Here is a 72089-nt window from a genome sequence, read left to right as displayed (position 1 = left end):
TTATGTATATCGAAGCCTTCACATATGCAGCAAAACATGTCTGAATATGAGAAATGTATCACAGTTCATGGGCCTTTAATAAAGTTATTTTGCCCTAATCCTTAGGTGGCTATAAGAAAATCAGAAGTGCTTGATTCAGATAGATACCAGGTAAAAGAAAAAGAAAAAAAAATAACATCTAGAACTCAAGGAAAGCTAAAGCTATACTAGCTTTATCAAATCCTCCCTACCAACACTGTAATTCTCAATAAAGCTCAGCATGACAGTTCAAAATGAAACAATGACATGACAAGACAATAACTCTTGGAGCATTAGGGTAAGAAACAATAAGTTTTCCTTCTTCTCCTAGTGCTTTCACTGGGATTCTCTTAAAACACCTGAGGGAGCCAAAGAGGTAATACAATTTATTTTTGTGTGTACTGAGACTGATTTTCTTTCCTTACTTTTGTGGCCTCTTAAACCAGCCAGTACTGTGGTTATTGAACTTCTCTTTTAACACTTTAAAACTGTGAATAGGAAGGGAAGTGTGAGTTATCAGTGATAACAATAACTGGTCTAACAAGTACCCACAAAAATAGCCCTGGCAAACAGTAATCAATATGTATCTATTATACTCACAAGTCTGGTGACTGGCTAGGAATAAACTGGAGTACATTAGACTCTTCTAGGATTTGAGGTAATGCAGGAAATACAAGTAGGTAAATGGAAAAACATACAGCCTTCTTAGTACCCAAGTCTGGAAATGGTGTACTATCTTGTCTACTGGTCAAAGAATGTGGCTAATCACAGTCAATCCAACACTTCATGAGGATGAACTACAAAGATAAAATGTCTGGATATTGAAACAATGTAGATTTGGGTTGTTAATGTTATATATCTTGGAAAACAAGGCCCCGAAGGTTATATCTATTTTAAGTAAAAGTGAACTGTGTGGGAAGGGAAAGAAGACAAAAATGAATCAAACTACAGGATATTTAGCTGAATGTGAATTTCAAATCAACATTTTTTTTCTTTGCAGTATAGTTATATCTTACGCAATATTTACTGATTTGCTCTAGATTGCTAGTCTACATTGGGTCCGTTAAACATTTGGGTCATACTAAATAGTTATTTGCTATTTACATGAAATCCAGGCTTAATTCAAATATTTGTTAATGTCTTCCACTTAAATCTGGCAGGCATAGGATGAAACTAATGAGAGAACTGCATATTCAAAAGCTAAGGAAGGATGATGCTTTGATAAAAATAAACTTTACAAAGTTGTCTTTAATTTTTTTTTATTTTAGCTGAGTGCTGATGGCTCAAGCCTGTAATCCTAGCTACTCAGAAGACTTAGCTCTGAGGATTTTGGTTCAAAGCCAGCCCAGGCAGGAAAGACCATGAGATTCTTCTCTCCAATTAAGCACCCCAAAAGCTGGAAGTAGAGCTGTGGCTCAAGTGGTAGAGAGCTAGCTTTGAGTATAAAAATCTTAGAGACAGTGCCTAAGCCCTGAGTTCAAGCCCCCAATCTGGAACACATTAATTTTAGTTAGCACATACTAACAGTATAAATGGGGTTTCATTGTGATAATTCCATAGATGCATTTAGTGTACTTTGACAAGTTCAACCCTCTATTTTATCTCCATACCTCCTTTCTTTCCTCCTTTCAGTGTTTGTTAGGTTTTTAATTCTATCTTATCTATCTATCTATCTATCTATCTATCTATCTATCTATCTATCTATCTGTCTGTCTGTCTGTCTGTCTGTCTGTCTATCTATCATCTTTGATCCTTTTCACCTTTCAATATCTTTTTTCTTTCCTTCTCTCACCTCTTGATGACCCCCCCACTCCTGTTAAATTAGCTTCATCCTTCTCCTCCTCCTCCTCCTCCTCCTCCTCCTCCTCCTCCTCCTCCTCCTCCTCCTCCTCCCCCTCCTCCTCCTCCTCCTCCTCCTCATCATCATCATCTTAGGTCTAGAGTCCACTGAGGGGCAGAAAATGTGATACTTGGCTCTTTGAGTTTAGCTTATCTCACTCAATATGTGGATCTCTGGTTCCATCCAGTTTTTTTCTATAGATGATATAATGTTATTTTTCTTAATAACTGAGTAATACTCCGTGCTATATATTTACTATATATTCATCAGTTGTTGGATACCTCAGCTAATCCCATAACTTGGCTATTGTGAACAGAACTATAATAAACATGGATATGCAGGTATCTCTCTTGTATATTGATTAACTCTTCTTTGGATATATGCTTAAGAGTGGTGTGACAGAATCATATGGTAGTTTGACTTTTAGGTTTTCATAGAAGCACTGTACCAATTTCCATAGTGAGTGTACAAATCTATATTACCACCAAGAGTGTATGAGGGTCCTGCCCTCTCCCCTCCCTATCTTCTCAGTATTTATTGTTTGTTTTCATGACAGACATTCTGATGGACTGAGTAGTATCATTTTTATTTGAATCTCCTTTATGGCTAAGAATGTTGAACATTAGTATTTATTAGCCATTTGTACTTCTTATGAAAACTGTCCAATTCCATTTGCCCATTTCTTAATCGGAATTTTAATTCTTTCAATTCTTTGTGTAATCTGGATAGGTATCTTCTTTGTATGTGTATGTTAGTATCAAGGCTTGAACTGATGGCCTGAACACTATACCTTAACCTGTTTTGCTCAAGGTTAGCCCTCTACCCCTTGAACCACATTTCTATTTCCAGCTTTTTGGTGGTTACTTGGAGATAAGAGTCTCATGGACTTGCCTATTCAGGATAGCTTTAAACCATGATCCTTAAATCTCAGCCTCCTGTAGCTAGGATTACAGGCATGAGCCACCAGTGCCAAGCTGGATATGCATTTTTTATCCTTTGAATAGCTGGTGAAGAGTTTTTCCAATTCTGTGGTTGTCTCTCGGTTTGCCATTTGTTTACTTTGATGTGCAGAACATTTTAAGTTTGTCTTAATGCTATCTGTCAATTCTTATTTGTTGGGTAAATAGAGTCCTATTCAGAAAACAATTACCAATGCTTCTGTCGCCCCTGTTAGCCTTATGTTTTCTTGTCATAGTTTCAGGCTTCATTCTTGCCTCCTAAAAAGATGTTCTACCACTTTCAAACATTAGTTGTTGTCCATTTCCCTCTAGGGACATTTTTCAGGGCTTATATTTGGCCAGAATCAGTACAGCAACCAGCTAGCAGTCTCTGATAGTGAGGCATCTGTCTATGTCCATATAGCACCAGTTCAATATTTTGATTACTGCCCCTGGTTACTGGTAAATATGAAGGCAACTGAGTGTGAGAGAATGATGGAAGGTCACTGTAATGCTGATCATTTCGTGCCTGACAAAGCATTCATCTTTTGATATGTCCCCAAAATATTTATTTAAAAAGCAAGATATTTATTTAATATTTGTTTAAAAAGCTGGGGATGTGGCTTAAGTGGTAGAGTGACTGCCTCACAAACACAAGACCCTGAGTTCAAAATTAATTACTACCAAATAAATTGATATTTTTGAAGTAAATTCAAGACTGACCATTGCAAGATAAAAGGACAGATTGTACAGCCCTCTAGCAAGTACAGATGTTGGATAGTTTCAGAAAACACCCTCCTTAGAAGCAGTTTTAAACTCATCTACACATATCTGACTCTTATTTTTCTATTGCTTCATAAGAAATTAAATTAATACCCATTAGCTAACACTACTATGTCTTGTATGATATGGGAAGGATGTGAGATTTAGGGTTAGCCATGGGCTAAAACCAAAGTTTTCCCCACACAGAATTCCTATTTGGAGATTCTAGTAAAATCTGCTTACAAGTTCTTTTTTTTTTTTTTTTTTTGGTTGTCAGAATTCAGCTGCTTGTAGTTGCAGGATTGAAGTCTTCACACTTTTCCTGGCTCTCACCAGGGAGCACTTGCTAGCTCTGGGAGCCACCCACATTCCTTGCCATGTGATCCCTTTCATCCTTAGAACCTCTTTCATCCTTGGATCTCTGACTTTCTCTTCTTCAACCAGCAAGGAGAATTCTCTCTCTTAAAAGGCTCATATGTTTAAATCTGGATCATTCTAATGCTGGCTGTATCTTAAAGCCAATTCACCGCAAAATTTCTCCACCGCAGTGCCTAGTGAGTGAATATCTGGGAGAAAGTGTAGGTGCATCAGGGATCAGGAATCTCAATGGGCATCTTAGAATTGTACCATAGTGATTAGGCTTTGGGTAGAAGGACTACCCAGCTTCTGTCTCACTCCAGCAGGCTCATTTGACGAACACTAAATTCAAGTATTCCATTTAGTCATGCATAACAAGAACTGTCTCATTTCTTTCCTAATAAAATTAATCTCCCAGGAGTGATTTCAGTGCCCCATTTAACTGGTGTCCTGAGTTAGCCTATCCCTGGCACAAAGCTGCTTACCATTTATTGACTCTATGGTCTGGTGCAATGATTTTCTTTTGTAAGCTTCTCTATTCTTTCTTACATCTTACGTATCTTCAGTGGCAAGCAAAAAGAATATTTCTTTCCTATTTTCCTCCATCTTTCCTACTTCTTTATTGCAAACAATATCTCGTGATTCATTTTTTTCTTTCAGTTAATTTGTTCCCTAATTCTATGTCATCTGCAGGTTTATTTTCACGTTAAAAATTCCATGCTGGCATGAACTACCTACACAGACTTCTTATTAGAAGAAAGGTTTGCACCTGATGCTGTTCTGGCTCATGTCAGCAACTGATTCCATGTTAATTTCTTTTAAGATTTATTTACAGGATTTTCATTTGACTCCATGAATGCAGATAATTTATTTTCCTCAGGACTTAGACTATTAAAAACATCATAATTCTTTCTCATTCCATTTATTCCAGAAGATGGCACTGCTGCTACTTCTGTAGCAAAAGAATATATAAGGGGAGGGGAAAAAACCCTCAGCAAGATATTTTAGCATTTCATAATAATACACCAAGCATCTATATTGGCAAAAATATACTTTAAAATGACATTTAAAAAATACCTACTGCATTATTTTCCTCCTTATGCTGAGTTTAGCCTTTATAGAAGAAATAATTACAATTTATACTCATTAAAAGAAATATGTTGAGGCAGAAGGAATAGAGACCCTTTGTGCTGATCTGTTGCCAGAATCATGATTCAGTTTGTGACTGAGTTGAATATTTATTGCCTTAAGGGGACAGCAATAGTGTCTCATATTAGACAGGGACCCTGCCGAAGCCTTCTTAACTCGTTCTGTATGTTTTTCCTCACTACAAAGGTTTTCCTGTTCAGCTAGCACTCTTCTACTCGAGCCATGCCTCTAGCCCTGCTTTTTGCTGATTATTTTGGAGATGGAGTTTCAAACTTCTGTCCTCTAGATCTCAGCCTTACAAAAAGCTAGGATTACAGATAAGTGCTACCTCATCTCTCTCTCTCTCTCTCTCTCTCTCTCTCTCTCTCTCTCTCTCTCTCTCTCTGTGTGTGTGTGTGTGTGTGTGTGTGTGTGTGTGTGTGTGATAGTAATGGAGCTTGAGCCGAGGGCTTCAGTCTTTGCTTGGTTGCTTGCTTGTGGATGGTACTGTATCACATGATCCATGCTTCCAGCCTGGCTTTTTGCTGGTTATTTCCGAGATAGAATCTCATGGTTTCCTGCATGGGCTGTATTCAAACTATGATCTTCAAACCTAGGCAATATTTTTCTCAGTATTTTTTTCTGTTTCTTTCTCTTTCAATAGGATCTTATTATATAGCCTAGCCTAGTCTTTTTGGATTTTCAACTCTTCTGTCCCTTCCTCCCATGTTCTGAGATTACAGGTGTGTGCACCTATACCTGGACAAGTTTGATCTTTCCTATTTCTTCACTTTATATAGAAAGTATCATGGGCACAGAATATTCATGTAATGTTTTAAAGGTAACAAGACTAGAATGCACTATATCCTTGTTTCAAATATAGCTTTGATAGATCATAAAGTATTTTTATTCATTGTGGTAAATGTGGTGAACAAAATTCACGATGGATAATTTTCTTCTTTTTTTGTTTTGTGTCAGTCCTGGGTCTTAGACTCAGGGCCTGGGTGCTGTCCCGGAGCTGTTTTGCTCAAGGCTAGCATTCTACCACTTGAGCCACAGATCTACTTCTGGATTTTTGGTAGTAAATTGGAGATGAGTCTCATTGTCTTTCCTGACTGGAATGGCTTCGAACTGCAATCCTCAGATCTCAGCTTTATGAGTAGCTAGGATTACAGACATGAGCTACCAGTGCTCAGCTTTTTTTTTTCTGGTCTTGGGGCTGGAACTCAGATCCTGGGTGCTGTCTCTGAGCTTCTTTGCTCAAGGCTAGTGCTCTCCCATTTGAGCCACAGCTCTACTTTTGGCTTTTTGTTGGTTAGCTGGAGATAAGACTCTCATGGACTTTCCTATCCAGGTTGGCTTTGAACTTCAATCTTTAGATCCTAAGCAGTTAGGATTATGGGCATAAGCCACTGGTGACCTGCTGAAAGTAACCCTTTACTTGTTAAACAACAACTGTTTCTTTTTATCTTCCCAGCAGCTTCTAGCCACATTCTTTCTGTTTCTAAGGGTTTGACTATTTTAGTTCCCTTCATATAGATGGAATTATATAGTATTTATTTTTTGTGATGGTTTATTTCACTTAACATAATGCCCTCAAGATCCATCCATGTTGCAGCATGAAACAGGATCTTAAGTATTTAAAGCTAAGTAACTAAAAGGCAATTCTTAAGCAAAAGGCAAATATGAATGTTTATCATTTGTTTCCAAAGAGAAAAGAGTCTCTCAAAATTTATTTTGTGATCTAGTGTAGTGATACATGCCTATATTTACAGCTACTTGAGAGGTAGAGGCCTGGAAGATTGTGAATTGAGGCCAGCCCAGATAAATATTCAGTGAATTCCTATCTAAACAAATGAGGTGACCATGATAGTGCATATTTATTATCTCAGTTATACGGGAGATGGAGATCTAGAGTATTACAGTGTGAAAACTGACCAGGCCAAAAGTGAGAGACCTTATCTAAAAGGTAATTAAAAGCAAAATGATCTAGCAAGGCTCAAATGCAAGACCCTAAGTTCCATACCCCAGTACTCCTCAAACAATGTTATTTTTGCCTTTTATTGATTTGTATGCTTAACTACATAGTAATACATTTAATGAGATAGTCTCATGATAGGAGGCATTTGTTCCTACTTCAAACTCTCGATTTTCCACTCAAGTCCTCTTAGATTCAGAACTCTGAACTTTCATGGAAATTTTTAGTGGTGTCCATGTTTTCCCTGCCTGTGGCAATATAAAGAAAGAAATTGCAAGTTGGAGAATATTTAGGTGAATATTTGCAGAGGGGGAGACATGGCCTGTGAGTAGCTGCTAGGACAATAGGTTATAGAATGCATTGAAACCTGGACTTGAATAACACTTTGGACACAAGAGGAAATAAGGGTTGTTACATTGACTGGCAAACAGATTCTCCATCTGTGTGTTCTTTCTTCAGAGTTATTTGGTAAGTACTCCATTATATGTGATTTTATATTTCTTTTAAAATTCTACCTATGATGTGGAAAATGGACTTGAGGCAGGACATTCAGTGAAGTACAGATTATTGGGAAAGATGGCTGAAAAAGTTAAGTCTAGGTTGGAAATGTTGGGTTGAAATGCTTTCAAAAGCTCTAAGTAGAGAAGTCAAATAGGCATGTTGATGAGCTCATAGGAAAAGATAGGGCAAAATAAGTCTTCTATATATTATTCACTCATGCAGGAACCACATTTTCGAGCACGTTCTTTATCATATTCTAGGCATGCTTAGCGAAATGGCAATTTTCTCATACTTGTCTGGGTCAATGTCTGTAAGTTCAGATTGGAAAATACGAAATGTGCTGTGATCTAAATGAGTTGACTTTAATTGTGAAGATTTTTCAACAGATGAGGGCAAGAGTCAAATTGTTAAGTGATACAGACCACAAGTATGCAGACTATAGATGCTGAGGTGTTAAGTACTTTTTTGGCAAAGTTTGATATTTAATAGAATTGAAAATATGTGGTGTTATAGACAGAAGATAACATCAAATGAGAGTGCTCATTAGATGGCATATATTAAAGAGGAAGCTGGTTTCTGGAATACAATTACAATAGAAAATCAAAGAGATAAAGGAAATTGAAAGAGTAGATGATAGGAGATGGAAAATGATGGGAATTCAAAAGACTGATGATTTTGAAATGAGAAGTCTACCCTATACTGATGTTCTTTAAATCAAATTTTCTATTGTTACATAAAATGGTTTGGTGAATAGAGTGGCATGAAGTAAAAGAGATTCTTGTTGGCATCTTCTTAGCTTGTAAGAGCAAAAAATTTTGAACGTACTGAATATTTAAGCATGCATCTCTTCAAAATATGACATGTTTAATGAACATATAATCATCACATATCATTATGTAGGAAATGTATAATAACTTAAAAATATCTAGTTCCTATATAGTCCATATTAAAATGACAAAGATGCATTGTATTCATAAATTGACATGTTGGTCCGAAACTCTTTTGTACAACTATTTAGAAATAATTTTAATTTTTTAAAATAAAAAAATAAATCTCACTCTGTCCTTTATAGAGAGTAGTAGCCTAAAGCAAACAAACAAAAATTCTTAATTTTCCCCATCAAAATTGCTTCATAGTGGACTTTTTTTGTAATCAGAATCCAATTACAGTTGCTGTATTGTAGGTGGTTTTATAGATCTTCATCCTCTTTTAATTTAAAGTAATCCTCCTGAGGTTCTTTTCTTTTCATGGCATTGACTTTTAAGGAGATTAGGTCAATTGATTCATACACAGCCTATCCAGGATTTATATGATTTTTTCCTCATGGTTTATTTTTTAACACTTTTATCTACTCCTGTATTTCCTTCTCAATTGCAAGTTGAACTTGATTATTTATGGCTTAAACATATTTGGTGAAAAGATTTCATACATTGTATTATACCTGTCCTACTACATTACATCAACACATAAAGTATTAGCATACCTACTCTACATGTTAAATTTGATCACTGATGAAAGTCAGGGCTGCTAAGTTACTCTATAATTAACATCTTTTTCCCTTTGTAATTAGCCATCTGTGGAATGATCTTCCTTTACCACCCCAAATATAGTTAACTTTTGAAACTCACTAATGATCCTTGCCAGAGCCCATTATGTATTTAAAGGGAGCAAAATGATTTTTTTCCTTTTATATCTTGCTTATGTTCAAGCATCTTACATGTTCTTACCTTGTTTTCCTATTAGACTTCTCATTTATATTTTTCTTTTTAATATTTTTATTATCTTTAAGTAGTTGTGCAAAGGAGCTGCCATTCGACAAAGCAGTTTGTATATACATCTTAGTTAATGTCATCCCTTTCATAATTCTCTCCCAAACCCATCCTGTCTCTCAATTTTTCTTTATTTTGTAGGATATGCACTGGATTTCATGACTGGCTTTTCCCCTTGATTTTAACTGAAATATTTGGGGACTAGCTCTGTGACATGTGGAATTTTTTCATTGCAATTTATTTTTAAGATGTTTATACTTTTTCCTAAGAAAGTATTTTATAAATTTTATATAGCTCATCTTATTTATTTTTTATTTTGCATTAGTTAATGTAAACTGTACAAACGGGATTTCACTGTGGAATTTCAGCATATGCATATAGTGTTCTTCAATAGTTTTTTTTTTTTTTTACCATTTTTACTTATCTGTTCTTTCTTATCTTTCCCTATCTCCCCTCATATTTTTACTTCTTTCTTTCTTTTTGCTGCATTATCTGATATTTGAGACATTATCTTCCATTGTATCTTCTGATAGATGGTTATTTCAAGAAATTAAGGCTTTTATTTTTGTATGCTAGCTGAACAACCTTTTATCTGGCTGGATAATTTATTGTTTAGTGTTAGTTTTATTTAGATTCCGTTGATTTTCTACTTGCACTATTTTACTATCTACAGTTAAAGATAATATGAATTTCTTTCATACCTATATTGCTCAAATTGATTTCTCCAGTTGTTATAACATCTCAAGCAAGGCAGTAAATAATAGCAGGGAGTATAGATACTTTAGTGTATTCCTTACAATATAGATTGGTTACTATGTCTCTTTGTTAAGAAAAATGCTGGCTTTTGGGAACCTGTGTATATGTGACAATGTTTAAAAAGTCTGTTAATTTCTATTTTACTGAGTTTTTATTTTAACCAGAAATAGATACAGAAAATTATTATTATGGATTGTATGATATATCATTCTTGGCCTTACTAATGTAATGAGGTATCTTAATGAGTTTCTCATTACCAAACTGTTCTTTACATTTGCAACATAAAACTCACTTGGTCATAATGTACTATTCTTAAATCAATCATTTGCTATTTTCTTTAGGTGTGTGTTTGTGGGTGTGCCTGTTGGTCCTGAGGTTTAAACTCAGGCCATGGCCTCTGACCCTGAGTGATTGTGCTCAAGTTGTGGCTCGCTTTTTGGTGGTTAACTGGAGATCAGATCTCATGGATTTTCCTGCAAGGGCTGGCTTTGAACTGTGATCCTCAAAGCCCAGCCTTCTGAGTAGCTAAGATTACATGTGTGAGGGGCTGGGGATATGGCCTAGTGGCAAGAGTGCTTGCCTCGTATATATGAAGCCCTGGGTTCGATTCCCCAGCACCACATATACAGAAAACGGCCAGAAGTGGCGCTGTGGCTCAAGTGGCAGAGTGCTAGCCTTGAGTAAAAAGAAGCCAGGGACAGTGCTCAGGCCCTGAGTCCAAGGCCCAGGACTGGCAAAAAAAAAAAAAAAAAAAAAGATTACATGTGTGAGCCAATGGTACTGGGCTATAGTTTTCCTTCTTTCTTCTTTATTTTTGTAAAGCTTAATATTAATGTTTTGCTTACTTACTGTGTTTTGAATTTGTTAAGTGGCATCAAATCATTTTGCCTGTGATGAGTTCATGGTTTTCCCTTAAGTCTGAGTCTGGTGTTTCTAGTGGGGGAAGTTGTTTTATAACTTCCTTCACTTAATCTATAGACATTGACCTATTTATTTCCAGTAGTGATATTTTTGGAAAATTATATTTCCTAGAAAAATACCAACTTCACTTGTGTTTTGGAAATATATTTGCAATGAGTAGCTTATGTTGTTTTAACATTCAAAATCCTGAAAGAAAACAGGCAGCACACTCAAACCTAGAAAATTTGAAGGACGTTAATAAAAGGATAATGTACAAAGATGTGAATGATGCTAAAAAAAATCCATAAGACAAAAAAGCCACAACAATAACAAAAATACAAGGAGAAATAATACAGTATCTTGGGCTTATAACAGTAGTGAGCCATTACTAACCTGGAAAGAACAAAGAGAAGTGACTTACTGAAACCAAGGGAGAATGTTTTTGCACTGAGTGCCTCCTAGCAGGAGCTGTGGCTTTTGGAGAACGCAGTAATTTGGAAGTAGCCAGGTGAAGTGGCCCAGACCCAAAGAAACATAAACCCTATGGTGTCCCTCATAGGGAATAGCTAGTACAGGAATAGGCTAGTCGTGGTAGAAGACCAAAATACCCCAATAGCTACACCCATATGACCACATAAGAAGATGCCAAGTGAAATGAACTCCACGTTTAGGAAGCAAGAGTTATACCGCTTGTTGTAGTTATTCTCAACATGCCATGTGAACTCGTACTACTTTTGTTCTTTTTTCTTGTCTGTCTGTTCGACTGAGTGGTTGGTCTAATTTTGTTTCTCTTGTAGTCCCTTCCTGTGGCTGTACCCTCGCTACCACTGTATTATATCCGAGTACCCTGGATATTGTCTATATGGGTAATAGAATTGGGGAAGGGAGAGGGAATACCAAAATCGAGAGACAAAGAACAAAAAGACAAACCATTCAAAGAGCAACACATAAAATCATTTGGTGTAAACCAACCGCACAACTCTTGGGGAGAGAGGGGAGGGGGGGAAATGAGGGAGAAGGTAATATGTACAACAAGAAATGTACTCACTACCTTTCATATGTATCTGTAACCCCTTTGTATCACACTTTGACAATAAAGAAAAAAAAGAAAGTAGCCAGGGACCATGATTTTTGAAGGAAATGGATGAATATCTGTTTCATTACCTTAAATTTCTGTGACTTTTCGTTTGGACAAGTCCAGATAGAATTCAGAGGACGAGGGCCTTTGACTCTTTTTATGAACCACCCCTCCAAGAGCATACAGTAAGGAAAAGATATTAGGGTAGATGTAAGACATTTTTTAATCTTTTAATGTCATTTTTTTACTTTGTATATTTTTGTGCTTTTTTTCTCCTAGCTAGTTGTTCCTCTATTTTGTAAAGTTTCATTAAAAAAAATCTTATTCTGCTTCCTTTCACTTTCAACCTCATTAATTCTGCTTTCATCTTTGTTTCTTTCTTTTGATTATTTTTTCTTTTTCTTACCTGTTAAGATGTATAATTAATTTATAGTAATTCTTTTAGCTCTAGCTTTTCATTATTTAAAGGTATGGACTTTTATGTGCATTAATTGTACTCTGAGACTGCCTCATCAATTATTTTCAAGTCTCTTTTTTTGGACTTCCTGAGTTAATAATTTTAATAACTGCAGTCGTCGCAAATTACAAATAAGCCTCATAAAGGACACTAAAGGTCCGCAATCTTTTTCTATATAGTAGTATATACACATTTGCCTGATAAATACAAAGAAAACAACAGTCCTATGACTGTATAAGTTGACACTTGTGGGCTGGGATGTAGCTCAGTGGCAAAAAAGCACTTGCCTAGCGAGTGTAATGTCCTGGGTTCGATCTCTAGTATCAAAAAGAAAAGACAAAAAATATTGTTAAAAAAGAATTGATACTTATGAATTGCAATTCATCAACAATTATCAATGACAGAATTACAGATGAAATGAAAAGGTGTCATGACTCTAGCAATCTTTGTCAGAGAGACTACAAAAGTGTTAAAAATATCTGAAGTAGATGATTGAACTCTGGCTCTATTGAAGCAAAGATACCAATATAAAGGTGTGGTATGAAAAAAATATTTCCTAAAATGTGACAATAGGAAAAGAAATGGTATACTTTTAATCGATATTTTATAAAATAGGTTATTTTTAACTACATCTATGCATTACTATACATAGTAAAACTATGTGAATTTATCAACATAGCTTTCAGGAACTTTTTAATGTATTTTAATTAGAAGATACTTTTTTGGGCATGTAATAGAAGTAGATGTGAAGCTGGAGTCACACCTGTAATTCTAGTTACTCTGGAAGTTGATCTGAGGATCATGGTTCAAAGCTAGTCCAGGCAGTTAAGTCCATGAATTTCTTACCTCCAATTAAGTACCAGAAAACCAGAAATGGAGCTGTGGCTCAAGTGGTTGAGCACTACCTTTGAGCAAAAAAGCTTAAGAATAGTGCTCAGGACCCAAGTTCAAGCTCCAGGACCAGCACACACACAAAAACCAGAAATGGATATGTATTTTCTAGTTGGGAAAAGAAGATAATAAATTACCTTTAGAATTTTCTTAACAGTATAATTTAAAATATGAGTTCTATCTCTTGAAAATTGTCTTCTCTCAAATTGTTATTTAACTTTTCACATGATGATTATTTCATTGGTAAACTGGGGTGTTGTTCATTTCTATACTATACGGAATGAATTTTACATTTAAAGTACTTATCACAGTTTTTATTTACATAGAAGTTAATTAAAATACAATGAGAGGTTATGGAGTATATGATGATTGATTTCTGCTGTTGTTTCTGCTTTCACCCTTTCCTTTTCCTCTTCAGGTATTCAAGGATTTCTTCTATCTCAATTTCTTAGTAGTACTAAGCAGCTAGTAGGTGCCCTACAAGTATTTGTTTGAATTACTTCTTTTTTTTTTAAAATAATGGAGAGGGCAATGTAAGGCACACAATTTAGAAGAAAGGGAGGGAAGAAAGACAAGCAAAAATGTTATGAAAATTGAATCAAAAAACAATTTAAGAAAAACAACAAGTAATAGAGGAATTTATAGAAGCAGTATGATGTAATGGAAGAAACAAATATTTTGAAGTTAGACCTGCATTCCAGTTTAGTTTTTTACACTTTTGAGCTGTGTGTCCTTGGTGGAAGTTATTTGACAACTCTGATCTTCAACTTTCATGTGTATGATAAAATTAATATAAAAGGACATCAAAATGGTTGAAAGTGAAATATCATTCTGAGTATTAACTGAGATGTGTGTATGTTTATAGTATTCAATAATATACGCCATATAATAGACATGTAGTGTTTCTTAAAAAGACTTTTGAACTTAAAAACATAAGATCTCTATTGTAATTAAGCTCACCATACAAAATAACATTTTTATGACAATGAGCCAAAAAAGGTCCTTCTGTCATTTTTTCATGAGATCATTGCATGATTTTTTACTCTATTTTCTTTATTTTTCCTGTACTTTATAATTCTGCTTCTAGATCATAATGAAAGATACATGTGCTTGAACTTTATCAGCATTGGACATACTCCTTGTGATCAAACATATTTTTTGACTTGTTCAATTTGTTACTTAAATGTTTCATTTGTTTATCTTTTTGAACCATGTAAGGCATTTAAGTAGATGATATAATAGCCTTGCTAAATAAATATTTCCCCTGGCTTTGTGAAAATCACTTGAGTGCTCTTTTTATATTTTTTAATTTTTATTGTTATTATAAAAGTCCAGGGAGGTTACAGTTATGTAAAGTCAGGTAATGAGTATATTTCTTTTTGGACAATGTCACCCCTCTTGACTGCTCTTTTAATGTGACAGAATCACTCCCACTGAAAAAGGACAAAAATCACAATAAAATACTGTGTTAATAGTCTGGAAGTTGTCACCTGTGTAATTATGCTGAAAAGCAGCTGACAAAATGGACCACTTTCACGTAATGGAATCAAGATTTTGTTATAAAACAAGCAAACCCTCTACAACTAAGCCCAACTTACAGGCATGTGGCAAAGGAAGATTCAGACTGAAGAACAGACGCTCAGATGCTTTTTGTTTCCTGCCCTAGACACTTTTTTTTCTCTCTTCAACATCTTTTACATTGATGAATGAGAAGCTGCTATTGTGCTCTATAATTATTGTCTGAAAAGTTAGTGCTGACAGTTGAATACAGTTCTTAATATTGATTACTTTGAAGGGATACAGTGAGTTCATAAAATACTTTTCTACTTGATTAAGCTTTAGAAGTTTAAGAAATGGTGAAGCCAATTTGAGACTTAGTGAAGCAAAGAGAATGCTAAGATGTCTGATGTAGAAAGGTTCCTAGAAATTTATGTAACTATTGAGGAATCAATATTTGAAGTGCTGGTAGAGGAAAGGAACAAAAGAATGAACAAGCACAAAGTGAAAAATTAAGTGGGGATTTGTGGTGAATTGCAGTATCCAGTATTTCTTCAGAAAACCAAAATATATATGTAAACTTGAAAGGAATATACTTTAGTGTTGTAATATCAAAAGTCTCATGATTTAATACAAAAAAAAACCTCAGGAAACCAGAAGCTATAATTGCCCAACTTAAGTGCACTGGGAGATATATATTAGAAAGCCTAGCTTCTATGGCTAAGTGTATGAGTGTGTGCTTACCATCTTTTTTTTTACTATGTGCTTAAATTTTTCTGAATAATTACTTATTTATTGTCAAAGTGATGTACAGAGGGGTTACAGTTTCATGCGTAGGGCAGTGGGTACATTTCTTGTACAATTTGTTACCTCCTCCCTGTGCTTACCATCTTAAACCATATAAATTCCTTAAGTATTTAGATATAGTACTCTGATTAAACTTAAGAGAAGTCAAATTGAGTGATAAGACTTTTGATCCCTCCTTCCTCTCTCTCTCTGGAACTAACTCTGCATTATAGTTTCTCTTTTCATCTATCTCTCATCACCTTTTTAATGCCCTTCTTCCCTGTATGTGTTAGTTTCTGCTGTTTCTATTTTCTCTTTTTCTAGCACCATTTTATTTTTCCTTTCTTTCAGTTTTTCTCATCAGTATTCTTGGGATAATACCACAAAAATAGTCCCTTTATAAACATTTGGGGCATTTGTTCCATTTTCTCATGAGTTAATTTCATAGATGTTTATTTCTTATGGGGATAAAACCAACAAAATGCTGAATCACTTGCTGTTTTTTTATGTTGACATTAATTATAGTAGTCACTTCCCTGTCTTTACTTGTAACAAATGCAAACAGAAACCTTTAATCCTTATCTGCTCAAAACCATGCTTTCTGAAGATGATTGAATTTGTTCACAATGCTGAAAGGAGGATGTGATGTTTTGCCTTTTCTTTCTTTTTTTCTTTTTTGGCTCATTTGGCTCCTTCCAGATTTTAATGTTGTAGCTGTTTCAGCGTTTTAATGCTGTATCTTTCAAACATAACTGTTCTTAAGGAAACCAAAACATATGCACCATGAGAAAGATGAAAATGAAAACTCTCTTATAATAATTCTTCCAAAGGCATGGTGACAAAAAAAGTCACTCTCAGGAGGATAATTCATTATATTAATAATATCTTACAAATATTCTGATAGATTTTAAGGTTGATGGGGGAGACATTAACTAGTAAGGATTTGAAACAGAAAATGAAGATGGGTTTGAATTGATAACTATCTGACAGAATTTCTCTAAAAACGAAGGCATAAATGAAGTAGTTCTTATGTAAAAAGACAGAAGTCAGAAATTCAACAGCTTGCATCTTCTTTCACACTTGTTTTTAAAAAACTAAAGTGTTAAGAAATATTCCAAATAAGAAGTGACATTATTTTCCAAATGAATACTATTGATCTCCAAATCACTTGAATTTTTATGATGAAGAGAGCACAGGACAGGATATTTTGTTTTTAAATGATGACAACAGAAGGAACTTGGCAATTAGCAGAGGCTAAACTGGTCTGAACTTTTGGAGTAGGGATGACCAAGGTTAGAAATCCAAAGCTATTTTGGGAGAATTCAGTCAACAGATGTTTATAAGCATCTGGCAAATGTAAACTTCAAGCTGTTACTTAGAGCTGAGGTGGGCAGCATGTTATGAGAATAGAAGTATCAGAAGTAGCTACTGGCTGCCCTCATCTGGAATAAATTTGCATAGTCATCTGCAAGGTTTGTAGATAAATAGCCAATATATTTTTTGACAGAGACACTAAGGAGAATTAGCAACTGTCAGGATTGCTAATGGTGAGGGGAGAAGAGGTTCCTTGTTTTCTATTGATCCAGAATAGAGTTAGGGTAGTTAATCTGTTAATAGCATTATATTAAGTTTTTTTCTTTTAGAGTTCATATATCAGGGACAACTTGTTAGTTAAATTAGATTTCTGGAACTCTTTCTGAGAGGTAGGGAGACACAATAATGGTGACACTTAGTAACAAAATGAACACAAATAGGTTATGTGCTAATATTTATTGGGATTTGTTTTAGGAGAAGAGTCATCAAAGTATTTAGTGATTGTACAAAATATGTGAATCAATAGGCAGGAAATACTGATATGTTTATATTAGAAAATGTTTCATACTACTAAAATATAACATGAGTCACTGACTATAAAACATTCTGCAAGACATATAGCTGTGGATATAATATTTGCTTTATATACCAAGAAAGTCATTGTCCTGAAATTGCTCCTTATATCAGTGGAGCAAGAGGGGTTTTTGTTGCACAGAACTCAGTGTGAGTTCTCATAGTGCTTTCCAATATAATTCTCAGTGATGTGTCATACCTGTCCAGTTTAAAAGCCTGTTGCCAAATTCAAAGGAACAAAGAAGCATCACACAACTGGGCTGAAATCATGTAGTATTGCTTAAAAATCAAAGGATTCATCCAGGAACTAGTGTCTAATGCCTGTAATCCTAGCTACATGGAGATATGAGGATCACAGTTGAAGCCAGCCAGGGTAAGAAAGTCTATGAGACTATCTCCAATTAATCATAGAAAAAGCCAGAAGTGGTGCTGCGGCTCAAGTGTTAGGGTGCTAGCCTTGAGCAAAAGGAGCTCAGGAACAGTGCTCAGGCCCTGAGTTCAAGCTCCAGGACAGGCAAGAAAAAGAAAAAAAAATCAAAGGATTCACTATTTCTATAGAAAAGTTAAATGCAATGAAAACATGAAATTATAAGTGCTTGAGATAAGTTTTCCAAACCCCAAGAGTCGCACTTTATGCAAGATAGGGCTGGTTATAAGGAAAATTAATATATGATAAGTCTCACTAAAACTCAGTGGAGGAAAATGTGGATGCTAATAAAACTAGTTTATTCAATATCAAATACTACTTATATGTTTCTAAGTCAAAATTCATCAAATTATATATAAATCATACATTTTTGTTTATAAATTTTCCCTCACTAAAACCATATCTATCTATCTATCTATCTATCTATCTATCTATCTATCTATCTATCTATCTATCTATCTATCTGTCTGTCTATCATCTGTCATCTATCATCCATCTATCAGTCAAATCAGATGGGCTAAGAACTAAATCTGAGAGATAAAGCTATGAAATGAATGCAAGAAATGTAGACGAATAACTGAGGTACCTAATGATGGGAAGAACTTCTTTTGCTTGGCCTCTTTGCTTATGGCTAGCAGTCTACCACTGGGATCATACCAGTGGTCCAGGCTTTTTGCTGGTTAATTGGGGATAAGAGTTTTCTGCCAGGGCTGACTTCAAATTTTAATCCTTAGATCTCAGCTTCCTGAGAAGCTAAGATTACAGAGGTGTAACATGGGTGCTTGGCTAGGAAAAAAATTCTCTTCTAAAATTCTATTTTTATCTTTAAGTAGTTGTACAAAGGAGTTGCCATTTAATGAATTAGTATATAAATACGATGAATCTCAACAATGTCATCATTTTCATTATTCTGTACCATCCCTTCTAACTCCTCCCCTTCTTTCAATTTTCTTAATTTTGTAGGATATGCATTGAATTTTATGACTGCATTCCCTACTTCCTGTCTTCATTTATTTACCCCCTTCCTGGATCCCGCCTTCCCCCCATTTCAAGTACTGGATTCCTTTTGTTTAGTGTTTTTTGGACTATGAGCTAACCATTATAAAACTCTTAAAATATGTTTTGGTGATCTCACTGTTAAAAGCTATTCTGAAAATATCTTAACATTTAGTTAAATTAAGTGTATTCATATGTGGTTGCCTTGTGTCTCCATCTTGGGCATGAAGACCAGAGAACTCTCACATGGGGTTATTAAGAAAATACTCTAAATGTGTCTCAGGGTTGTTTTGAGAACAAATTGGGGGACAAGTAGATGCTAGGCTCATAGGCTCTGTGGCTAATACACACTATGGATTGCTAGAACCAACAAACTTGTTTTGCCCATACAGTTATTTGAGTAGCTATTAAAATGATACAGTAAGGGAAAATGAAAATCATGCATATAATACAGTGCACATTGAAAGGAATGGATATACTGCAGTTTAGAAATGTAATCAATGGCAGGAGATGAGAGTATTGAACAGAGATAAAAGAGAATTTATACATTAAACAAGTGATTGGCCTTCAAGGGATGCATGATGTTGATCTTCTGTATATTATACAGTGTGATTAATTCAAAGCTCTGTACACAACAAAGCAAAGCAAAAGGTAAGTCTAATAATTGATGATTTATAAATGCAAATGAACTACATATCATTTGGACAAGGAGAGATTTGTTTGTTCTAAAGACCTCACATAAAGCAGATGGCATGATGGAGAGGAAATTCCTCTTGGAATGGAAAAACTTGGGACAATCAGTATTAAAAAAGGGTTACTTCTTCCTCTATTTCATTAAAGAATGGTGTTGGGATACTGATGAGTATTGCATTGAATTTGTAGATAGCCTTTGACAGTATTGCCATTTTCACAATGATAATCCTCCCAAGCTTGGATCATGGGATGTTTTCCCATTCCCCGCTTCTGCTTTAATTTCCCTTTTTAGGTTTTTAAAGTGTTCATCATAGAGCTCTTTTATTTCTTTGGTTAAGGTTATTCCTAAGTATTTTATTTTATTCTTTTGAGACTTTTACAAAAGTCTCAAAAAAAGTTGCTTTCCTGATTTCAGCCTTGCTGTTCATACTGTTTGCACACCGAAAAGCCATTTATTTTTGAGGATTTATTTTATATCCTGCTGCTTTGCCAAAGTTTTGGATCAGCTCAATCCAAAACTTCATATGGAACAATAAAAGACCCCAAATAGCAAAACCAATCCTAAGCAGGAAGAGCAATGCTGGAGGAATTTTAATAGCAAACTTCAAACTCTATTACAAAGCTGTAGTAATAAAAACAGCTTGGTATTGGCACAAGAACAGGCCTGAGGACCTATGGAATAGAACTGAAGACCCAGAAATGAACCCATAGACCTATGGCTAATTAATCTTAGATAAAGGAGATTAAAAAAAAGGATGGAAGAAAGACAGCCTCTTCAACAAATGGTGCTGGCAAAAATTGGCTTATACCTGTAACAAACTAAAAATAGACCCTTATATATCACCCTGAATCAGAATCAAGTCCAAATGGATCAAAGACCTCGAAGTTAAAGTAGAAACCCTGAAAACATTGCAGGAAGGAATGGAACAAACACTTGGACTCCTTGGCACAGGTTGAAACTTTCTCAATAAAGGCCCAGAAACACAGCAAATCAATGAGAAGCTGGACAAATGGGATTGCATAAAACGGTAGAGCTTTTGCATGGCAAAGGATATAGCTTGCAATATAAATAGAAAGCCCTCAGATTGGGAGAAGATCTTCACTGACCATGCAACAGACAAGGGCCTCATATCTAAAATATACATAGAACTAAAAAAAAATTAAGTTTCCCCAAAACAAATTCTCAAAGAAACAACTGCCCCCTCAATAAATGGGCTAAAGACTTAAAGAGAGACTTCTCCGAAGAGGAAATGAGAGTGGCCAAGAGTCACATGAACAAGTGCTCAACATCACTGACCACAAAAGGAATGCAAATCAAAACAACATTGAGATTCCACCTCATCCCAGAAAGAATGTCCATTATGAAGAACACTAATAAGAACAGCTACTGGCAGGGATGTGGCCAAAAGGGAACCGTACTACACTGTTGGTGGGAATGCAAACTTGTTCAACCACTCTGGAAAGCAATATGGAGGTTCCTCAAAAGGCTTAACATAGAGCTCCCCCTACGACCCAGAAATCTCACTTTTGGGCATTTACCCAAAGGATTATAAGTAAGACCACACTAAAGCCACCAGCACAGCTATGTTGATTGCAGCACAATTTGTCATTGCTAAAATATGGAACCAACCCAGATGCCCTTCAGTAGACAGATAGATCAAGAAAATGTGGTACATATACACAATGGAATTTTATGCTTGTATCAGAAAGATTGACATTACCCCACTAGTAAGGAAATGGAAGAACTTGGAAAAAAATCATACTAAGTGAAGTGAGCCTTTCACTTCATATCTCTACTTAGATACCCAGCACATACCTAAAATTCAAAATGTCCCCAATATAGTCAGTATTTTAGTAGTTTTCCTATTTTCCCCCTTTTTTCAGTAAATGATATTACTATCTAAATACTTACTAAGACAGTTCAAAATCTCACTACTCTTTCTCTTCTCATTTATCTCCTCTTGCAAATAAAACCAAATCTTGTTCATTATAATTTCTGATTAGACGTATTTGCTACAGTTACTGATTAAATCTCACACAGTTTTGTTTATAGAATGACTTTCCCAATTGTTGCCAATATGTAAGAAGAAAGATAAGGCCATTGAGCTTTGAGTATTACATGGGTGCTTTCAGATTCTTGTATTTCTGCAAGCTTGCCAAGCCCCAGCTGGCTTGGAACCATGATCCTCAGATCTCAGTTTCCTCAGTAGCTATGATTACAGGAGTGAGACACAAGCACCCAGCTTTAGAATACATCTTGATCAGTATCACCCCTTTTGTTCCCCTTTCCATCTCTCCTTCCTCAGCCATTTGCATTTTTCTCATATGTCTACTGAGTATTATGACTGTATTCTCCCTCCATTACTTTCCACTTCTCTGTTCCACTTCCTTTCTAACTGCAACTCCTTTAGACATGTTTCAGCTTGTTGATATTCATTTTGTTAAACTGTTTAAAGGTGTTACACCATGGAAACCCACCACTGCTTATACTTTTGTCGGTTTGATCATGTATATATGCATATAGTATTGTGTCTGTCTTCCTATAAGTTTATACTATAAACCTAATTTCCATATATGAGAGAAAACATATGCCCTTTATCTCCCTGAGCCTGACTTGCCTCACTCAACATAATTTTTCCAGATCCATACATTTCCCTGCAACTGACATAATATTGTTCTTGCTGATAACTGAATAAAATTCCAATGTGTATATCTATTTATATATACACATATAGATGAGGTATATATACATACATGTATATATGTATGTAGGTATAAATGGAGCACACTTTCTTGATCCATTTGTTGGCTGTAGGGCATCTGGACCAGGTATATTTTGAATGATGAATGATATATTTCTCAATATACAATCATCCAAATACATAATAAACTGTACTTCCCATAGTATTTTCAATAAACTAAAGCTACTGTGTTTCTCTAAGGGAATTTTTCCAGTATGGAATTAATGACAGTGCCAGGTCCACCAATTTTGTGAAGGCCAATAGCAAAGCAGAGACAAAGCTTCAAAACCCGAACTACTTGCATAATGAAAACAAATCAGTGATAAGAGAAAGGACATTGTTATAAAGGCCTTAGGTCTGCTGTCTAACCATCTTGTTTTTCTTTCTAGAATGAAAAAAAAATCCAAGAGAATCCTTTGGGGTAGACAAATTTCTGAATTTTGCTAAGACATGTTTTTAATTCTAAATTTATATTGCCAGACTGTTAGAAATTCCTTCACTTTTATAATTCTAGGTTTTAAAATGGCTTTATAGTTCAGTTATCACTTTATGTCTTAGATTTATTCAAAGAACTGAGAGCTTTGAGTTAGCTCTTGTCCCCTCTTGTCATCTTGCTTCTTACAGCTGTCATCCACTGTCCTTTCTCCTCCTCATCCCTTCTCCTATTTCCTTCTGCAAGAGCTGTCTCCTTGTTTCTCTGAAGTTAAGGACATTTATTCCCTCTTAAGAAGCTAGGACGTAATTTAAAATGTTGTTTCATTTGACTTCCATCTCTTTCCATTCATTGATTCATTTAATAAATATTTATCAAGCCTATTATGTGATAGGCTGTATTGTAGGCACTTCAGATCAGGGAAGCAGACAAAATATGCTGTCTCTTAGTACACTTACATCTTAATGGAATCTTGAGCTTGCTTTTGCATAATCTAAATGACTGATTATGTATGAGCTTAAGTATGCATACCTTCTACCTGTTATATAACTCCAGAAAATATTTCACTCAAACAGACCAGACTTAATGAAATCTCTTAAATCTATTATCAGTTAAAGTTGAGTGGCATTATATTAATCCATAAGGAGATACATTACAAATTCATTTTTGCATTCCCATGACTATGATGTTAAATATTTTGATATCATATTGTTAAAGATTATTATTACACATATAGATGGCTGGTTCAGAAAATAAAAAACATTACATAGTTTGTACATATTTATATATACACAGGTTTGATACTTGCTATTCATCATCAAGCAGTTCTGAAATTTGAATCTTTTATTATGTCTTTTGCAAGTTGGATTTTTCTCTATTAACAGAAGGATAAAATACCCAAATAATTCAAGAACTATATAGGAATAATTTCTGTTTAATGCAATAATCCTCCATGTTATTATTTCTGAGAGCCTGAGAGGTCATTTCAACTTAAGCCTTAGGTTCAATCTCCAGTACGGGAGAGGGGGAGGAAAACACCACAATGATAAACTCATCAAAAGATAGGAATTTCACTTTTGTGTAAAATTTTATTAATAATATTATTAGGTGTCTTCACTATTCTTTGGATTCTTGTCTCCTTATGAATTCACTTATTGGCACCAGTTCTTCTTTGAATGTATTGTATGTGGTAGCTTATCATGGTCTTCCTGAGGTCATGTTACTCAAGGTATACTTCTTTATCCCTGTTTGTCTTTTTCTGGCATGGTATCTAGATCTACCTCACTCTGGTAACCTTCCTTAGACGTTCTATAGTTCAACACCCCTTTGTTAACTATAGAATGTGGAAGTATACATACTATTTAATCTCTCTAATGTAACTCTTGCCGCCAGTTTCTCAGCACTGTGCTTATATATCTTGTATGTATATTGTATCTGTAACAACTTTCCTAATGATTCCTAACACAGGGAGCTTGTGGTGATCTATACATACAAACAAATGCCACATCGATTACACTGTCAGTATGCAGAGCCATCAGTGGGGTTAAATCTTCAAGATCTCTGGTGACTTTATTTTAACCATTTCCACAGGATTCTCCATGCCAATTATATTATCCAGCATTTACAAATCAATATAAGTGCTGACAAGTAAATCTACACTGCCACCTCCAGTACAAAAATGAAGAAGGGAAAACAAGATGCTTCCTTTGTACTTAAGTGGAGTGAGAAAGGAAAAGAAGACAATAAATGTATCCTACAAGTATAGTCTGAAATTCAAGATGAGGTCAACTTTACTCCTAAACTTATTGTAGATATTTACCATCATGTTAATCTCATGATCCAAAGATAAACTTAGATTTTGAAGTCCAAATCAAAAGAATTCTGCTAAACTGATACATAGATGATGAGTTCATTTCAAAATAAATAATTCTGTGGTGCTTAGGCCTATAATCCCAGTATTTGGGAGGCTGAGGCCAGCCTGGGCTGTCCACCAAGATACATACTCAGAAATCTCCCCTAGCCAAGATGCCCTAAAATAGATGAGTGGTTCTAAAAAATGTGGTACCTATATACAATGGAATTTTACACAGCCATTAGAAAGAATATTATGTCATTTTCAGGGAAATGAATGTACCTAGAACAAATCATTTTAAGTGAGATAAGTCAAGCTCAGAGAGATAAATGCCACATGTTTTCCCTCCTTTGCAGAAACCAGGTTTAAAACACACTGAGACATGATCAATTATATAAGTCTAGTCATTCACACTCAGTGAAACCAAAGGAGGACATTCTTGGGGAGGAACAGAAATGCACAATGTGTATGTGCATCTGATCATATAAAATAATATTTATTGAAATGAAGTCCAGGAAATAAAAACAAGATCATGTTTTCTTTTCTTTTTGTTCTATTTGTTCATTTATATGGTTTTAGGAGGGCAAGGGAAGAAAAAAATAGAGACAAAGGGTGAACAAATGCCAACAATGGAATTAGCTGGACACTACGTTGAAAATGAACTATACGACTTGTGGGTGGGCATGGGGTGAAAAATGGAAAGAGTGAGGGAAAGTGTGACATTGTCCAAAAGGAAATGTACTCTTTACCTGACTTATGTAACCTTTCTGTACATTAGCTTTATAATAACAATAAAAATTTAAAAAAATCTCCCCTAACTAACCAATTAATCAATATTAGCTCTTATTGAAGATAATGTGTAAGCATAACAAACATGATTAAAATATTCTTCTAATAGTCAGTAAAATGACAAGTAAAAGGAAAAATACACAAATTACAAACCATCACCATTTTAAAAGGATACATGTTATCAGGTGTAGTAAAAGAATAAAACAATGTAATGTTGTGGAACATTATCTATGCACAATCACTGTATTAACCTACAATGGCCAAAACTACCACTTCAAATTGTCATTGAAACATAATTTGTCAGTTTTTGACTATCTTAGTTTTTGGTCTTTTTATTGTTACTGTTTTATAATCCAAAATATCAGATAGGAGCTTGCATTTTCAGCAGGACTGATCCTCCTATCTAGGCCTTAAGCACAGCTAGGAGTATAGGTGTATGTCATCATGTCCAGCTTGTTGGTTGAGATAATCTCATTAACTTAAAAATTATATATATATATCTTATTTTAAAGGTGATGTACAGAGGGGTTACAGTTACATAAATCAGATAAAGAGTACATTTCTTCTTGGACTGTGTCACATTTCCTCTCTCTCTCCCAGTTTTCCCCTCCCATCTCCACCCACATGTTGTGTAGCTCATGTTCAACATAGTGTCTAGTGAGTACCACCACTGTATTTGTTCACTCTTATTTCCCCTCATTTTTGGTAACTAGACTGTGCCTTGAAAAACAGAAGTAAACACACTGGATGATAAAAGACAAAAAATTACACTGGAGCATGATAAATTATACAAGTCTCTAGATACTCGCTAATTTTTTTGTCAAGGCCTTGAATTCTATCCTCCCAATCCCACCTCTCAAATAGGGGAGATTACAGGAATGAACCATGCCTCCCCCTTTCTTTTGCTGAAGGGACTGAGAAAGGTTTGTGGAACTGAAGAATAGCAGTTGACATGAAAGTCGTGATTGAGAGCAATGGGAGGTATAAATTGGTAGTATTGTTCTTACCTGTGCTGAGGGATTTTATATTTGAGATTTGACTTTGGTATAAAAATAAAATAAGTACATTAAAATACTCAGGAAATATAGAAAAACATCGAATCAACTCAAATTGTTATACTTTATCAATGTTAATATTTTGGGAATTGCAACAGATCTGACTTACATAAGCATAGAGATTAAAACAGATATACATGTAAAACAATTATATCTAAACTAGAACATATTTATTCTAATTTAAGTAAAATATTAAATTTTGATTTGGCTTATTTGAAGACAAAGGAAGTCAAATGAAACTATTCTTCAATATGAATTCACTGTTTCTAAAGAATCCCTTAGAGACTAAGGCAAGTGGTATATAAATCAAGGAACTTGCAGCCATTATGCCCTAGGTTTCAATTTAAAATATTAGTTTGCTCTCTTCTATAAAGGTGAGATATTTAGCATTGCAACAACTTATTCTACATTTTTATTTCACTGTGCATATATTTTTAACTTTGCCAACATTTATAGTAGAATCCCTAATGTACACACTGATTTTTATACGCAAACCTCAATCTTCACAATAACATGTAAATATACTAACATTTACTATGTTTAGAGATACTTAATATTTAAACAAATTAGAGTAAATTCTGCAGGCAAAAAAGAACAAGTTAGAATTCTCAATTCCTTTTTCATTTACCACCAGATTTTAATTTCTTAATTTCCAGAAAGCTGTCTAGTGAATAAATGCATAGTATTAAGACAGAATAGAATCAACCCTGCAGTGTCGCAGGAATAGTTTTGAATTCTCTACCAATCCACAAGTATTTGATAACAAGCTTTTTTTTTTTTTAGGTATTGATCATGGCTGAAATATTTATTTATTTATTTTTATTTTATTTAAGTTTTTATTATAAAACTGATGTACATAGAGGTTACAGTTTCATACGTTAGGCATTGGATACATTTCTTGTACTGTTTGTTACCTTGTCCCTCATACCCCCCTCCCTCCCCCCCTTTCCCTTCGCCCCCCCCCCAGGTGTTCAGTTCACTTACACCAAACATTTTTGCAAGTATTGCTTTTGTAGTTGTTTCTCTTTTTTTACCCTGTGTCTCTCAAATTTGGTATTCCCTTTGAATTTCCTACTTCCAATACCCATAAACACTGTTTTGATAACAAGCTTTTTAAGGTAGAATTTTTTTGTCAGTCTTGGAGCTTGAATTCAGGGCCTGGGTGCTGTTCCTGAGCTCTTTTGCTCAAGGCCTAGTGCTCTACAACTTTGAGCCACAGCACCACTTCCAGTTTTTGACTGGCTAATTCGAAATAATAGTCTCATGGGGACTTTTGTGCTGGGGCTGGCTTGGAACTGCGATCCTCACATCTCATCCTCCTGAGAAGCTAGAATTATAGGCATGAGCCACTGGCACCAGGCAAGGTAGAATGTTTTGGATACACATTTATCTATATAAGTTTCTCCTTTGTTCCTCCTGTCGTCAAAAAAAGAAGTGTTCAAATAATTGTTACTACTAATAATATTTAATACATTACGGTGCAGATACAAAACCATGTGTGAAGGACTCAGTGGTTTAAAGAATTTGGGGGATAATTTTACATTAATATGGCATTTACACAAATATTAACCTGTTAAGAAATCATATATACATGTATATATATAATTGTTGAATTCCTTATTTTTGAGATATAGATACATACACGTATGCATTTTGTGATATAAAGTAATTACATATACACATTTTATATACATACATATAGCATATATTTATATGCATATATTATTTATGTACATGAAGACATGAGTTAGAATATATATGTATTTATTATATATGTACATTTGTGTACAACATAGAGTAATTATTCTGGCCTTTAAAGCTTGGTTGTTTTAATGCTTAATTTTACTGTTTCCTTTCAGTCCTTTTTATCAGTTATTCCACTCCTGAAATATTTTATTTTGTTTTATCTCTTGGCTTCCTGAACTTTTCTGTAGAGTAGACTTTCAAAAAGTGTGCTGAGGAGTTGACTTCTTTAATGTTTAAAAATATCTTCCTGTTACTGATCTTCTTGAACAACAATGTGTCTGGGTATCCTAGGCTTGATCGTCAGAACTCATAGACAGTGTTCCATTGCCCTCTGGCATTAACTACTTCTGGCGATTCTGAGGCCTGTCTAGGAGTTTCCCACTACAGGTAACTTGATTTTTTCTGCCTGGATGGCTAAATGATTATTTATTTATACATAAAAGATTATTGATCCTTTATATTAGAAACTCAAAAACGTTTTGCTATTGGCAAAATTTTGGTTTTAAGATTCTAATTCTCACTCTTTTACATAAAATTCCCAATACTTGTCACTACTAGAAACATAGTTTTATGTCTGAACACAGCTTGAGGTCTTAATTTTGGATTCTTTATTTCTGAAACATCCATATGATTTTTTTTAGAGAGGGAATTTGTGGTAGCTACCCACTGTTCATTTGAATATTAGACACTTAAATGGTCTTTTTCCTGTTATAATATGGAAATGGTAAGTTTGCTTAGGCATAAACTTTTTGAGTTTTAAAAAATCATTATCCTAAAGTAGTTAAACAAAGGGATTTCAATTCAAATGTCAGTTTATAAGTGCAATGTACCTTGATCAATATCACCCTTTCCACCATTCTCCCCCATATATCTCAGCCCCACCCATCTCCTCAAGCTACTTGTTTTCCATTTTCACGTATGTACATTGAATATTAGGACTCTGTCACAGTGTTCTGTCTTTCATCAAGGAACCAAGAAAAGTATGGACTGAAGCTTAGTGAAAACACCTTTTTCCTTCTTTTAAGTTATTTGTTTCAGGTACTTTGTCACAGCGACAGAAAGTTAGTATGATTTCGCAGCAAGGTAAGTGAAACAGAAGATTACAGAGATGTATAAGCAACACTGAACCTTTAGTTCAAAAGATGAGATGGCCTAGGGATTATCTCTGAAAAAGAAAGTATGTTTTGTTTTTGTGCTTTTTCTATATTTTATGAAATGTAGTCAATAACTAATTATTGTCTTTGATTTCTATTGACAATTTGGAGGGAGTCTGTGTGGTCATTGGCATAAGTAGATGCACAGCTTAGTGCAGAGGGACCACACATCAGGTTAGTGGTGGCATCAGGTAAAGGTTTGAAAACATAAAGTGTGAAGGCAATGGTCAGACATATTGAATATAAGCATCTCTTCAGCTGTAGGTCAGCTAGGTAAGTAAAACAAAGACTATTCATATGTGGGGCATCCATAGAGGAGGGTAAGTACTTAGAAATGGGAGTTTCAAGGTCCTGGCCTTTGGCATCAAGAGACCTATGATTGGTCCTAGAAACTAGGACTAATAGTAGGAGTCCTTTGTGTTGGGAACTTGGCAATTTTTTTTTTTTTGCCAGTCCTGGGGCTTGAGCTCAGGGCTTGAGCACTGTCCCTGGCTTCTTTTGCTCAAGGCTAGCACTCTGCCACTTGAGCCACAGCACCACTTCCAGCTTTCCTGTATATGTGGTGCTGAGAAATCGAAACCAGGGCTTCATGCATGCTAGGCAAGCACTCTACCACTAGGGCCACATTCCCAGCCTGAACATGGCAATTTTTTAAAATCATTTAGGTCTGCAGTTTGATGCAATCCGGCTAAACATAGAGCTCCCCTATGACCCAGCAGCCCCACTTTTGGGTGTCTATCCAAAAGACCACAAACAAAATCACACTAAAGCCACCAGCACAACAATGTTCATCGCAGCACAATTTGTCATAGCTAGAATCTGGAACCAACCCAGATGCCCCTCAGTAGACAAATGGATCAGGAAAATGTGGTACATATACACAATGGAATTTTATGCCTCTATCAGAAAGAATGACATTGTGCCATTTGTAAGGTAATGGGAGGACTTGGAAAAAGTTGTACTAAGTGAAGTGAGCCAGACCCAAAGAAACATGAACTCCCATATAGGGAATAATTAGCACAGGTTTAGGCAAGTCACAGCAGAGGATCACAAGAGCCCAATAGCTATACCCTTATGAACACATAAGATGATGCTACGTGAAATGAACTCCATGTTATGGAAACGATTGTTATATCACTGTTGTAACAACTTTCAACGTGCTATGTGTAACTGTAGCTTCCACTGTTGATGGTCTTCTTGTATCCTCTTCCTGTGGTTGTACCTACACTATCTCTGTATCTTATCTGAGTATATTGGAAACCGGGTATACTGGTATTAGAACTAGGAAATTGAAAGGGAATACCAAAATCAAGAGACACAGGGTAAAAAAAGACAAACAACTACAAAAGCAATACTTGCAAAACTGTTTGGTGTATATGAGCTGAACAACTCATGGGGGGGAAAGGGAAAGGGGAGGGGGGTGTGGGAGAATGAGGGAGGAGGAAACAAACAGTACAAGAAATGTATCCAATGCCTAATGTATGAAACTGTAACCTCTCTGTACATCAGTTTGATAATAAAAACTTAAAAAAATAAAATCATTTAGGTCAGTCAAAAGAAACACATATGCAAATTACTAGTAGAAAAGAAGACCCTGCTTGCCATACATGTGTCTCTAAATCTGAGAATCAGTTCTGAGTATTATTTAGGTATCTAAAGATTGTTAATAATTGAGAACAGTTGGCTGCTTAGTGAATGAGGCCAGGGAACTGAATTTTTTGGCAGAGATAGCTCATCAACACCTGTTGTGCTTTTTAAGCTCCAGACTTGCTTTTTAATAGTTCTTATCCACCCTCACTGTTGATCTGACAACTTTAATTGTGTCCGTTTCCATCAAGGTATTAAGTTTGCTTCCAATTTGAAGTTCTTATGCTTTCTGTGTAGGATATCAGATAGTTTAGCCTTTTCAAATATGTGAGTGAGTTCCTATCTTTCAGTGGGCTCCTGCTTTTTGTGTTCTTTGTGAAAGCTAGTTTTGTGTTTCAAGTGATTGATTTCTGAATGTGTAGATTTTGGATATGATTTAGTGTTCGTTAACCAGCCTCATAAGCATCACCCGGGAATGCAAATATTTAGGCCCCATTCCAGAATTATCCAATCAGAAATGCTAGGAGAGGAGCTCCTCCCTCTTCATTCTAGCAAGCCTTCCAAGGAACCCTGGTACATATTCAAGTCTGAGAACCACTGAACTTAAGCCTTGTTACTCAAAACATGTTTGGTAGAACTACACAAGAATGATTATGGATGCTTATTTCAAATCCAAACTCTTAGGCCATGCTCTAATTATTCATATTCTTTATTTTAGTTTTTATTTTTTAAATTTATTTTTATTGCAAAAGTGATGTACCAGAGGGGTTACAGTGACTAAGTCAGGTATTTGAGTACATTTCTTTTTGAACAGTGTCACCTCCTCCCTTATTTTCTCCCAGTTTTTCCCTCCCAACCCCCTTCACTGCCAAGGAGTATAGTTCATTTCCAGTACAGTGTCTAGTGAGTCTCACTGCTGAACTAGTTCACCCTTTGTACCATCATTTCTGTGCTTCCCCTCCTCCTCCCCAACTCAGATAAACTTACATATAAGACAAAAAAAAAACAGTAACAAAAGTGAGGAAAACAAGAAGAAAAAAAGAACCACAAAATGTAAAATATATTCTTTACACAGAAGATCTCAGGTACTTTGTTTGTGCCTTAACATTTTGGGAAGCACCAAGACTAATACTCAGTCACTAGATTTGTTTATGTTCTGATTTATTTAGGATGGATCCAAGAGCTCAGATATGTTTTATATATAATGCGTGCACGCGTGCGCGCACACACACGGTTTGGTAGCCTTAAAACTCACTCAGGTAATTGTAATGTACAATCAGGGTTATAAAAAAGGATAAACATTAGTTAAATAAACCTCTGCTCTTAATAATTTTCTCCCTTATCTATTGAATTCTTATTTCAATTTTTTCTGTTCTTCTTAAAACAATATCTATAATTGATGCTAAATTGATTATGCTTACCTGCTCCTGCCAATGTGGACACTAAGCAAATTTACAATTAAGCATACTCTAAATACATTAACTGTCATAATTCTTTCCTTGAAGGAAGATGCCAAGGATTTAAACATTTTTGCCTGCTCAACTTCATTAATATTTAGAGAAGTGCCTGGATTAAATTGGGCTGATTGCCGAACAGGTGCAAAGAGACCTACTTAATAACCAGAGTATTCCTGTGGCAACAACATGGTCATATTCTTTGTAGACAAATGAATATAATTTAGTTTGTATGCATGAACCACAAATTTTCTGTTGGCCCAGATGTTGATTAGTAATATTAGAAGTGAGGGGGCCAATCTGAAAATCTGGATGGGAAATTAAAGTATTTGTTCACTATCAAAAATATTTGTGGCTTAATAGGTAAAAAAATAATATGCAGTTTAGCCTCTCTACCACAGATAATAAGCACCAGAAAAACAGTTCATATTATACTTCTTAGTAAGATAAACAAAGAGCATCTGTAATCCAATTTATGTGGTTTAAACTGTGACACTGATACCTTTGCTCACGAATGTTGTTGGGTAAAAGTGAACTGGAATGTAAAACTGTTAAGAGTATGTGCTTTTGAGGCCCCCAATTCAGTATTAAAGAGGAAAGAGACAAAACAAGTGGCAGTTATTTCTGCAAGTAGCATTAATTCTATAATAGTAAGATACAGGCTTCTTCAAACAAGAGAAACAATTGCTTCTAAGATCTGGATTTTGCAGCCTCATATTAAATGTGCACACAAGAATCCATATACAAGACATATTGACAGAATATAATTTAAGCTATAGCTCCTTATGCATAGTCCCAGTGATATGAAATTCATCACTAACAAACATTCAGTGTTTCTGTCACATAATTTACACAAAGTCTAAAAACCTGACATTGCAAAGAATCATGAGCATCATACTTCTTTTTTATTTTATATTTTTACTACTTTAAGAAAGCAATAGTAATGAGATGGAAGAAGGAGGGTTGGAAAATTGTTGGGGTTGAAGACAGATTGTGGCCCTAAGAGGCACCAAGAAATCACAATAGGCATACTAAAGAGTATGCATTTCTACACATTGCTGACTCATGCTTATAATCCTAGCTCCTCAAGAGGCTGAGTCCCAGCAGAAATTAACCAGCAAAAAAAGTGCTGGAAGTTGAGGAATGGCTTAAGTTGTAGAGCACCAGTCTTGAGTGCAAAAGCTTAGAGACAGTACCCAGACCCTAAATTTAAGCTCTAGTATAGGCAAAAAAGAGAGAATGTTTTGATTTTGCTGCAAACAATATTTTTAGTGAGAAAATAAAGGGTTTTGTTTGTTTGTTTTACCACTGTTCCTGGAGCTTCAACTCAGGGCCCAGGCAACGTCCCTGAGCCTGAGCCTCTTTGTGCTCAAGGCTACTGCACTATTTCTTGAGCTGCAGCAACACTCCGGATTTTTCTGAGTAGTTTAGTGAAGATAAATTTCATAGAATTTCCTGCCTGGGCTAGCTCTGAACCGTGACCCTCAGATCTCAGCCTCTTGAGTAGCTGGGATTATGGGAGTAAGTCACCGGTGCCTAGTGAGGAAATAAAATTTTAATATGGTAATTGAAGATTGAGGTTTATTATGGCCTTTATATATTCCTGATGGAGATGTAAAATGATCCGATCTCTTAGAAAAGCTTAGTAGTCTCTTAAAATATTATATATGTACAGTTATCGCATGAACTCTCTTCCTAAATGAATTGAAAATATATGACCACAAAAACATTGACCATAGATGTTCATGGCACCATTAATGGCAGGAAAAAATGAGAATCTCCATCAATTGATAATTGGAAAAAATGTGATATATATATAATGGGTTATTACATATATAATAAATAAATCTTTAAAAACATTCTTAGTGAAAGAAATCTATCATTAAAGACAATATAATATATAACTTCATTTGTATGAAATATCCCAATATAAGTAAGTCCACAGAGACAGAAAATAGATGGATGGTTACATTAGCTTTGAGATAGGAAACTTGAGGGGAAATGAGAGGTGTTTGTAATGAGTACAGTGCTTAATTTTTAAGTTGCTGAAAATGTTCTGAATTTCAGAGCATTTAATTTCAATGAATTACTAAATTTGTTTCTCGGATGATTACGGTTGAATATTTCAGTGAATATACTAAAATTGCATTGTATATTTTAAAATGTATGCATATGACAAAGGAATGATATTTCAATTACATTATTGGACTGGAGGTGTAGCTCATTGGTAGAGCAGTTATCTGCTATGTACTAGTCTGGAGGTTCAATTCCCAGCACCACAAAAGAAAATCAGTAAGTTTACTAAGCAAGTGAAAATATGAAATTCAGTAATAATCAAATATTAACTCAAAGAAACTGTGAGTTGGAGAACAATAGAAGTGGTATAGAATTTATCTTCTAAACAAAGGCAATTATAGAGATAGACATGGACTACATAATTATACTGAGCTGGCAGAAATATAAACTTTCTTAGCCAAAGATTAAACAATGTATAAAACAGAAATTTACATCATGCCTACAAAGTTCAGGTTTAAACAGAAATTGCAGGGGCAGGAGGAACAAATTTAACATTCACTGAAGTCAACAAAATACCTGTTCTTTGGGGCTATTGTATGTATTTGAATGTATCATTGTACATTAACTTTTTTTTTGCCAGTCCTGAGGTTTGAACTCAGGGCCTGAGCACTGCCCCTGGATTCTTTTGCTCAAGGCTACCACTCTACCACTTGAGCCACAGTGACACTTCCAGCTTTTTCTGTATATGTGGTACTGAGGAATCGAACCCAGGCTATCATGCATGTTATGCAAGCACTCTACCACTTGGCCACATTCCTAGCCCCATTTTTAGAAAATTTGCTGAGGCACAGGGTTCTTTGGTGTGTGTGTGTGTGTGTGTGTGTGTGTGCACGCGCACATGCGCTTGCACATGAGTATGTGGATGTGTGTCTAGGACACATCCCAGGAAGAACAGGTTGTGTGAGATACTGAGATATATATCTTTTACAACAAAGTATGGAATTACATGAGGAACTTGATGAGTCACTTTTGTCAAGATTATCAGAGAAAACATCTATCCTAGGAAAGAAATCCAAGGCATATTTTCCCAAGAATTAATGATATGAGAGATTTAAGTTTCAGAGTTGAATTTCTTGCCATGTTCCTCTTGATAAGTTTTAGAACCAAAATTGGGTTTGTGAAAAGCATGGGGTGTGGCTATCCTCTTTTGCCCTTGTTATTCTGCCTGGCCCTCAAGTAGCCTAGTTCAATGTAGCCTAGAGCAATGAGTTGAACAGGATGAGCCATTATATGGGAAAGAAATTAAAATATAAGACTCATATACAGAGGAAGTCAAATGTATGAGACATGGGACCACACAAGTCCAAGCTAATTTCACTCAGGTAGGAAATTCTCCAGAGACATCTAAAAAGGATTTGGTAGAGAAATTAATGAGAAAATTAACTATATAATTTAGTTGATTTTGTTGATATAGTGAAAGAGTTTCATGTGAACTGATGTATACATGACAATTTGGGATACTGGAGATCTGCTAAATTTCTAACTTATTTTGGTCAATTGTTGTAAGCAATAGTCTAATCGATTTTCTGTATTTTCTAAGCAATCCCCATATTCTTTCTCATCTCATTGTTGGGATCCTATGAGCCTAGATCTGATCAATAATATGTTTTCCTATAGAAATAGGTTCCTAGGAAATCAGAATTTATTTCATGGAGCCTAAAAACATCTCAAGAAATGTGCTAATGTAATTGAAAGCTGTCCAAGACTTCCAATGAAATGTGTTGTAATCGATTATGACATTACATCTTATGAGTTGACTCTTAGAGAGTACAGTCATGGAGAGTAGTAATTGTGAATGTGTGGGAAGTGCTTTGGTAGAACTGGGGTTCTTGAACTCTGAATCTCACACTTTCTAGGCAAGTGGTCTCCCAATTGAGCATATGTATTTAATAATCTGCAATATTTATTTAATAATTCCCAATATTTATTTGGTTCTTCATGTATCTTTTATTTGGATTGGTGGAATTGGGAAACTCAGCTAAAATTGTCATCTCAAATGTAGAATTTCAAGGAAGTATTTTGTCCCTTGCAAATGAAAACTAGATGATTTTACACAAAACCTTGAAACTTTGCCATATGATTTTAAAATTTTGCTCTTCCTCCAGGATAAGTTTAGGTTCTTTCTTTTCTAGAGAGGCTGCGCTCAGGTAAAGTTGACACAAAAGATGATCTACATTTTTACAGTTTAGAGAATTCAGAAGCATATGGTCACAGGTCAAACTAACAAAAAATAGCTATGAAATGCATATATTTTTATGGAGAGACAATCATTACAATTTAGTCACATACAATATATTGTATAATATATAAAAAGTGAACAACTGATTGGATTCCAGTGGCTCACACTTGTCATCCTAGCTACTCAGAAGGCTGAGATTTGAGGATCATGATTTGAATCCATCCAGGGCAGGAAATTCTGCGATACCCTTATCTCCAATTAAACAGCAAAAAGCCGGAAGTGGAGCTGTGGCACAAGTGGCAGATTAGTTGCATTGAGCTTCAGGCCCTGAGATCAAGCCCCAGCATCAACATGCATGCATGCATGTACACTCCCCCCACACAAATACATATAGTAGATAACTGTAATACATGATAAATCTAGAAAAAAATGAAGTTCTAAGAGTACTGTGAAATAAAATGGTTAAGTAAAGGTAGAACTGAATTGGGACAATCAGTATGAACTCCTGACCCTGTATCCTGCCCAGATTTTAAAGGGAAAACTTGGTCAATAAAGTGACCTATGTAATCTTTGCTGCTATCTTAACCACGCAGGCCATTAAACACATAAGCCAATGTCCAGTCTGATTTAAAGGAACAAAGTAGCCAGCATAAAAAGAAGACTGCCAAGTATCAATGGTTCTCTGTTAAAATGGGGTGGAATGTCTAACATTAATTACAGCAATACATTTAGAAGGTGTTCTGGTTTGGTGTCAGTACTAGAATGAGAAAGAGAACACTGAACTTGTTAAATGTAATTGCATACATAAACTGCTCTACATACGTTTAATGGTGTCTATAAAATGTGTCGTATATCAATTAACATAATCAGATAGCTCCTACATTGGACTGCTAGTAAACTATTAGACTGAAAAGTACAGACTTGGGGAAAAAACAGAAAAAAAGCATTAATAATGAGAAAGATCAATGGAAAGTAATGAAGTAAGATTTCAATGGGTAAACTTTTAGCCCAGGCAGTCGTTTCTGAAGCCTGTTATCCTAGCTACTCAGAAGGCTGAGATCTGAGAATTGAGGTTTGAGGCCAGTCTAGGCAGGAAAGACCATGAGATTGTTATCTCCAATTAACCACTAATAAGCTAGAAATGGAACTGTGGCTCAAGTGGCAGAGTGCTAGCTTTGAGCAAATAAACTCAGGGATAGCACCCAGACCATGAGTTCAGGCCCCAGGACTGGCACAAAATGTGTAACCTTTTAAAGAGAAGAGAATGTAAGAGAAGGGACTGGCATAATTGTTTATATTCTCATAGAGTCTAAGTGGAGTGACTTCATATATTTAAAATAAATATTAAAAATCAGGATAATCTTTGGGAGAGGGGTATAATCAAGAGAGGAAAACAAATCCTAAATAAACTAGGGAATGTTTTGCATTCTTTTGATCACAATAATGAAGAAAGCCCAAATCATAGCCAGTGTCAAAACTAAGTGGAGGTATTTCCCAGATAGAAGGTGAAATCCAGTTTCAATTTTGTTCCATTGGCAATAGGTCTCAAAAATCTATGTAAACATAATTGATGAGAGCAATCACATTTAAGTGGTATTTGCTGGGAAGTGAGGATGCATATAGTCTAGTTTTGATGACCAGGATGGAAGGTCTAAGGTTCAGTTTGGCACAGACTTTTATGGGAGACAGAAGTGATGTTAGCTGGGAATCAGTCATGTACAAAGAGACCAAGGTAAACTAGCCCAGCTGAAAAGTTCTAGGTACTGTATAGTTGCTACTTTCCCCAGTTCTGCTCAAATCAGTGGCATGTCCCTATTTGTATAATTGTTTATCTACATGGTCTTGCCAAATTCACTTGTTGGCTATGCTACTAGGAAGCATCTCTTAGGGACTTAGGTAGTATAGAGAATGATTTGGTCAGTTGTCGTGAGATTCTCTCAATTAGGAAAGTTGGGTTAAACCACTCCAGATAGGGTGGAGTGAAACAGGGATAAATCATTGCAATGGCTCCATCAAAAATCCAAAGGCAAACTGGGTGCCATTGGCTCACATCTATAATTTTAGCTACTCAGGAGGCTGAGATCTGAGGACCACAGTTCAAAGTCAGCTTGGGCAAGAAAATCCATGAGACTATTATCTCCAATTAACTACCCTCCCCACCTACAAAAAGAATCCAGAAGTTGAGTTATGGCTGTAGTGGAAGAGAGCTAGGCTAAAGCAACAAGAAGCTCAAGGATAGTGCCCAGACCCTGAATTCAAGTGCCAGAACACACACACACACACACACACACACACACACACACACACACACACACACACACACACGTTATCTGGGTGCCAGTGGTTCACACCTATAATCCTAGCTGATATCTACAGAATCATATTTCAAATCAAGCCCAGCGGATATGGCTGCTACCCTGCATCTCTAATTAATCAGGAAAAAGGAGGACTGAAGACAAGGCTCAAGTAGAGGACTAGCTGTGAGCAAGAAAGTCAATGAAGAGTGAGGCCTCTGAGTTCTAGCCCTGGTACTGGCAAAAAGAAAAGAATCCACATGATTGCTAAAATCAATGTATAGTTTTCTTAAACATTAGCAAGTAAAAGTTTCATTATTTTACATTGGAGAAAACTGAGGCCAGATATGATAAAGTAAATCATCCATCATCACTCAGATGCTTATTGGCAGAGAATATCAAAGTTTCCTATATATAATGTTCACATAAATATAATCAAAGATCTAGGAATTAAAAATAGTAACTCAGGGGAAAAGAATAAGAATATAAACATGATTTTATGTCATTTATAGACAAAGTAATTTGTTTATATTTTGCCAAAGTTAGTCCCATTCACCATGTTAATGATCTGTAGAAATACCCAGATGCATCAAAATTTAATTCTGCAAATGAGAGAAAGACCAGTTTGATTTAGTGGAAAATCTGATTTTTGAAATATAATTAAAATTAATGGAGCCTTTTTACTTTCAAGTAAATATAGCAACTAGTCATCAAGGAGTTTTTGTTGTGCCAAATTTATTTATATCAGAATAGCTTCTGAATACTATTTTATTCCATAAAGAGAAGCTATTTATTTAAAAAAAAAGAATGTTATTTTTGGTATGTCAAATACCTCTTTTTATACTACTGATGTTTTGAAAACTGTTTTTATTAAAAATTACAAAGGAAATCAACTCATAAGTCTGTATTTTATTTTTATTTTAATAAATGTTCTTAGAAATATGTCAAAAGACAGTACGTATCTTAACAGATTATCACAAAGTGAAGAGAGAAATAGTAATCAACTAGCACCCCAGAAACCTTCCATTTTATCCCTTTATCACCAGTTCAACTGTCCTTACCACAATATGAACATGGTCTCCATACCATAGATTAGTTTGTTCTATTTTGAAGATTTTGGTAAAGGGGATCACACAATATATTTGTACTACATACACTGTATTTGGTTTTCTTCGTTCAATTTTGTGTTTGTGTGATGTATCCACAATGTTGCATAGGGAAGTAGTTCAATCATTTTCTTTACTATGTAATTTTATATTGATTACTCCCCGAGTTCTTACCAATGCAAAACTGGTAGATATTTCAATCGTCTCTGTCTTTGGCTATTAGACATAATTCCATTATGAATGTAGGCATATAATTGCTAGATCAAAATATGTCTGTTCAGAGTTAGTAGATCCACCTAGTGTACCAATTTAAACTGCCACCTGCGGTGTCTTGAAGTCCAGTTAGCCTATTCTCTAGAGTATTACAAATCAAATTTTAAAATTGTAGCTGATTTAGGATGTTACCGTAGTTTGAATATTTATAAGTATGAACTTCTCTGATTACTAATAGGGTTGGAAAACATGTTTAATTGCTAACGATTTGGGTATTCTAATTTTGACAGACCTGTTCATGTTACCTATTTTGACATCAGACTCTAGTACTATTTGGTTTTGATATGTAGGAATTCTGTTTTTAAATTTAAATTTATTTTCAAAGGGATGTATGGAGGGGTTACAGTTTCATACGTAGGGCAGTGTGTATATGTCTTATCCAAATTGTTACCTCCTTCCTCATTTTCCCCCCATCTTCCTCTCTCTTCATTTCCCTCCCCCCATGAGTTGTTCAGTTGGTTTACACCATATAGTTTTGTAAGTATTGCTGTTGCCTTGGTTTGGTTTTTTATCCTTTGTCTCTCGATTTTGATATTCCCTTTCCCTTCCCTAGTTCCAATACACATATATACAATATTCAGGGAACTAATTCATCTTTTCACAGGCCCAAGCTATCTCAGAGCTTGGATAGAAGCCAGAAAATATATGAGTGTTAGTATTATTTATCTATTTTTGCATAACAAAGTATCCCCCAATGAAATGGCTAAGACAACCATTATTTAACTGACTGCATTGCTTCACCCTTTGTCCTCTGTCTCACCATTTTGATGTTCCCCTTCCCTTCCCTAGTTCAGAACAACACATATACAATACTCAGGGTACGAAAATCAGTTACAGTGTCATCAGGGATTAAACCACGGGAAAGAAACACAAAAATAAAAGGGCATAATTTCTCATGGTATGTTGAAAATAACAACAATGGTGTTAAAACACTTGTATGCATAACTTAGAATTTATTTTACTTAGCATCATCTTAAGTGTTCAATGTACATAGCTACTGAGCTATTGTGCTCTTCTGCTAGTATGATCCTAGATGTTTACTAATTATTGCCCATGAGGGAAACCGTAGAGTCAGTATTATTTCTTTGGGTCTGGTTCACTTCACTTAGTATGATTTTTCTTTATATAGACCTTTGTTCATGATGTGAATTTCAAATATGTTCTTCCACTGTTTCTTAACTTTTTACTTTTCTAATGTCATCTCATGAATGGGATATCCTATTTGGAATATAATACAACATACCAATCCATTGCTTTTAAGTTAGTACCCTATATATCTATTTTAAGATAACTTTGCAAGATAGTGAAGGTACTTTCTAAGATTTAGTATACCTCTCACATTTACATCTATAATCTATGTGGTGGCCTAACTGATCATTAATTGCCATTTATTACCTTAATTTACTTTTATAACACACCTTCCCCCATTGTTCTTTAGTCTTACCTGTCTCATCACATAGGTGGCAATATGTCTTATCTCCAAGACTTCCTATTATTTTCTATTTTGTTCTATAATTTATCAATGGAAAATTATTATATTTTAATTATTAAAAATTTTAACCAAGAAAATAAACCACTTGTAGACAAAAAACTTATTAACAGATCTTGATAGAAATTAGAATTCCTTCAAATTCTATGACTTCCAAAAGATGTTCATATTATTGAATCTTTATATTTCCATAAATTCTATATGAGGTGCAAACTCAATTTGTCAATTTTCACAAATTCCCACATATATTGGGATTATAATTGGAATTTACTTGGATATAGATCATTTTGAGGAGGAATTAATATCTTTCAATAGTGCCTCAATTTATGAACATGGTATAGTTCCCCACTGATTAGATATTCTTCATCAATAAAGTTTTATAGTTCTATCTGTGGTTCATTTATTTCTTTTTTGTTCTCCTATTGTAAATACTGTTTTATAATTTTAGTTTTTAATTATTATGACATAGTAATATAAGTGTCAGGTGCACATGGCTCACACCTATAATCCTAACTACTCAGGAGGCTGAGATCTGAGGACTGTTGTTCAATTTGAAGTCAGCCTGGAAAGAAAAGTCCGTGAAACTCTTATCTCCAATAAACCAGCAAAGATCCAGAAGTGGAGGTGTGGCTTAAGTGGTAGAGCAGCAGTCTTGAGCAAAAATCCCAGCAAAAAACAGGAGGCCCAATACTTGTACAGACACACACATAGACACAGACACATCATTTATACATAAAGTTGTAATTATATGAATGTAGATATGTATATATTCCTATTTATTCTTTTCAATACCCCTTTTTTTTTCATCAATCATGGGACATGAACTGGGGGCCTGGGCATTAGTCCCTGAGCTCTTTTGCTCAAGGCTAGTACTCTACCACTTTGAGCCACAGCACCACTTCCGGTTGTCTAGTGGTTAATTCAAGATAAAAGAGTCTCACATGCTTTCCTGCCCATGCTGGCTTTGAATGTAGATCCTTAGATCACTGCTTCCTGAGTAGCCGGGATTACAAGAATGAGCCACCAGTGCTGGGCCCTTTGCAACTCTTATGTTTATTTTTCTTACAGCATTCCACTAAGCTCTTCAGCATAATATGTGTGTGTGTGTGTGTGTGTGTGTATGTATATATGTATATATATGTATATACATATATATACACACACAGGGGCTTGAACTCTCTCTCTATATGTATATATATATACATATACATATATGTATGTATGTATATACTGGGGCTTGAACTCAAGGTTTTATGCTCTTACTTAGGTTATTTTGTTCAAAGATGTTATTGCCAGTTAAGCTGCACATCTACTTCCAGCTTTATGCTGGTTAATTGCAAATGAGTCCCTAAGTTTTTTCTGTCCAGGCTGGCTTTGAACTGTGATCCTAAGATCTCAGCCTTCTAAGTAGCTATGATTACATGCAAGAGCTACTTGCTCCTGGCCAACCATTGATATGTATCACCAATACTAATTTATACTAATTTAATTTTACTTGTATCATTACTCATTTACTCCTAGTTGTTGGTTATTGCCTTTCAGGCTCTGAACTTGAGGATAAATCACAAAGACAATGTTGAACTCAACTATTACAGAAACAGGGCATCAGAGTCATGGTCTTCCTTGCACTGCTGCAAGAAGCAAAGGGTAGTGCTACATACCTCATTAATAAGGAGTTAGAATAGGAAAGAAAACCATGGTATATTCTGCTGTAATGGTCAAGATTCTTCTATGTTCACATATGGGTAATTTCTTACTGAGTTATAACTTCATAATCGGCTTTTATAAAAACACAAATCAGAAACCTGAACTCAAAATTGTCATTTTTCTCTCAACCCCTGACACTCTCTAGTCAAGTGGTTTTTTTTTGCTTGTTTTTGTCAGTCATGGGGCTTGAACTCTGGGCTTGGGTGCTGTCACTGGGCTCCTTTTTGCTCAAGTCTAGCACTCTACCACTTGAGTACAGCTCCACTTCCTGCTTTTGCTGTGATTTATTTCAGATAAGAGTCTCGTGGACTTTCCTTCCCCAGGCTAGCTTTGAACTGAATCCTTAGATCTTGGCCTCTTGAGTAGCTAAGATTACAGGCATGAGCCACCAGCGCCTAGCTCTAGTCAAGTTTTCTATAGCTAAAAACAAAGCACAAAAATGATCCTGCCAATGAATTAGGGCACCAGCTGCTTCATGTCCTCCTAATTTTGGAAAATTAAAAATTCTGTTGGGATATACACATCAGACAAAAAATAATTTTCAACACTGCTTTTCCTCTCCTAAGTAATGGTGATAATTACAAGTTCAATTCTTCCCTTCCTTTACTGGTTATTCATTTATTAACTCATTTGATAATTGACTACTGAGCAGTTTTAGCTAACCAAGGCCCTGCTGTTCTGTAGGACTTTTATATACTTGGATCTCTTCTCTTTCAAAGGAAGTTTATAATGCATTCAACCAGATTTTATTTCTCTGTTGTCACAGTCTTATTCTTTTTAGTTCTTATCAAGAAGTTGATTCCTGCCCATAATTGCCGGGACCCCTTTCACCCTCGCACATATCCCGCCCCGTCCCGCCAGGTGGAAAGCTGGAGTACGGCCCAATGTGCAAACCTTGGCAGTGCGTAGTCGTGAGACGCCCCTCCTCCCCTCACACACTTAAAAAAATGACACGGGAGTCACACTGGCTGTCTCGGGGTAAGCTTCTGGAACTTCCACCAGATTTACTCAGGGGAGGGGTTTATATAACAGTAATGGTGGCAGGAAGGGGAGGGACTAACTGCATACTAGCGATAGGCTGATAAGCTGCCCATCATAGTGATGTCACAGAACTTCCTCTATGGGCGGTCATCACATCCCATAGGACCGCCCCTTGGGCCTGGCCCGGCACCATCTTCACACACACGTGGCCGAGGAGGAAGGCGGGGCTGGTTTGCTACCTCTTTGGGTTCTGGACCTGGAAGGGGGTAGGAGTGGCTAACAGCCAAGCAGCCCCAGGGCGGGAGAAGAGGCAGGCCTCTCGGGACTGCCCCTTAAAGGTATAGCCAGAGCCCAACACATAATAAAATATAATAAGTACTCACTTTATAGAACAGTGAAGGAGAATAAACATGATTGTGACAATTGAAATCATTCAAAATGATCTTAACTATCAATGGGAGGCTGTGACTATTCTATAACCTTTGAAAATTTCAAATACAAAAACTGTCTTATTTTTATTCAAAGACGCATATGGAAATGAACAATAAACTAAAAGTAATATCTATTTAGTACCTTGTAATTGAAGACATATAAATATTTAAAGTTAAAGAGTTGTAGTTATTTGTACACAATTTATCATTGCAGTTTGAACAGTGCATGTGTTGGTCTATTGTATAACCTAGGAAACAGTGCAAGTGCTTTTATTTGTGATTTAGACAATTCTCATGCTCTTTTCTAATAGGGGATCCATTTTCAACATTTTACCCCTCTTCATTGAATGTCACAAAATACCTCTGAGTTCCTTTAATGTAAAGATTTTGTGTTAGGATTGCTTCATGTCGGACACATGTCATCATTTTTGTCACAAACCCCTCCCTCCATTATGTCATTAAGTTTGCCTTCACCAAATTTCTCCAGATACATTTCTAGAGGTCATTTAATGGAAATAGTGTTAATAAACCTATGGACAGCTATTTCTTCTATACATCCATTCACAAACTATTTGAATGCACTTCTTTTATTTCTTTGCTGCACTTATACATTTTGCTCATTTACTTTTCATTAATTGTCACATGTGTTTTTCACAGGGAAACAAAAAAGCAACACAAATATACACATTGCTGTCTGTGTGAGAGCTTAATAACAAATGCCTAGGAATCAATCACTAAAAATCCTGAAAGGGACATGACTTGTCATTTCCCATGACACACAGTTATTTGTGTAGTGATCAGTAGACTAAGGATCTGGTAGCATAGTTTGTACATTAAACAATTTCTCAGTTAATGCACCATAGTCATTAAACTTTGAATGGTGTTGTCTGGGACTGGTGCTATGTAGTTAAATTGTGACAACAGAAACATATATAACTCAGATCCATGCAAGAAAACTGTATGAATCAACATTTTTGTACTGGTGAAAAACTATTTTAGGAAAAATGTACATATACACTTGTGAACTTACCATGAAGGGCATTTTTCTTAGGATTTCGACCAGGCATTTCACCAAACAATAATTCAGTAGTTTTAACACTTGTGGCCTCCTAGCATATCTGCATTTTAGATACTCTTTACATAATGATAGATTCCTTTATTCAGCAAACATCTTGGGTTTAGAGGCACTGGGTTTAGAGTGAAGAATTGATCAACTAGGATATGAAAAATTTAGACACCTCACAGATCGTAAGTGGAAAATGCCTTTAGAATGTTAATAGGGCCAAGAGATTTCACTTGTCTGACTGCGGACCATGTCTACAAAAAGTGAGCCAGATGGAAGATTGCAATAAAATGATCCCAGGCTTTCACAGGTGGCTACAAGTCCGCAATGCATGAGACAATGGTATTGCTGAGTACCAGCTGTGGCACCACTGTGAAGATGAGCCAACGGAACTGCCAGTGCTTTATAGTTTTCATCTGGTTCATTCATTACTTGTAATGGAAAATTATTTTTAATATTTTTGCTTAATTAGAGTAATATTGGAGGAATTTCATTTACTATAGGAAAGCCGAACGAAATATGTTCTCTGATTTGACACTGTGAAGTTGACTACATGGTATAGAATACAAAATCTTCCATAATGCAAGCTGTTCTTATCACCACTGAATCATTTAATGATAGAAAAAATTTCTCTTAGGTATTTTTTAATGTTTTGCTTTCCAACCTATTAAAGAATGATTATAAGAGGTTACATCATGGAGGGTAGGGTTAATGGTTTCAAGGTATTTTGAAATTGTTGGACAACACATGTTAAATTTCTTTTCCATAAAAATGTTATTACTTGAATCAAACCACTGTAGCAATTGATACTCCCTAATTTTAAAATCAGTGTTAATAATTTATCTATGACCCCGAATCATATTTAGTATCAGTGTCAAATTACATATTTGGGAGAGTTCTGTAGAGTTTAGTATATTGAGGAAATATAATTATATTCCCTAGTGTTTCATAGAAGAATGTATAAGATTGAATCACATAAGAGCGCCATTTTTGTTTTGTCAAATATGTTCACTCAGTGGCATTGCCTGTCATCCTAGCTACTCAGAAGGCTGAGATCTGAGGATTGCAGATTGAAGCCAGCTGTGCCAGAAATATCCATGAAATTCTTATATCCAATTAAGCACCAGAAAACCAGAAGCAGTGCAATAGCTTTGAGTGCAAAAGCTTAGGGACAGTACCCAGGCCCTGTGTTCACGTGTGCAGGGCATTCTAATTAATCTCTTCCTCTGAATCATTTTCCCTTTTCCCCATTCCTAAAATAACTTCAACAGGTTTCAGCGTTCTAGTTACCTCTCTGAAGTCCCAGTTTCACAATTATAAATCATGTGTGATGTAGTGTGCCCTTCCAAAAATGTAGGTACTTTGTCTAATTATATCCTTCTAGACATATCTGTCTCTTACTGCCTAACTATATATTAAGATAGATCTTTTATTTATTGGCCATGTGTAAAATGGACCCAGTTTCAACATCTCTAACCCCAATACACAACTATACAATTAATAGTGATAGTAAATTCTAAATTATTTCACTTGAGCCACATTGAGCCTGACAAATAGAATATATTTTTTAAAATTTCAAATATTATTATTTCAGTATAAAATTTGATATTTTCCCTTATTTTCAGTGATACCATTATGTTTTTGTTGACTCAGAAAATTTTCTGTTATCTGACATGATCTTGGTGTGCTTAGTAAAATTTACTGATGAAAAGTACCCTGTCATTTGATTGCAAATAAGTAGAAAGGAACACTGTTTAATTGAATTAATTTCCCACTTAAAAAGAAGTATAGGGGCTGGGAATATGGCCTAGTGGCAAGAGTGCTTGCCTTGTATACATGAAGCTCTGGGTTCGATTCCCCAGCCCCACATATACAGAAAAGGCCAGAAGTGGTTCTGTGGCTCAAGTGGCAGAGTGCTAGCCTTGAGCAAAAAGAAGCCAGGGACAGTGCTCAGGCCCTGAGTTCAAGCCCCAAGACTGGCAAAAAAAGAATTATATAATAAAAAGCTGTAAATAAAATAATAAAAACTCTTGAAAAAAAGTATATTACATTTGACTTCCAAACCATTCAAAATATAATTTGTTTATCACTTACTAAGGAAATATTTCAGAATTCTGTAGAGTCTAGTGGTCCTTCTTGTAATCATCTGTTATGATTGTATTCTGGGCATGTAGATGAGTCAAATAATAGAGAATTTTAGTCAATAATTTTGTAGAAAATAGATTGCATTGCATCATCTACTTAACTGATTTTATTTTTAAATTAATCATTTTACTTTTTCCCATTTTTTAAATTTTAATTTTTATTGTCAAGGTGATCTACAGAGTTACAGGTACATACATAAGGTAGTGAGTACATTTCTTGTCAAACTTGTTACCTTCTCCTTCATTTTTCTCCCACCTTCCCTCGTCCCCAATGCCCCCTCTGAGTTGTACAGTTAGTTTATAACATATTGTCTTGTAAGTATTGCTGTTGCATTGGGTCATCTTTTACCCTTTGTCTCACCATTTTGATGTTCCCCTTCCCTTTCCTAATTCAGATAAACGTATATACAATTCCCAGGATACCAAAATCAAATACAGTGACAACAGGGGCTAAACTATAGTGAAGATAAACAGAAAAAATAATTTCACATAGTATGTTAAAAATAACAGCAGCAGTGATAAACAGCTTGTTTCCATAACTTGGACTTCATTTTGCTTACCATTTTTAATTGACACATAATGTGCATACTTATGAAGTATAGTCTAATGTTTTAAAGAGAATTTCCTCTTGTCATTATTGGCAGACACAGTTTCCTTTTTGTGCTAGTAGGTTATTCCCTATGGTATCTAAAGATGATCTAAATACAGTGACTCATATTGGAAGACATTACTAAATGCCTTTTAAAATAAATATCTGATCTATGTTACAAGCTAGAAGAGCACGGTGTCTAGTTGAACTTGTCCTTTCTCAAAGCAGTTGTGCCAAAGCGGATTTCTTTGCCCCCATTTGACCATACTCAAATCCATCTGGCTTTAGACTCCTGGCTGCATCTATGCCACCAGTGACCCTGATTCTCTCTCATTGGGCTTGATACTACTTTCAGGTCTCCTTGGCTTTCACTCTTGGCTTTCTCTCAAGGACTTTGGGCTAGATTTGGATAGGAAGCTTTATAGAAGGCTTTGACTATGATGGTTTCATCTGAATCTGTTTCCCTGGCTTTAATAGGCTGGCTCTTCAACAGACTGGGCTAGACTACCAAGATGATTCCACTAATCCAAGAGAGCATTGAGAGACAGTGACTTGCATAAAATTCTTTCAGAAGCTTTGAACTTATGCAGAATTATTGAGTTAACAGCATTCAATTATTCTTGGGAGAAAATAGAATTTGTCAGTCAAAATAATTGTTTGAAATTTTAGGAGATATGTCATTCAAGATACAGAATTCTACTTAAAATCTTGAGACAGTATGTGTTTGTGTTTGTTTCTCTATTGTGCATGGCTAATAAATCACCATCTAAGTATACCAAGATATGCAGCCCCATGTTTGTCCTTCTGTTATTAAAAAAAAACACACACCAAAAACCTATCACTAATGGTATCTGCTATTGGTATTCCTTTTTTTTTTTGCCTGTAATGGGCCTTGAACTCCAGGCCTGGGCACTGTCCCTGAGCTCTTTTGCTCAAGGCTAGCACTTTTTCACTTTGAGCCACAGGGCCACGTCTGGTTTTATGGTGGTTAATTGGGAAATAAGAGTCTCACAGCCTTTTCTGCTCGGGCAGGCTTTGAACTACAATCCTCAGATCTCAGTCTTCTGAGTAGGTAGGATTACAGGCATGAGCTACCAGTGCCTGGCCTATTAACATTCTGAAGCAGAAGAAAATGCAAGTAACTCAAACCTCAAAGTGTTATATCACAGAGCTTTCATGATATTTGAAGTTAATTTTCCAACAAACATTCTTGAAGGCATGATTAAATTCCCTATGATTTTGAAATGAAGAGTATCTCATTATTTTACTTACATGTTTCATAAACACTATTTGTTTCAAATAATAAAATACAATCAAAATTGTTGGCATTTTCTATCAGAAAGAATGACACTGCCCCACTCGTAAGGAAATGGAAAGACCTGGAAAAAATTATACTAAGTCAGGTGAGCCAGACCCAAAGAAACATGATGGATTCCTTCATAGGGAAGAATTAGTATATGTCTAGGATAGTCCTAGCAGAAGATCACAATAGGTCAATAGCTATGCCCATATGAACACATAAGATGATGCTAAGCAAAATGAACTTCAAGTTATGGAAACAAGAGGTATATTGTTGTAGTTATTCTCAACATGCCATGTGAAACCGTACTTTTTTTCTTCTCATATTCCCTTCCTGTGGTTTTACCCCTGCTATCACTGTATCTGATCTAAGTACCCTGGATATTGCATATACGTGTATTGGAAATAGGGAAGGGAAAGGGAATACCAAAATCAAGAGACAAAGGATAGAAAGACAAACCATTGCAACAGCAATACTTACAAAACCATTTGGCGTAAACAACTGTACAACTCAAGGTGGGGGGGAGAGGGAAACAGGAAGGGGGGAGGCGGGGCAAAATGAGGGAAGAGGTAACAAGTTGGATAAGAAATGTACTCACCTTACATATGAAACTGTAACCCCTCTGTATATCACTTTGACAACAAAGAAGAAAAAAAAAGAAATAGCAAATAAAAAATTTAAAAAATTGTTAGAAATTTCAGTTCTTAATTAGCAATACTGTTTTAAGCACATACTTTGAAGTAAAAATTTGGACCTTTCTGATATTTATAAATGAAGCATTTGCCTAATGATTTTAATGGCTGAATCAGGAGAGATGCATATTCCAGAAAAGTCAAAACTGCCATTGTTTTCAATTATCTGGTTAGTGTTTCAGTGTGGCCTTTTGTTTTAAATATGTCAACTTTCTTTGCTTGTTCAGTTGACCAATCACTAATTTCTATATACTCAAGTGATCTGAGAACATTTGTAGTCTAAAATCAAGGGTTGAAACTGAATATGGAAGCTAAATTCAAATATTTTGTTCTAAGGCCAAATAAAGTATCAAAGGAGACTGGCCAGTGGCTAGGGGAGGCACATTAGGAAAGAATTCAAACCAATTGCAAGATCTAAGTAGACTGACACTGGTGCTCCACAGTCTAAAAATGTGTTAGAGATGGCAGTCCAGGGCACTGCATCCACTGGGGACGTCTAGCAGTGTGTTATGGGAGTACAGCCAGTGGGAAACTGTGATGTCATCAAAAGACAGGTGAGGAGAAGTGCCACAAAAACAGTAGTACGTCGAAACAAAGTATATTAGGGAAGTGAAGGGAATCCAATTAGTCAGAACTCAGGGGAAAAAAGGAAGCAAAGAAAGTTTGATGTTGTTTCACTGAGTTGAGGAAAACTGGAAAAAACTTAGTCCCAGAGACACAGAGTAAGTATGAGTCTATATGTTTGAAATGAAAACATTGACTTTTATGTGCTAAAGTGTTATAATTAAGGAAATGGAACAGACTGTTGTAACACAAGTTACATCTCAAGATGATGGCAATGAAAGATGAAATTCAAAGATGAATTTGAAATATATTGCAGTGGAATAGTTGATTGGTTTGAGGAGTTGGAATGGATGATGTGTCCTGTGCTTTTTTAAACATAGGTGCCTGGTAGAAAATAGGCAGTCACTGGTGATGCGCCTTGGGGTGAGGAGATCATTTCTGTGTTATACCTGATGTGTATAAATGTGATTGTAGAAACAGTATGGAAACAAATGAGCCATGTGAGGAAAACTGTCTCATGTCTCACTGTTGTGAATGTTCTATTATTCTTTACAGAATCATTTGTTGTCAACAGTAATGTATCTAGTGCTTGCAGTCCTGAGCAAATTACTTAGATGCTAACAGAGAAAGCAAAGCATGTAAGTTTACAAAGTATGTTTGGCCTTTCTTCTCAATAAAATTAAGTTGGAATTAAAAGTATATATCTATCTATAATTTGGAACTAAAGTATATTGTGTTTTTACTCTGAGAGCAAATTCATTAAAATGTAAAATATTAAGCCTGTAGATTATTTTACATAGTGTCATTCATTTCATAGTACATATAAAAATATACCTTTCAATTATAAAGTAACACAATCTCAGTAGCTTTATTTGGTAAAATCAGAGAAAATATTACAAAGAAAAAATTTAAACAGTGACTTGAAAGTAAGCCAGGTGCCAGTGGCTCATGCCTGTAATCTTAGCTACTCAGGAGGCTGAGATTTGAGTATCTTTTCCAGCCCAAGCAAGAAAGTCCATGATTAACCACTAGAAAACCAGAAGTAGTGCTGTAGCTGAAAGTACTAGAGCACTACTCTTGATCAAAAATGCTCAAGGATAGTTTCGGGCCCTGAGTTCAAGCCTCATGACTGACAAAAAAGATATGAAAGGAAAGAAATGTGGACAAAAGTGAAACAAAATGTTGTGTTCGTACCAAATAAAATTTAAGCTTAATGATAAGCTTTAGCCCATAATGTACAATATCTGTATGGGGAAATTATAAACTTTAAGGAGAGTTTAGAAGAAAGATAAGCTTAGTAGAGGTATATACTATTTTCTTGGATGGTTGTTTATCATAAAGATAACAATTTTATCTCAGATGAATGTATGCATTTAACATGGTTTCTATAAATAGTGCAAGAGCATATTACTTTTTCTAAATCTGATAATAAGAGCTCCATGGTTTATATGAAAAAAGGCATCAGAATAACATGGACAAAAATCACAAGTTAGTTTGAAGAGTGGCTAGAATGGCAGAAAAATAATTAACCTACAATAGTGCCCAGGGAGCCAGGAGTTTAAGAAAAGCAAAGTGGGTTTCAAGATGGAGACAGGCAACTTCAAATGCTAATACAAGATCAGGATAAAGTCTGAATGAGACCTAACCAAACCCAAGAAGATGCCAAAATGCTAACTGATTAATCAGAAAATACTTAGGGATTTGAGGGTATTTTCTCTTCAGGTCTGTATTTTATTTCAAAATGTACTGACTACTTTTTTTCTTGGCATGATTCGGATTCAGTAGATGACAAATTACACAATTTCACAAATATATCCCATAACTATTATATGCTGCCAGATCATGGACCCAATTATTGAGTACAACACTGAAAGCTCCTAGAAAGATCACTTATGCAGTTCAGTGAAAAAAGTTGGAGTGTCCCTAAATATAGAATCTCAGTGCTACTTTGTTAGCCTGACCAGAATTTGCCTTGATATTGGCATAGTTCTCATTTATTTCACTGAAAGTGACAGTGGTTTCTTTCTGCCACATTTCTTAATAGCCATAACAGACTCTGGATATGGACTAGCTATGTCAGTGCTGAGTAATATTTAAAAAATTGAAATTTTCTTAAAACACACTTATCAAATTATATCCATGATCTGTGTTAACAGTCTCACTTTCAAATGTGCTTAATGGGAAACAAATCAGTGGGCTGAGATTTTGTGATATTTATGTAATTTTTAAAAGACACTTCTCAGCTGAGTGCTCACACCTACAGTCCTAGCTACTCAGGAGGCTGAGATCTGAGAATCATAATTCAAATCTAGCCTAGTCAGAAAAATCCCTGTAAGACACACATCTCCAATTAACCACTCAAAAACTGGAGCTGGAATTGTAGCTCAAAGTGGTAGAGCACTAACCATAAGCAAAAGAGTTCAGGGACAGTGCCCAGGCCTTGAGTTCAAGCCCTGCGACAACCACAACCAGCAAAAAACAAAACAAAACAAAACACTCCCACATTTTTTTTGGTTAAATGAACAAGTTATAAGTATTATAAGCTATTCCTACAGTGGGAAATAAGCAGGGTAGACAACAAATATTCCTTTCAACTAAATTAAGTTTAAGGAGAAGCTAATATGTCTCAATGAGAATTGTTTACTTAATTCGTTTGTATTTTAGGTTGTTTTGCATTTTAGGATGACTTCGTTTCCTTATTAAAATTATAGTCTTTCTTTTTCAAGTCATTATGGTGAGTGGAAAAATAATTAGAAAGAAAAACTTGAAGACTGAAATGGGAATGGTCTGTCTTAAATAATACAAGTATTGGGGACAGAGTGATTTACAGAAACCCAATATTCTACATATTCACAAACTTAGTTCTTGGTTTTATGTTTCTCCTACAAAAACACTGTGACTACATCCCCTTCTCCTTGTATTTTGTATACTCCCACCCAGAACATTTTTAGCTTCTTTTCAAATATTCTGTTTAATGTGTACTTGGGCTTTTTGACAAATAAAAAAGTACCATTATGATTTCTCTTTCATATAGGTTCCTCAACTATTGCTACAACTTGGTATCAGAAAGATAATGTTGAATACTGACTCTGTTCAGAGTTGTTTATTAATAAATGTGACATATGGCATCTAAAAATCTAGATGAGGGCTTTTTAAAATTCTGGTCTTGATATTTTTTCAACATGAAGATGACTCCAACAGGTGTTCCATGGTCAGTATTGCCAATACTGTAAAGTTTACTACTAGAATGGCACATCTTAGAGAAATAGTATGTCCCTTAAATATTATCCACTAAGGATTTCTCTAGAGGCATTATCACTTTTCCATTTTATACAGCTGTTTAATTGATATATTTCATAGCCCCCCTCTCTTATCTCATCACTTTCTATTAGAGTGTATTTTAAAGACATGGCATTTTTAAAGCAATTTTCAGAAGGAAATGAACATGGTATTCCTCTTCAGATTCCTTCATTTCTTTCCTTTTATCTTATTTTATCCCCCTCTCATATTTTTTTTATTTCCTAGTTTTTATCCTAACTTAATGATACTAGTATTTTTTTAAACACCAGGCTCAAAATAAAAGCAGAAATGAAACCTATCCCTGGCCTGAGTGGTATTCAGAATTTTATTAAGTTTCTCTAGGTCTCTATACTAAAAAGCTTCATAAAATTGAACTCAAGTTGTATAGCCGATTTTTCTCTGTGTGTGCTGGTCCTGGGGCTTAAAATCAGGCTGTAGACACTGTCCTGACTTTTCTTGTTCAGCTCTACCACTTGAGCCACAGCGCAACTTCTGGCCTTTTTGGTGGTTGATTGGAGATAAGGATCTCACAGACATTCCTCCCCCTCTAGCTTGAACCACAATCCTCAAATCTCAGCTTCTTAAGTAGCTAGGATTGCAGGGGGAGCCACTGGCACCTGGTTGAGATTTTGGAAGTCCTGAGACCCATGCTCAAAGTCCTTTAAATTTATCCAAAGACATTCTTGTCTAAATAAATTTATAGTCCAATTGTTGTAGTTCATATCTGTAAACATAGCACTTAGGAGGCTAAGATAAGAGGATGGAGAGAGTTCAGAACATTGTGGGCTACACAAAAAGTTCTGGGCAAGTTTGTGCTACATATAGAGAACCTATTTCAGAAAATATAATACATTTACATGCAATTTTATGCTTATTATAAATAAGTGCCACTTGAAATTGAGCTAGATGGTACACTACATGAACTTCATTAGCTTGGTTCACTTTTTTCCATATATTTATTTTAAAATGAGCAAAGTCTTGAGACCATTCTTCAATTCAAATTTTTACAAGTAGCTTCATCTTTCCCCTGGTCCTAATTAGCATCTCTTTATTGCATTTTTGTCTCACAATTGCACTGTTATACTGTGACTTCATTTTACTGAGTGTCTTGGCAAGGGATAAGGGGGAAATGTGAGAATTAAACATTCTTTCTAAGAGTTGTTATTTTTCAATTCAAAGTTCTTTTGATGTTAATGACTTATGAAAATGTGAAGAAATTGGGTGGTATTAATTCTGTCCTTATATTAGGATCATCTAACTTATTAAAATAAGGTTTTTGTAGTCCTAGCACTGCTTTAGTGAGACACTAGTGATGTTGGCAGAGAGCTGCTTGGCTCATTTTTTAAAGTAAAATGGTTTTGGTCTGCAAAATTTAGATTTGTTGCCAGTCCTGTTTAGTTATTTTTTTTCATTAGAACCATGAAATGGCAAATAAATATTTAACTAGGTCTAGGATGGCTGCTGGTCCATCAAACTACAAATAGAACTATTATTAGGTCAAATGGTCACAGAATAAGGTTAGAGAGTTTGAATGTTCCATTCTCAGTATGCTTTGGACAAAATTTCAATTGCAGTACATTTTTGCTCATTTGAGGTATTGCTCATTGTCAAGAAAAAATATGTAATATTATCGTGTTAATACCATTATGTAACTTAAGAAGCACTGCTTAGTTTTCTGAGAGTATAGTCCTAGGGAAAAATAAATATTGCTAGCTCTGCCTTTGGGATAATTTTCAATTGGCATTCCCTATCACAATGTATGAGAATGAATGTGTCAGTGTAACTTCAAAATAGAGATCATTGTCACATTTTGGACTTCTGAGAACTAGAGTTATGAAAAATTATATCTCAGTAGCATTTTAACTTGAATTCTATTTTAATAAGTGAAGTTGTGGATATTTTTATGTTAAATAGCCATTTTACTTTCTTTTTTTGTGAGCTGCTTAATACAGTTTTCTGCCTATTTTTTGTGCTAGTCTTGGGATGCAAACTCGGAGCCTTGAGCTCTCTGCTCTGCTTTTTAACTTGCTCAGATTTTTTAATGCATAGCTGATGTCCTACCACTTAAATTGTGTCTCTAGTTCTTGCTTTTTCCTGGTAGTTGGAGATAAGAATCTTTCAGATTTTTTTTTCTCAGACTGGCATTGAATCTTGAGCCTAAGGTCTAAACCTCTTGAGTAACTATGATTACAGGCATGAGGCACTAGTGCCTGGCTTCTGTCTCCTTGTTTTCATCAGCTGTGGATTTCTTCAGAAGTTGTAGACTACTTATGGAAAAGAGAGAAGTGGCATTTGTCAGCCGTGAATTAGAGACATACATTTATTTGTCATAAATAAAGGTCAGATCATTTCAAAACCACAGCCATTCTTTTGTTGTTAGAGACACATTTTCCTTGTGTGCTGGATTTTTATATTGTTTCTTGGATGAAGCTCATATTTGGGGTATTAAAGGTGCATATTTATGGAAAAAGCTTGCCAAATTTTGGAGGAACTAGTTTCATTTTGATTCACTTGCTGTCTTGTGTTTCACAGAGTGAACATCTCCGCTGCTCCAGCTTTATGTTTGGAATGAAGACAAGGTAAACTAAAGCACTTTATACAGATTTCCATTTTCCATCAAGGACAACCTATATTTGGATTAGGAACTTTAAGTACTGTCAAATCTGATATTGCCTCAAAATTTAGGAAAAAAGTAAAGTAGGTCTAATAGGAGTCACAGGTGCTGCATAATCATTAGTAGAAACAAATTGGTAAATAGTAGTGTGTGGAGAGCTCCAACACTTGTAATTTCACGCGTACTGGTTTTTGTTCCTAGGTGGATGTGATTTGAAAATGAAACTTAAAATTTGTAACCAGGTTTATAAAAAGACCTAGTCTGAATTTGGGTGAAGAATTAATATTAAAGCTATTAAAAATCAACTTGTCTACAAAGTAATTCCTATATATTTTCAAGCATTATCCTGATTTGATGTAGTACATTGAATTTTATTATATAACTTATTTATGTTATAAATTTGAAAAATGGAGGCAGTTTCATGTAATTCACAACAATGTATACTTTCACTACACTAAGCTACTGGGAACTATGTTCATTTAATGAAAGTGTAGGAGAAAATGGTGATTGAAGATTTACAGACGATGCATTGAACCAAATGGATTCATGGATACCAATAAGTATTTTTTTCAATTAATAATGAAATCTTAATGAAATCATAGCTATAGAGAAATTTTATTGACAAAATAATATGTATAAATAAGCAAACTATTTTATTATCAAATGACTGAATTTGTTTCCAGAAATTAACATGAATTAACATGTGACAGATGACAGATATTGAACTTAATTTTAAAATAACAGTCATCACTAGCTTGGAGCTAAAATGCTCAGGGACAGTGTCCAGGCCTCAAATTCAAGCCTAATGACGGCACCTCCAAAAAATAATGATATGGGTCATGAATGTTATAAGAATTATAATTTTTCAGTATAGTATAACCTATACCTTTATGAATTATTTATTAAAAATTAAAATAGATCTAGGTGCTGGTGGTTCATGCCTGTAATCCTAGTTACTCAGGAGGCTAAGAGCTGATGATTTTGGTTGGAAGCCAACCTGGAAAGACAAATGTGAGACCTTCCTAGCTATTAACTAGTCCCAAAGCTGGAAGCAGAAGTGTAGATCAAGTTGTTGAACATCAACTTTGAGTGAAACAGGAATAGCACATCACCCTGAGTTCAAATTTCCATACTGGAACACAAAAAAGTAGCAATCAAGAGTTTTATTACAAATTAATATTAAATATATTAAAATATATGCTGGAATCCTTAGCATATACTGAGAAAGAAATCAGATAAAAATAAATGATGCTATTAATCCTATAATTAAAGGCTTTATCTTGTGAGGTCAAACTTTAATGTATGTTTACAAGCTATTAGTGATTTTTTTTTAAAAAGGATGGAATAATTTATGTAAAGAGCCATGGTAAGAGCAGGTAGACCCTCCCAATCCAAGAATCAAAAATGTGGAAATTTGTATGCCTACAGCCAAATGGAAAGAAAGAAATCATCTAAGAAAAACCGTCAGTGAAGAGACAAAAATGATGGGCAGGCTTTAATTAGTACCATATACATTTCCAACTACAAGTTTTTCTGAGTCTGATATCTTTTGAATGCTGCAAGCAGAATTGTTGTATTCCAAATATGATGATGGAAGCTTGAACGTCAGCAGGATCAAAAAAATTAAGTGAATTTAGGAGCGGCATATAGTCCCATTTGAGCATGGGATACCACTTGGCTAAGTAACACATAAGCGAAGACTGGTCTTTTTTAGCTCAGAAGTTCCACCGTGACTGATGTTCAGTTTCTGGGTCTCTTGGGTTCATAGTTATCCAAAATATACACTCAGAATATCCTTCACTTAGTTCAATCAAGTAATTAATAAATTACCTGCAGTTCACTTTCCAGACTAAAGCTAATGTCCTTCTTTCTAGAAGGAAAGATGACATGATATCACAAGCCAGTTTCGGAGAGAAATAATGGTTGCACTTACATTCTTGTAAATCTTTCTTGGCCTTAGTATATCTAGGTTATAGGAGGAGCAAGATTTTTAAATTTTAACTATAGAATTTTCCTGTGGGTTTAATTTTTTTCTCATGTAATAAAAGCCAATAGGAAAGTTTGCGTCATGTCACAGAAGGAAAAAATTAACAACTAAATTGAAAAATCAGTAATTAAGGTTATGTCATTGAAACCTTATTTAGTATATTGTGGTTCATTGTCTACACATAATATTTTTGACAACTATTTTTCATTACTTCAGAAGTAGTAGAATTAAAATGGATTTTATTTGCTCTTATAACATTAAGGAAAATGAACTGACCATAGATTTCTGTCTCTAATTACTTAGGTAATAAGTTATGCTGTGAAAAGAAAATATGAGTTAAAAATTAGAATTTCTCAGGATACAGACATCATGAGTCTTTCATATTTATTTGGAAATCAAGAGTAACAGATAAAAACAAGCCAGAGAATAGTACTACAGGAAATAACAGCAATACCTGGGTAGAGTTTAAAATTCTTTAAAAATATGCCACTAAGTCACTATTATACTTTATTAAAATTGATTTCATAAATTTGATAAAAATTTAGATTGCAAACATGATACTAAAGATCATACATATAATCTGGGGCTTTGATCCTGTGACTTCATTACACTCTCTGTTGGGCTTTTCCAAGGATAGTATCACATTCCCCTACTCTCATGTATGTTTATCTATGTGTGAATTAGAAAGGTACTAATATTCAGGTGTATTAATGCATACCTGTTATCCTAGCACTCAGGAAATGTGAGCATGAGCTTAGTGAGTTTGACATCTTTGTCCACATAGCAAGTTCTAGGCTAGTATCGGCTACATCGTAAGACCTTGTATCAAAATAATGAAGTCACTATGGTTGCTTTTGTTTCGTTTGTTTTGTTTTTTGTTTTTGGTGTTTGAACCTAGGGCTTGACTGCTGTCCCTGAGCTTTTGGGTTCAAGTCTAGCACTCTGTCATTTGAGACACAGCTCTACTTCCAGTTTTTTTAGTAGTTAATTGGAGATAGATGTCTCACAGACTTTCCTGCCTATGCTGGCTTTGAGTTGCAATTCTCAGGTCAGGTACAGCAAAATGGTGGGACAAAGGGTAAAGGGCAAACCAATGCAACAGCGACACAAGACAATATATTGAAAATCAACTGTACAACTGGAGGGGTGGAGGGGCCGGGGGATGGGAGAAAAATGGGGGTAACATGTTTGACCAGAAATGTGCTCACTACCTTACATATGTAATTGTAACCCCTCTGTACATCACTTTGACAATAAAATTAAATTTAATAAAGAAAGTATTTTGCTGTTTCTGAGGGAACTTTTATAGGTTCTGATGGTATGACATTTGAACTTCTCTCAGAGCTGTTCCACATTTTGCCATATGGCCTAGTCACTAGCAATTTTCTAACTCTCATTGATAAATTATAAATTCACTTATGGAAGATACTGTGCTTTAAATAATTTTTATCATCTGCCCCAAATGGCACAATGCTATGCCTATAATAGATGCTCAAGTAGGATTTCTTGTATTGCGTTGTGAAATACTTCCTTGAGGGCATATAATTTTTCTTAGAAATCAAACTGTTAGTATATTGATGGCTCAGTTTTTAAAGAAATCTACTTGTTAATGTACATGTTGTTGTATGATGCACAAACTTCAGTCATTCATTATTATTTGTGAAACAGCCTGGTTTGCAATTGTCTTAAATATTGAAACTTCATTTCCATTTTCTGCCTAATTTTGAGATATTAGGAATGAAATATGACAAAGCTAAAAACTACTTAGTCTGCCTATTTTGCAACATGAGAAAAGCATTTTATGTGCATCAATTGCACTAATTTCAGAATAATGTAGTCTACCAGTTTAGTTTATTTATTTACTGTTGATCTTAGTTTAGAACCAAGTAGGTAAAGAATATAAACTATAAACAAGCCAGTACAAATTATTTATATCAAAACTGAAATTTTTGTGAAGATTACAAGTAGAAAGAGATGATATATTAAGTGGCGACAGGCTATTGTTTAGCATGGCCAGAAAAAGCTTGACTAAGATGTTCAAATCAAGACTTTAATGATGAAAGGAGTACACTATGCAAAGGACTAAGCAAGAAAGAGCATCCAAGGAACAGAAAGAACGTGCAAAAATTATATAGGGAATTGGTTATTAAATTTGAAAGGAGAAGAATTATGTCACTTCAAGTTTTATTTGTATATATTTGACAGATAAATGACAATTTTCTTCGTGCAAAAAACTGAATATAATATATTGACTATTATGTGCCAGATTGTTTTCTATATGCTTTCCATTTCCAAATGAACATCCTAAAAACGTTTTTTATTCTAGAGGCTTATCAAACTCACCATGTCATCATTTTATCTGCTTCTTTTGAAATTTCTCATCTTGGAACTAACAGCTGCCATTGTAAAGTTCATTTCCAACATAGTGTCTTGTGAGTATCACTTTTACACTGGTTCACCCATTGTCCTTTGTCTCACCATTTTGTTACTCCTCTTCCCTTCCCCAAATCCGATACATGTATATACAAGACACAAAGTACCAAAATAAAAAACAGCAACAACATAGGTAAACCACAGGAAAAAAATGAAGGAAAATGAAATAACTTCACACACTACATTAATAAAATACACAAAAAATTTTTTTCCATATCTTGGAGTTCATATTTCATTAATGTATTTTTATCAATGCTAGAGAAAACTGTAATTGTTTGGAAGTAGCATGTTCTTTCTTTGCTATTTCTAGTGATCCTGCATTAAAATTTATACATGTAAGCTGGGCACTGGTGGCTTACATCTATAATCCTAGTTGCATAGGAGGCTGAGACCTTGAGGATCACAGCCTAGGAAGCTGAAGCCAGTCTAGAAGAAAAGTTTGTGAAAATCATTCTCTGATTAACCAGCAAAATATGACTGGAGAAATAGCTGAAGTGGTAGGATGTTAGCAATGAGCAAGCAAACCCTAGCAATAGTGTTAGGCTCTCAGTTCTTGCCCTGGAATTCACACACACACACACACACACACACACACACACACACACACACAATTGCACATCATGTAGATTAGTAAATATACCATTTTTAGAAGATGGATTTCATTGTGACTTTCTCCTAAAGATGTGTATTAGACTGTCACTTTGGTATGCAACTTTAGCTTTGGTTCTGGCTGAGCATCATGTTGTAGCATACTATCTCACTATAATTTCTGTGGCTGAAATGAATGGCTTTGGATGTACAGCATATGCTCGGGTGATATCAAAAGGATCTGCTCATTCCAGAGGTCATGCAAACCTGGTGACCCTTCACTATCCAAGCAGGTGAGGTGCATGTAGTACTAGATATGAGATGCTATGTAGTCTCTCCAACAGTGGTAGTGGTGGATCCAGGATGATGGTAGGAATTTCCTTAGGTACTGTTGGGCCAAACTATGCCTTTAGTAAGGGCTTCTGGTACTAACAGCCCAAATAACAGTGAAATTCCTGAAGCACCTACTCTCAGCTTTGGTGCTAATCCACATTAGTAGTGACTACTAGGGACTACCCTCTGTGAGAGGGAGGCTGTCATAGAAAAAGGTGTCACCCAAACAGCAGCATGTGTTACTAGTCCTAGTCGTGGTGTGCATTCGCACACAGCAGGGCCAGTTGAGCCCACATAGTCCCTACATTTGGTAAATATATTAAAGTGATTGTTCTGATGCCCTGGCATGGCATGGGCCCATATGCAGCTATCTAGTATCAAGTTTAGAATGAGTATGAAGCTAAGAAAGATCTGTCCATTACTCTTAAGGTGCAATCTGGAGATCAGAATAAAAACTTTCAGCAAGCAAATCTAGCTCTTAGTATTCTGACATGACCAAAGAACTTTAAACAACTTTTGCCGTGACTGTTCTCTCTAAATGGAGAACTTGCCTGTCTTTTATTGCTAACTTGTCACATACATCTTCATAATAATTTTTCCCTGAAAATGGTTAGCTTTATAGTTGAATGGGTCAGCTGCAATATTCAGCACTTCTGCCTTTCTAGTCTTGGTCACAATATCTGGTTGGTTCATGTGAATTACTTATATCTTAGTGTGCTGGGACCTTTGTATAAGAGTTAAAAAGAGGCTCATTTTGACTCAAATACTAGGCCAAACATGAGTTGGTTCAGTTCAGCACTAGAGATTTATGGTGCCGTTTGGTACATGACAACAGGTGTTAACAAGGAATTAGAAGTCATGTGAACCAAATTGGAAACAATTCAAATTTAAACACACACACACACACACACACACACACACACACAGTGTCTGGGTACTGCCCTTGAACTAGCAGTCTACCACTTGAGCCACAGCTCCACTTCCAGCTTGTTTTTTTGTGTGATTAATTGGATATAAGAGTCTCATGGACTTTCCTGCCTGGGCTGTCTTGGAACCGCAAAACACAGACCTCAGCCTCCTAAGTAGTTAGGATTATAAGCATGAGCCACCAGCACCTGGTTTATATTTTATATTTGATTAATATCAATTAGTTGTACAAGCATGGTTCATTTTGATATATATGAATATAATATGCTCTGACTATATACCATCCGAAATCATCTCAACTAACTTCATTGTTCCATTTTCACACAGGTACATGAAGTATTTTATATCAATACTTTCACCCTCTCCATTCACCTTCCTGCTGGTACCTCTGCCTATCCTAGATAGTATATTTTTTATTTTCCTGTCCTTTTGTGTGTGTGTGTGTGTGTGTGTGCGCGCACGTGCGCGCACGCGCCAATTATTTAAAGGTGTTTCACTGTGGAATTTCACACACATATGACAGCATTTTTTTGGCAGTTCTGGAGCTTGAACTCAGGGCCTAATCACTGTCCCTGGCCTTTTTTAGCTCAAGGCTAGCCTCTACAACTTGAGCCACAGTTCCACATTCAGCTTTTTCTGTGTATGTGGTGCTGAGACTCAAACCCAGGGCTTTATCCATGCTAGGCAGGCACTTTACCACTAGGCCACATTCCCAACCCTGTATAGCATTTCAATCTTTACACCTTATTTACTCTCACTTTTTCCCTCCCCACTTGTCTCTATTATTCAACAGATTTCAATGAGCTTCATTTTTCTATCTTCTTTCGCAGACTAGAAAGAATCATAGTAGCTATTAAGAACCATGCTAGATGGGTGCCAATCACAATAGTTTTGGATGTTTGGGAAAATACTTAAATATTTGGAAAATGAGTGAAAAGCATTTTGGAGTCAAATACCTCAGAATCCATTGGACATTGATTAAAATAACGTGTAATGTGTAGAATGTATAATATGTTTCAACATAGTTGCACTCATCTTTCACTCAAAAATGGAAAAATGTGCATATAAAAGCACAGAATAAGTATTTCTGAGAATAAAGAACAAAGGCTTTAGCAAAATTTGAATGGACACTGTACTGTGTCATAAAATCTAGGATGTGTATTACCATTGTATTAAAGGTAATTTAAGCTATTGGAAGACTACTATAATTAGGAAGAAAATGAAAACACTATTTTGAGAAAACTATTGATTGTTTTCTTCCAGACCACTCATCTGTTTAAGACTAAATGCGCAAGCTACATCACAGAACACCAAATCACCTTGGAGTTGCTGTCCAGGCAAATGGCATGACAGCTAATAGAGACAGGCTTGCATTTTCTCCTAAAGTCTTCTATCTTCCTTTAGTATCAGGGAACAAGGGCTGCTGAAGTGTCAGAAAAAATATTTATTACTCTTCCATATGTCACTGCCCTCCTGCCATTGACATGTGTACTCATCAGTCAAACAGAAACTACCCACCATGTTTGATTTACTGCAGTTGAAGGAAATCTGTTTGTAGGATCCTATAACATAAACCATTTTGCTAGAGATTAATGCTCTGATTTGCATGCAGTTCATGGGCATTCTATCATTAGTTTTCATGATATATCAGGATTAAATATAAGAAATGCAACTCTGTTTTTCTCTGTAAGGTCTCAAGTCCTTTTCATTCTCCTTCCTACCCTTTTCATTAACTTTCCCCTTGTTCAGTAAAGCATTATTTACTTTGGGTAGCCTCTGAGCCTAGCAGATTAAGTGATTAAGTCTCAGCAATAAGGTAATCATGAATAGCTCCTCTTTTGAAACACCTGGAAAATAACCTGATGAGCAAACTTTCTAGCTATGGCAGTGGACTTTTAAATAAATATAAAATGGCAAACCTGCAGAAAAATAAAATTGAGTTTTCTTACTGACATCTATATTCTATTTATATTCTATGAAAGAACTAGAATAGGACAAAAGGAAAAATGGCGGAGGAGCAGCAGACCCATATCTAAACTCTCTCCAAGAACCCAGTTTTACTACTCCAGATAAACTTCCACACCTAGAAAGTCATCTCAAGTAAGTTATAATAGTATAAAGATTGTGGCCAGGCTTGAGAAAACAGATTTGAGCCCAGCAGCTGCAGTGCCAGCTGCCGCAGTGCCAGCTGCCTGCCGCCATTCCAGCAGAGCATGTGGCTTCCCCTCTCACCTACAGAGGACACCGGTGACAAGGAGGGAAATCCTTCGGATGGGGGGCATTCAGACATGGATCACAGGCAGATCGTGGATGGTCTGAAAAGCCAGAGAAAGCGTGAGTACCCCACAAAAGACATTCTCACTCCAGCTCTTGCCCACAGAACAGCGTTTAGAAAGTAGCCCTTCCCCAGCCACCAGAGTGATGCGCCATCTTTGAATCTGGCATAGTCTGGGCCAGAGCAGACCAGAAATGAAGCGGGCCCGGGGAAAGTGAAGATGAAGGAAGGGACCATCTTTGAAAAGAGCAAAGGTAACTGAGCCAGCTCTGCCCAAGTGGGAGGGGCTTCCCCTGGGGTGCTTGGTTTTCAGGCTCAGGTAAACATAGCCACAGGCTGCACAGCCCTTCAGCTGAGCTGCAGCCAAGCCTCCAGTAGGAGTTTCCAAAAATCAAATGAAAAGCAGTCGTGAACAGCTACTGGCAAGAGGAAAGAGCACCTCAGCAAACAGACTAGGAAAAGACATGATTTCTGAGACTGATCAGCATCCCCCAGTTACAGAGGGCACCCAACTCCTACCCGCAAGCCACAAGAACCACACAGCGCTAAGAATAAAGTAGCCTGGGAGAAGGGTCATAGTAGACCTGCGGCCTGCACACTATAAGTTACTCAAACCAGCCAAGCCACAGGAAAACAGATCATAGATGATAACAAGGAAACCAGAGGCTGGAAAAAGGTCACAGGACAGGCACAAGACCACCCAAAGAAGGAAGACTTTTCAACAATTATAATATTTCAATTTTTGCCTGATTTTTCCATCATTTTTATATTTTTATTTCTTTCCATTATTGAATATTTTAAATTTTTAATCTTATTTTTTATTTTTATACTTGGTTCTCACGTTCCCCTTTTTTCTTCTTTTGTCTTTTTCTTCTCTCCTCCTTTATATTGTTTAATTTTTATTCTTTTTTATCCCTACATTGTATTTTTTAACTCAGAAACTTTACATTTTAAAATTCTTCTGTGTTTTCTTGCTCGTCCTTAGCCACATAGACAATAGCATTAAATAGGCTTCCTTCCCCATCGGGTACAGACAAAATTCAGCCCCTGGTTACCAGAAACCTCTATCTCTCAAGCTCAGTACCCTCAAATTTATCAGTATTCTTCTACACCTACATAGTTCTTTGTTTGGTTTTGTAGTTTTATATTTTTAATTTTTCATTAAAGTTATTTCCTTTTGATTATTACCTTTGTTTTTTTTTTCTATTGGTGTTAATCATGTTGATGTTGTTTTTTCTTTTTTACTCTTTTCCACTTTTAAATTTTACTGAAGTTAAATCAAAATCATCATCCCTCTGTGCCTTTTACTACCTTAATTTCACTACTCCTATCTTCCCCTCCTAAATTTACTTCTAGGATCTCCATAGCCCATTGATCCCGGGTTATTGGCAGGCTAGGTAGAGGATATCTTTGTTCAATCTGAGTGAGTTGAAGGGGTTCATAGAGCAATCCTATCAGTCCAGATAGAACTAAACATATGAACAAACTTGTTTACAGTTATAACTGTATATAATCCAGCTGCTAAATACATGGCTCAGAGTTGTTTTTTTTATCTTTAAATTGTAATCTTCAGGGACACTACATCTGTTTTTCATACAAAAATAAGAGAGGGAATTTACCTGTCTATTATTGTAAACCTCTAAGATCTGTATAGCAGGACTTGGTTAGGTTTAGTTCGGGTCCTAAACTGTGTTCTGGTGTGCTTTGGGGTATGCTTTCCCATCCAAATGGGTAGAAGAGACACAAGAAAAATAGCAAGTCAGATAAACTCAATCCCCACTCAAAATAAGCAGGAAACAGAGAAGTCAATCAAAAACCTAGAGGAGAGTCCTCAAAATGTTCTACAAACTCTGCTACTAAAAATCATAAATGAAAAGTTTGAGTTGCTTCAGAAAACTATTCTAAAGCATGAGGAGGCGAACCAAAGATTAATATGTGAACATGATGAATGCAACCATAAATTAAAGAGGAGGAAACATCACCACAGAAAGAACCAAGATTCAGAATATAATAAACCTATATGAAAACCTGTATGCTAACAAATTTGAGAATCTGGAAGAACTGGACAAATTCCTAGCAAAAACGGATATACCCAACCAAGAAGATTTAAATCTACTAAACAGACCCATATCCAGATATGAAATAGAAACTGCAGTAAGAGATCTCCCATTCAAGAAAGCCCAGGTCCCCATGGATTCTCAGAAAAATTCTATAAGGCCTTCAAAACAGAACTCACACCAATATTCCTCAAACTCTTCAATGAAATTAAACGTGAAAGTTTGCTACCAAACTCATTCTATGATGCCAGTATAACCCTTATCCCAAAACCAGACAAGGACTCATTAAGGAAAGAGAACTTTAGACCTATGTCTTTGATGACCATCGATGCAAAACTTCTCAACAAAATTCTGGCCAATCAACTTCAACAAGTCATCAAAAAAAAATCATACACTATGATCAAACTGGATTCATTCCAGTGATGCAAAGCTGGTTCATTATGTGCAAGTCAATTAATGTAATTCACATCAACAGGAGCAGGTCAAGAATCACATAATTATTTCTTTAGATGCAGAAAAAGCATTTGTTAAAACCCAACACACATTTATGATGAAGCTTTGTAGAAACTAGGATTCCAGGAAACATTCCTGAATATATTAAAGGCTGTCTATGACAAACATACAGTGAGCATTATACTTACTGCCAAAAATTTAAAGCCATTTCCTTTAAAATCAGGAGCAAGACAAGGATGTCTGCTCTCTCCACTCCTCTTCAACATAGTATTAGAATTCCTACCCAGAGCAATAAAGCAAGAGGAATACATAAAGGGAATTCAAATAGGAAAAGATGAAGTTAAACTCTCTCTCTCTTTGCAGATGACATGATCCTGTATTTAAAGAAACCTGTAGACTGTACTTCCAAGTTATTTGAGTGGATCCAAAACTTTGGCAAAGTAGCAGGATATAAAATAAATCCTCAAAAATCAATGGCTTTTCTATATGCCAACTACCCAAAGAGCGAGGCTGAAATCAGGAAAGCAACTCCTTTTGCAATAGCCTCAAAAAAGAGAAAATACTTAGGAATAACTTTAGCCAAAAAGTGAAAGACCTCTATGATGAGAACTTTAAAAACCTGAAAAAGAAAATAAAAGCAGAACCAAGGAAACAGTAAAACTGTTTCCTGGCTTGGGAGGATTAAATAGCAATACTGCCAGACACTATCTACAAACTCAATACAATACCATCAATATCCTAACACCATTCTTTCATGAAATAGAGGAAAGAATCCAGAAATTCATATGGAACAAGAAAATAACTCACATAGCAAAAACAATCCTAAACAGAAAGAACAGTGCTGGAGAAATATCAATACCAAACTTCAAGCTGTATTACAAAGCTATAGTAATAAAAAGAGCTTGGTATTGGCACAAGAACAGGCCTGAGAACTAGTGGAATAGAATGGAAGACCCGGAAATGAACCTGCAGAACAATGGCTACATAATCTTTGATAAAGGAGCTAAAAAAATAGGATGGAAGAAAGATAGCCTCTTCAACAAATGGTGCTGGCAAAACTGGTTTAACACCTGTAACAAACTAAAACTGGATCCTTATATATCACCCTGCACCAAAATCAATTCCAAATGGATGAAAGACCTCGAGGTAAAATCAGATACCCTGAAAACATTATAAGAAGGAATAGGAGGAAACTGAAAGGGAGTACCAAAATTGAGAGACACAGGGTAAAAAAGACAAACGAATACAAAAGCAATACTTGCAAAACTGTTTAGTGTAAATCTACTGAACAACTCATGGGGGGAAAGGGAAAGGGGGAGGGGGGAGGGGGGAATGAGGGAGGAGGTAAAAAACAGTACAAGAAATGTATCCAATGCCTAACGTATGAAACCGTAACTACTCTGTATATCAGTTTGACAATACAAATTTTAAAAAAAGAAGGAATAGGAGAAACACTTGGGCTCCTTGGCACAGGACAAAACTTTCTTAAGAAAGGCCCAGAAACAAAACAAATCAAAGAAAAGTTGGACGTTCGGGATTGCATCAAACTACAGAGGACATAGTTTGTAAGATAAATAGAAAGCCCACTAATTGGGAAAAGATCTTTACCCACCATACAACAGACAAATGCTGCATATCTAAAATATATTGAGAACTCAATAATTTCCTCCAAAAAAAATCCTCAAAGAACCAACTGTCCCCTCAATAAATGGGCTAAAGACCTAAAGAGACTTCTCTGAAGAAAAAATGAGAATGGCCAAGAGACACATGAATGTGTCTACATCACTGGCTCTAAAAGAAATGCAAATCAAAACAACACTGAGATTCCACCTCACCCCAGTAAGAATGTCCATAATCAGGAGAACTAGTAATAACAAATGCTGGAGGGGATGTGGCCAAAAGGAAACCCTACTACATTATTGGTGGGAATGCAAACTTGTTCTACCACTCTGGAAAGCAGTATGGAGGTTACTCAGAAGGCTAAACATAGAACTCCCCTACGACCCAACAGTCCCAATTTTGGGCATCTACGCAAAGACTACAAGCAAGACGACACTAAAGCCACCACACAACTATGTTGATCGCAGCACAATTTGTTATTCCTAAAATATGGAACCAACCCATATGCCCCTCAGTAGACGAGTGGATCAGGAAAATGTGGTACATATACACAATGGAATTCTATGCCTTTATCAGAAAGAATGACACTGCCCCATTTGTAAGGAAATGGAAGGACTTGGAAAAAAATCTTACTAAGTGAGGTGAGCCAGATCCAAAGAAACATGGATTCTATGGTTTCCCTCATAGGGCATAATTAGTACATGTCTAAGATAGTCATAGCAGAAAATCACAATAGCCCAATAGCTATGTCCATATGAACACATAAGATGATGCTAAACAAAATGAACTCCAAGTTACGGGAACAAGTGTTATATCATTGTTGTAATTATTTTCAACATGCCATGTGACACAGTACCATTATTTTTCTTTTCTGTTTATTTTTCTTTCTCTCATATTCCTTTCTCATGGTTTACACCTGCTATCACTGTATCTGATCTTAGTACCCTGGATACTGTCTATACGTGTACTGGAAGGGGAAAGAAAGGGAATATCAAAATTGAGAGACAAAGGATAAAAAGACAAACTAGTCCAAAAGCAATACTTATAAAACCATTTGGTGTAAACAACTGTATAACTCATGGGGGTCAGGGAAGAAGGACAGGGGAGGGGGGTGGGGGGAAAATGAGGGGGGAGGTAACAAGTTGGATAAGAAATGTACTCACTGCCTTATATCTGAAACTGTAACCCCTCTGTACTTCTATTTGACAGTAAAGACAGAAAATGAAAAAAAAAAAAAAAGAGTCCTACGGACTTACCTTACTGTGCTTGCTTCAAACTGTGATTCTAAGATCTCAGACTCCTAAGTAGCTAGGATTTATAGGCATGAGGCCACCAGTTCCCAGGTGGTGTTCATATTCTTTTTTTTTTTTCCATTGTAAAGGTGATGTACAGAGGGGTTTCAGTTACATAAGTAAGGTAATGAGTATATTTCTTTTCAAACCGTGTTGCCTACTACTTTGTTTTCTCCCACTTTCCCTCCCTCCTGGCTCCCCTACCCCCCAAGTTGTAAAGTTCATTTCTAACATAGTGTCTTGTATCACTGTGGCACTGGTTCACCTCTTGTCTTTTGTCATATTCTTGATGATGGCCGTAATTTTCTTTCAATTTTCCTTTATGTTTAGAGGTGATGAGCATTTTGTTATGTATTTTTGGCCATATGTACTTCAGAGAAGTGTCTGTTTAGCTGCTTTATCGATAGGGTTATTGATTCTTTGGGGCTTTAGCTTTTTGAGCTCTGTACATTCTGATTAAATCTGTCCCCAGCCAAATGTAGAGCTAGCTAAGATCTCCTATTCTGTAGGATTTCTTTTTAATTTAGAAAGTATATCCTTTGCTTTGCAGAAGTTGTTAAGCTTGATGCAATCCCATTGGTTAATTCTCTCTCCTATTCTCTGAGCTTCTGGATTATATTCAGCAAGTTCCTACCTATACCAATGAATTCTAGTGTTCCTCCTATTCTTTCCTGTAGTAATTTCAAGGTTTTAGATCTTAAAAAATTGAAGTCTTAGAACCACTTTGCCTTGATATTAGTACAAGGATAGAAACAAGATCCAGCTTTATTCCTTTTGCAGTTATGAGTATTATTAAGCTGACATTCTTTATCAAAATATTTGTGCCAGTCCTGGGTCTTAAACTCAGGACTT

This window comes from Perognathus longimembris, chromosome 28, assembly GCF_023159225.1.
Source record: "Perognathus longimembris pacificus isolate PPM17 chromosome 28, ASM2315922v1, whole genome shotgun sequence".
NCBI classification, from domain to species: Eukaryota; Metazoa; Chordata; class Mammalia; order Rodentia; family Heteromyidae; genus Perognathus; species Perognathus longimembris.
Note: the sequence above shows the minus strand (reverse complement) of the source record.